At 35.8% G+C, this 72,089-nt stretch overlaps 5 protein-coding genes and 2 pseudogenes across 5 annotated transcripts in view; 2 read left to right on the top strand and 5 right to left on the bottom strand.

The window, feature by feature from the left end:
* The first annotated feature begins 995 nt into the window (after positions 1 to 995).
* LOC114535586 lies at positions 996 to 1,795 on the top strand (annotated as a pseudogene).
* A 12,043-nt stretch (positions 1,796 to 13,838) lies between these two features.
* Positions 13,839 to 15,245, top strand: LOC114535584 (protein ALP1-like). The gene is made up of 2 exons (XM_028556867.1): positions 13,839 to 14,788; positions 15,041 to 15,245. Exons 1-2 carry the CDS (start codon positions 13,839 to 13,841, stop codon positions 15,243 to 15,245), a joined length of 1,155 nt encoding a protein of 384 aa, XP_028412668.1.
* Positions 15,246 to 16,057: 812 nt separating this feature from the next.
* On the bottom strand, positions 16,058 to 16,865 carry LOC114535583. Its single transcript, XM_028556866.1, has 2 exons — positions 16,670 to 16,865; positions 16,058 to 16,452 (listed from the first exon to the last, which is right to left on the bottom strand). The coding sequence occupies exons 1-2, from the start codon at positions 16,863 to 16,865 to the stop codon at positions 16,058 to 16,060; spliced, it is 591 nt and encodes a 196-aa protein (XP_028412667.1).
* A 10,542-nt stretch (positions 16,866 to 27,407) lies between these two features.
* On the bottom strand, positions 27,408 to 33,104 carry LOC114535582 (adhesion G-protein coupled receptor D1-like). The gene is made up of 5 exons (XM_028556865.1): positions 32,805 to 33,104; positions 31,934 to 32,056; positions 31,666 to 31,788; positions 27,749 to 27,907; positions 27,408 to 27,662 (listed from the first exon to the last, which is right to left on the bottom strand). Exons 1-5 carry the CDS (start codon positions 33,102 to 33,104, stop codon positions 27,408 to 27,410), a joined length of 960 nt encoding a protein of 319 aa, XP_028412666.1.
* Positions 33,105 to 37,310: 4,206 nt separating this feature from the next.
* LOC114535581 lies at positions 37,311 to 46,549 on the bottom strand (annotated as a pseudogene).
* Positions 46,550 to 48,053: 1,504 nt separating this feature from the next.
* Positions 48,054 to 57,510, bottom strand: LOC114535580 (adhesion G protein-coupled receptor L1-like). Its single transcript, XM_028556864.1, has 10 exons — positions 57,502 to 57,510; positions 57,069 to 57,317; positions 56,219 to 56,629; positions 55,761 to 55,919; positions 55,450 to 55,674; positions 55,197 to 55,359; positions 54,818 to 54,954; positions 53,221 to 53,490; positions 48,724 to 48,808; positions 48,054 to 48,453 (listed from the first exon to the last, which is right to left on the bottom strand). The coding sequence occupies exons 1-10, from the start codon at positions 57,508 to 57,510 to the stop codon at positions 48,416 to 48,418; spliced, it is 1,746 nt and encodes a 581-aa protein (XP_028412665.1). The 3' UTR covers positions 48,054 to 48,415.
* An 8,526-nt stretch (positions 57,511 to 66,036) lies between these two features.
* The window catches only part of LOC114535579 (perlucin-like protein), a 6,369-nt gene continuing 316 nt past the window's right edge, over positions 66,037 to 72,089 (bottom strand). Inside the window, exons 3-6 of the mRNA XM_028556863.1 lie at positions 67,309 to 67,695; positions 66,444 to 66,566; positions 66,175 to 66,303; positions 66,037 to 66,059 (exon numbers count right to left, since the gene is read on the bottom strand). Of these exons, the coding sequence (XP_028412664.1) occupies positions 66,037 to 66,059; positions 66,175 to 66,303; positions 66,444 to 66,566; positions 67,309 to 67,695 (662 nt within the window). The remainder of the gene's footprint in view (positions 66,060 to 66,174; positions 66,304 to 66,443; positions 66,567 to 67,308; positions 67,696 to 72,089) is intronic.

Raw genomic sequence — 72,089 nt, 5'->3', positions numbered from 1 at the left:
GCCTCAAAGGCCGAGTTGTTGTCGAATTCCTTCGGCGAGTCCGATGGGTGAATTGACAATTGATCATCGTCGAATTCGCCAAGACCTGCTGAGGTTGTGCTAGCATTGTCGCTCAATTTCGACTCAATGGCCGATACACGAGTGGTCCAAGCCACAAATTGTTGCTTCATATCGTTGACACTCTCGAGGATTTTGGTCAAAGTTTCCTCGTTAACACGAGCTTCGGTGTTATTTTCCCGCCTTCGTTTGTGGCGATGAGCTCGATTTTCCGAGTCTTTTGGCGAAGATTTTTCGCTGGGAGAGGACATATGATCACTACGATGACGTTTCCGAGTTGAATTATCAGACATCCTAGAAAACTAAGGCTTGAAGGCAAGATAAAAACGTGAAATAAACGTAAAGACTTACCGTAAAAATGCAGAGTGTTACACGTGAGTGAGCACAGAAGAAAAAGCCGATGAGGCGCCGGGGGGGCACGTACTTATAGGCCGAGTCATGTGACCCGGGCTGGTTTTCTTTTTCTTTTCTCTTCATTTCCGGTTCCGGAAACGTTGAAATGTGAGTTAGAGCACGGTAAGACAAGCTTTACCATTTGTTTTCCCATATATTTCGACCGGAGTTTGTGAAGTATAATTAACGCAGTGCATATAAAAAAAAAAAAAACCAATTAATCACGAACATGTCACAGCTTGCACGGGTTTTACAACATTCTTGTAGATTTCATAAAGGTGAACTGACACGAATTTTTTTTTCTCATAATATTATAGCTAGACCTTGTTATAATATGAAAACACTTTGTTCGAAGGGGTTTTGGTTTCCCTTGACCTTTTTTAGAGCAAAAACCTATCATAAAATTTCGATTTTTATGGGAAAATTTGGCCCGGGGCATGGGGACGAGCCTTTCGGCCACGTGCGATATGTGACGTAAATTTGTTTGCATGTTCATGTAAATAATAGACTAAGTATTGTGTCAAACCTGAAATAAAAAAGGCAAAATGTCAAGTTGTTCTAATGACAACGACTCTTCAAGTTCAAAAGAATCTTCTAGCGACTCAGAAGAGCTATGTGGTGTGGTTTATGGACAGTATGAACCTTGTGCTCATGAACCACTGGCTACTAGTCAGTCAAACAAACAAAAGCGCACAAGCTCCAGCAATGACGAAGTTGATTTGGATGGTCTTTCCCCTCGTGTTCTTGCTGAACGATACGAGACCAAAGTCGATGTTAAAGATTGGTGTAGTTGTGGTTAATGTAAAGTAGAAGATCTTGTTGGATCTCTCGAGTACAGGTGTTGCCAGGAAGTCGTAGATACGACGGGGAAAATGGCGTTTGACGGCTCGATAGAGCATATCAAGTGTATTACCCAACACGAAGACTTTTTAGCAATCACAAATAAGGCTGTGTTAACTCTAGCTGGGCAGTCATTAGTTCGTATGGATGGAAGTCACTATCGTAAGAAGAAAAATGTACCCGAAGACGAGTAAGTCAGCGCATATAAATTAAATTACTTTTAGCAGTACATTCTTAACTGTATTATATAAACTGTTGCTGTTTTTGTCAACTTATACATGTATGTGCTTTTGTTAACATTCATGTGTTTTTGTCAACTTCTAGATATTTGAGGTCTGTGGCGTATCGTTGGCTAATAAGATGGCTTTGTGGATACATGGGTTGGAGCAACACAAGACCTTTGCCTGCTTGCATCTATGGTTATCTTCGAACAAAATATCCAAGAGGGCAGAGACATGAAAACAAGGGATATCTACCAGCACAATGCAGGCAGGGAACTGTGTAATTTAATGCATTGAATACAACTGTCATCCTGAATATTGAATACAACATGTCAGCTCTCATCGGGCTTTGAACAACCAGCCCCTGGTGTTATATAGAACATATTTTAATTTGGACAACGATTTCGTGGATGACCTAGCATAGGCTTTTTGCATTTTTTACAATGAGGCAATCTTTTCTTTTTGGCAGTAGTACTGGTAGCACTAGAAGTTTGAGTAATATTCTTAGATCTTTCATTCTCTGCAATGATTAATTGGTCTTGAACTTCTAATGCAGGAAACAGTGGGGTTTTCACACTTTGGGTGGTCGCAAGTTGCTGAATTGCATTTTCTCGAGACAACCTGTTTGAAAACTGTGAAGTTAGTGACTTTGGGGCTTTAGATTGTTCCTTCTGATAAATCTTTTCCATATCTTTTAATGGACTTGTGAACAAGATCTCCTTTATATTATCGCTGTATCCTGGAAAAAATAAAATTCTATTTTCCTAATCACTTTCCCACATTAATTTAAGCGGCATACACTATTATGCATTTACTATAAATAGAAAACATGACACCTACTGTAAGTTGGCTCAACTTTCACATCTCTAACTACTGCCTCACCAGCCTTAAACTTTGGCCACCAAACACGTGTAACGACTTCACCATTCTTCTTCCTTTTGACTTCCCGATGCACATTTTCATTGAAGTGAAGTGACGCTAGAATTTGCCTAGTTGTCAAATGTAAAAGCTCAGTGTATTCACTACACAGTAAGTACGTAAGTGTTGTTGGATCATAACACCCACTAAGAAAATAATCTTTTGAATTAATGGAGATCAGCATGGGCTTACAATTCAGATGGAAAAAAAGTATGCCGGACTGACATGGAAATTGCCTGACACAGTGGTAATTAGTACTATGCACCTATCCATCGATTATATAAAAAAACAAATTGCTATACTTTAGCTCCTTTTGAGCCACCAATTTTTTTCTCAAAATTTAATGGGAGAGGGGAGGGGCATATCTATGATGTATTTCCAAAACACCCTATGGGACAAGTAAAACAATGTTGAATGTTGCATACCTGCATTTTGTCCCCATCCATGAAAAACAGAGCATTTTGGGGTGCCAAAAGTTCAGCACAGCATGGTATGACTCAAGTGCACTTGTCTGAGTGTCGGGTGACATTTTCTTGATATCATTTACTAGGCGTGTGTTGTTCACAATGGCACTTAATTTGTCATAAGCATCTGTGCCTAGTATAAAAAATACTCAAGGTAAATGCTGTGCCCTACAAATCAAATCAAATTACTGTAATCAACCAATATGGTCTCCTCAAAATTGTTTATTTCATAAGGGACAATTTACATTGTATTCACTTGATGGATAATGGATGAGACACTTTTAGCCCTAATTATATCATTATCCAATACTGATTCACCAGGCAGCAGTAAGGAGGAAATGGTTGTCACTGATCAACCTGAGAGCCATATGATTACAACATATGTACTTTTAATGAATACTTATGATGAATAAAGGGGTTTGGAAACTTACCAGGCAAAATCCAGTCTCTTGCTTCCAGTTCACCATGGTTGCATTCTGGAAACAATTCATTGGGGTGATCATGGTGCCTGTCTGAAATATGCTGGATCAATGATAACCACTTAGCTTTGATCAATTCCACAAAACCTTGCTTGGTGGAGGTAACACACCAGTACAGGTGGTTTTTTATTGCTTTTGTCCAGTCTTTCAGAATCTCACACCCCTTCGTTTTACTTGCTTTAAGGACTCGCTTTGTGACTGCCTTGGCGACATGCCAAATATCATAAAAGTGGTAGTGTTTGGTTGTTTTTCACGTATCCACTTGCTGATACCAGAGTGTCTATCTGATATAAAGATAGGGATCTTTACTTGGGCATTATTTTGAAGGTATGAAAAGCACCTCTTTGCTCCTTCCAACTCCATTTGGTTGCTGCCTCCAGTTTCATTTGACTACATTAATTTTATGATAAAAACACATTAATTTTAAGACTTCCAGTAGAAAAATTGGCAGGCCTGAAAATAAATTAAAATGGTATAAATCACACATCATGACTTGGTAGTAGATTGTTCATACAGTACTATTGTTGACAAAAAAATTTTTTGCCAGCCATTTTTTTTCTATTTGTGTTTTCTATGTTTAATATGTACACATCAAGACCTCATAATCCCATTTGTTAGCCAGAGTTTAAACAAATATGTGGCAATCGTGGCATGCATGCTCACTGGTTAAAATCTGACTGAATAGTTAACTAGCACAACTGGTAGACATCAATGTGGGAACTCACCTGTACAACTTCAAAGTGAACAATTTTTGAAAGGGCATTGCAGAACATTGTGTAAGTTCCGTATTTGGCCGAATGGCCCATCGAATCAAAGCGCCCATCACCACTCCATGCACTTTCTTTTAATTTGCATACTTCATTGAGGAGATTCTCTTGGTAAGTTTCCAGTAAGCAAGAGTTACAGGGAACAAAAAATTTCTCTGGTGACGGAAAAATGTTCTCCATGAGTAGGCACGAAGACCCATGTTTCGCAAGACGAGCAAAACCTTCTTCACAGTTGCCCCTGCTACCAAAATCCCATAACTTAATAACACATTACCAAGAGGATATCTCCCAAGGACCAAAGGTTGTGATCTCCAAACAAATGCATTTTCACCACATTTTTTGTAATGCTGGCTAACTGTGACCATTGTTCCATTCTGGCTCATTGTTACTTTTGGATTATCATCCTTGCATTTGAAACAGAATATTTTGAAAAGTTGGAGAAGCATGGTATAAAACACCATAAATGAAGGCTCAGCATGGATAGGTGTATCCACAGGAACTCTAAAAAATTAAAAAAAAATTGTATGGGTATTTATGCCTCTAGGAATTCAAATTACATAATTATATTCATTATATAAATATCAGTGTTTATAGAGTATTTGGCCTCTCGTGTTGAGGAGAATATTCTTGTGTTGAAGAGAATATTGCTCACTCGTTTGCTGCGCTCACTCATGAATGAGCAATACTCTCTTCAACACTCGAAATAAATTCCATATTTCCACGCAACCATGTAATATTCTCTATGTAATCTCATATGGCCATATAGATAACTGTAACTAACAAAGAAGCAAACACTACCTGACAATGTGAAATGGACATATTCAGACCACTACAATTTCAGGTTGATTGACTCTAGTTTGGTGTTTTAATAATGTAAACCTTCGACTTACTCAATGTTTTTCTTTGAATGTTGTGTGCCATCAGGCAACTCCTCATTATCTGATGGCAACTCTTCATCATCTGAGAGCAAGTTTTCATCATCAGCCAACTCTTCTTCATTGGGTATAAAGTCTTCAGTCTCATCCTCAGTAAATTCATCTTGGCGAGATAAAACCTCATCATCAATGTCTGAATTCAGGTTGTCTTCTATATCACTATCACACATTTCTACATCACTTTCTTGTGGTCCACCACAGATTGTTTGTTCCATACTGTCCAGGTTGCCTTCAACATCTGGTTCATCAAGTGACACATTTTCTTGCAATTGCCAGATGTTCTTTAAAATAAAGAATAATGAATTAATATGTACATATGTTTTGTACCTAAAAAGGTTTCCTGTTAGAATAGGAAACTACACTATCTGCTTCATGGGATGGTATGCTACACTTTTCAGATACTCATCTCTAACTGTAACCTTCTTAGCATTTACAGTTATTAAAGTGCGCTTCCCAATATTAGTTTCCTTGAAGCCAGTTAAAACCTTCTGCACAGAATTATTAAGATAGGAGACCATCATACTGTGAAGTACCTTTTTTGCTAACAATTTTTTGCCTCTGAGTCTCTTTACTTTTCGTCGAAGATTCTTGCATTCAGACAACTTTTGAAAATACTTTGACTTATATGTGTTTTCCTTTTCTTTATAGCCATCAGGTGTTTGGGTTGTCTTTGATTTAGGCTCTGGGCTAATAGCTTCAGTGCTTTTTTCATTGTCTCCTTGTGCCTCGACAGTGGTTATATAAACCCCTTCCCCTTGTTCGGTCCTTTCATCCTCTGCCGTGGTAGCCTTTCTAGTCACTTTGCAAGGGCTGGTTTTCGTAGCCTCTCGTAAGATCTGGAAACTTAAGGATTAAAATAAAATTAATATTATATACTTACAAAACACATTACCGAACACCTTACAGGTATATTATTATACCAAGCTTCATAAAAATACATCATGCACTAGCTCATTGGTATGCAATATGAATATGCAAAACGCGACTATGCAAATACGGGCGCTGTGAAATGATACCTTCAAATCATACCTTCCTTTTTCCTCTCGCCGTAATGTCATTAGTTTTATTATCCAACACGAATGATGTATCTTTTGTCGGAATAGATCCACGTTCGAGGACTTTGTAAGTTGAGCATTTATCTGAAAAGCGACGGGAATAACATGATTCTTCGAAGTGCGCAGAACACATCGATGAATATTTTGTCGACTCAATGAAATCCACTCGATGTTTTCGAACAAATTGAACCCATTTCTGGCGTGTTTTCGGATCTTTTGGGAAAGGATGCATCTTTATACCAGGAGTGTACGATGTATTCTTGCAACTCACTTTTTGTGGCGTCCCAGCTACACAATATCTGCCTCCTCTTCTTGTTGCCTTATTCGCCTCCATATTTTCTGTAGCTTTGCCAAACGCGTTTGCAAACAAATTGACGTCACAGCCAAATGGTCACGTGCTCGTGACCGCGCGTAATGCAGGCCGTTTTAAAAGCGATAAATCCCAATAGACATGCCTGACAAATACGTTTTTTGTCCTCTTTTGCCAATTTTTTATTGAAGCTTTAATAATCGCATACATGGTGCAATTCAAAACAAGTTTAAAAAAAATCGTGTCAGTTCACCTTTAACGATAATATATTTTCACTGCTGTGTATCCAAATTCTCAAAATTTAATTTATATGCCCCGACGATGCTTCAAGTCCTGTCTGTTTGGGCCTAGCTATAGACGCTTACTATTCGGACGAAGATTGAGTATTTATAAATATTGTGTTTTTTTTAAACGCTGCAGGGGACGAACCATCTTTCGTTTTCCTATGAATTCGTCTAAACAGATGATCCGTCTCTAGTATAAATCGGGGCAATGTTATTTATACGCTACGTGCCGCTACGATATATAGCATATGGTATATTTGGTACAAAAACAACCTTGAAAGCTTTGGTCCATTATCAATGTCAATATCGAAATTGTAATATTATTATACAATAAAGCTTTAAAGCTATTAAATGTAAATAAGCTGTTTAGCGATGCCTAACTATATTTCAGTTCATATTCTGTGAATTCTAAATACAGTCTGTAATATACAATGAGAATTTGTGAGGAGAAATGAAACCATTCGCCCTCGTAATAATGATATATATACCTTGATGCGTGATAGTTACAGCTCATATAAAACATTATTAAAATTATTATGATAGCCGATAGCTATTAGCTAATATGCTTGTATACGACACAAGCCCATGGACCGTGGTATTATTATTGCTAAATATCAATTTACAATAGGCAAACATCAAAAACTCTATACAGGGAATACAATTATTACTGGAAAGTAAAATGCAAATTCATCGCTAAAATTCTGCTTATTCAATGTTCAACGATACCTTTGAAGAACACAAGTCAATGCCTCAATTAAGCACGGAACAACGAACGTTTATTGTAAAAACATTTTATGATACTGGTTCGACGAGCAGTTCAAGGCGTCCTTCGACGCTGTCGAACTTGTATAGACAGAAACGGAGAACGTGTTGAAGGCATATGACCCTAAATTCGTTATTAATTGACAGGAATTTACGTAAATTTTGCTACATAACGTTTGTCGATTTAATTGAATTTGCACCCTCTTTTGTCTGGAGGTCTTACTTCGAATTCCAATCGGCGGAGAAATTTTATTTCGAGCAACAATTTTTAAAAGACGATAACTCGGTTAGTTTTGGTCGTGTAGATATAAGAAGGGTATCATCGCAAGCTAAATAAGCTAATCTTTGTTGCCATATAAAAATTATTTCGTTACTTTAGTATTTTATACACAGCAGCCTGTCAAAGTTGGATTCGAATTTTTTTTTAACACTGTACGTCATGTATATATAAGCTATACATTTTGGTAAATCATTATTTTGGAGATCTTTACACGGGTTATCACATTCAAAATCCCTTACAGCGGAAAATGTGACATGCTTTTAATATTGAATGGTAGAAAAATGGTGAAAAATGTTAGGCACAATCGCATATTTTCACCTTTTAGCCTAATTAAGGCAGTGCATATCAAAAGAAAAAAAAACAATTAATCACGAACATGTCACAGCTTGCACTGGTTTTACAACATTCTTGTATAGATTTCTTAACGATAATACATTTTGACTGCTGTGATTCCAAATTCCCAGAATTTAATTTATATGCCCGGACGATGCTTCCCGTCCTGTCTGTTTGGGCCTAGCTATAGACGCTTACTATTCGGACGAAGATTGAGTATTTATAAATATTGCGTTTTTTTTAAACGCTGCAGGGGACGAACCATCTTTCGTTTTCCTATAAATTCGTCTAAACAGATGATCCGTCTCTAGTATAAATCGGGGCAATGTTATTTATACGCTACGTGCCGCTACGATATATAGCATATGGTATATTTGGTACAAAAACAACCTTGAAAGCTTTGGTCGATTATCAATGTCAATATCGAAATTGTAATATTATTATACAATAAAGCTTTTCAACGTAAATAAGCTGTTTAGCGATGCCTAACTATATTTCGGTTCATATTTAGGGAATTCTAAATACAGTCTGTAATATACAGACTGTGAGAATTTGTGTGGAGAAATGAAACAATTCGCCCTCGTAATAATAATATATATACCTTGATGCCTGATAGCTACAGCTCATATAAAACATTATTAGAATTATTATGATAGCCGATAGCTATTAGCTAATATACTTGTATGGTATTACCATGGTATTATTATTATTAAATATTAATTTACAATAGGCAAACAGACGATAAATCGGCCAGTTTTGGTCGTGTCGATATAAGAACGGTATAATTGCAAACTAAATAAGCTAATCTTTGTTGCCATATAAAAATTATATCGTTTACTGTAATATTTTATACACAACAGCCTGTCAAAGTTCGATTCGAATTTTTTTTATACACACTCTACGTCATGTATATATAAGCTATACATCTTGGTAAATCATTTTATTTTGGGGATTTTTACACGGGTTATCACATTCAAAATCCCTTACAGCGGAAAATAATTTGCATGCTTATGGGCATTAAATGGTTATGACTTCAGGAAGAGTACAAAACGAATGAAGTAAAGTCTTTCCTGATCATACACATGTAGATATATGTTTACACTTATGTCTTGTTCTATATAGTTTTAGTGCTTAGTATATGTGGCAATATTATTCCAAGAGTGTACTTACCAGTTCGATCGAGTAATTTTTATTTAGATATCCGTCAAGCACAGGTGGGGTGTATCAAGGGCTATCTTTATAAAACCAAGAACGGGTTTGAGAAACCAGGAACGGGGAATGAGAATCTCCGGAATCTTTAAAACACGGAACGAGAATCTCCGGAATCTTTAAAAGCCGGAATTAGAATCTCCGAAATCTTTCAAACACGGAACAAAAATCTCCGGAACTTTAAAAGCCGGAATTAGAATCTCCGGAATGTTTAAAAGCCAGAATGAGAATCTCCGGAATCTTTAAAACCCGGAACGAGAATCTCCGGAATCTTTAAAACCCGGAATGAAAAATTCCGGAATCTTTAAAACCCGGAATGAGAATTTCTAGAATCTTTAAAACCCGGAATGAGAATCTCCGGAATCTTTAAAACCCGGAATGAGAATCTCCAGAATCTTTACAACCCGGAATGAGAAACATGTAAAGTGAAGGAGCACTAAAATAAATCCCGTTCTAAAAAAGTTATGTCATTCAATATCAACTTTTTTGACATAAAAACAATGAATGTGTGATAAAATGAGGCTGACTCTTGAATTCTGTCGTTGGAAGTTTCCAGATTCGATCTAAAACGTGAAATAATGTTATTTAAATAGCCATGCTACAGTGCTACTACGCACGCAATTTGTTAAACCAATGTCAAGTCTAAAATATCGTGAAAATCAAGCGTTATCGGAGTGCTTCTTATCCAGGCAAATTATTGGAGCATCATCGAAGCCCTATTTTCTCTAACAATGCGTTTTTCTTCGCCTCGTCGTGGTCCTTGTCCTCGCTGTCTGACAAATATATGAAATGAACATTGAAAATTGGAATACACTGGACAAGTGGCAGAAGGCATTCAATACGATCGATTGAATACATGCCCACATCCGTGGAAAAACGTTACAAAGTTTACTATGTTTTGTGTAGTCAGGTGCATCATATCTTCTGTGATTAAAGCTGTTAAAAAGTAAGTTTTATCAAACCTAATATTACTATTAATATTGAGAGTAGTTTGGAAAAGCTAGCACTCAGTTCTAGCTTATATATATATTAAACTGAAAAACACTGAAACGGTGAAATCCTTGCCCTCTCCCCTGCCCCCTCCCGTACCCTATCATTTCAATGCCTAATGGTAGTTGCAGGTTTGACAGGTACTCCCAGTGTATTTATAAACAGATTTGGTACATTTTTTTACCAGAGCCAGTCTGATGCACATAGACAGTCGAATCTAATTTATTCACACAAAAATTTGAGCAGTTTTTGAACAAGTGAAATTATAACCATAACTTTCCTCAGAAGAAAGAAATCAAAGGCCTAACAATAACAATGTTAATTTAGCTTGTTTATCCAGCACATATCATTGGCCTTTGGTTAAAAAAGGCAGCACTTGGTTTGTCACGTACTAGCTATTTGTTTTCCAAAGGGGTTGACATTTCAATTGTCATTTAGCTTAGGGTTGTTGAACTGTCAACTGTCACATTAATTTACATGAGTGTAAAGGGATTCAAATTTGTGTTAGGAATTTAGCTTCCTAAATTATATATATATATATATACATTTATATATATATATATATATATAAATGTATATATATATATATATATATATATATATATATATATATATATATATATATATATATATATATATATATATATACATATATATATATATCAAGAGCCAGCCTTTCAACATACTTGTATATACATCAATATACAAAAAAGTAAAATGAAATAATAACTTTATTTTACGTTTCGGGGCAAGCCCCTTCGTCAGAAACGAAATAACCATTTCGTCAGGTTATTTCGTTTCTGACGAAGGGGCTTGCCCCGAAACGTAAAATAAAGTTATTATTTCATTTTACTTTTTTGTATATTGATGTATATACATATATATATATATATATATATACATATATATATATATATATATATATATATATATATATACATATATATATATATATTATATAATATATATATATATGTATATATATATATGTATACATATATATCAACATTTCTTAAAACCTGGTGGTGAGTTTGTGTCAGCCGTGACGGGGAGAAAGTTTAGTATTCGTAAGACTTTGACGTGTACCTCTGAGCATGTTATTTACCTAGCTGAGTGTGTGGCTTGTAATCTGCAGGGCATTGGTTCTACAATTAATTTCAAGCCCCGTTTAGCTAATTACAAGTCCCACATTAAACATGGTCGTAGAACATTCGGTGTAGTTAACCATTTTATTGATAAGCATGACAATAAGCATTTGAAATTGAAGTTTATGTTGATTGATCAAAACAAAGAGGATTTAAGAAAGTGTGAGAACTTTTGGATAGGAATGTTATTGACTAATTTGGGTGGTTTGAATAGCACTCATGACTTTTCTCAACAATAGGCTATAATTTGTATTATGTATTATGCATGTTCTTCTCCTTATATATTGGACTTATTTGTATTAGTTAGTTAATTTCTGAAGAAGGCTGCGGCATGTGGCCGAAAATTTAAGCTTAGTATATTTTTAATAAAATCTTTTAGTTTTACTTCTGGCCGTGGTAGTTACAATTGTTTCCTATATGTCTTTGCTACCGAGCAGTGTGGGAATACTTGTTGGTTATATATATATATATATATATATATATATATATATATATATATATATATATATATATATATATATATATATATATATATATATATATATATATACATAGATATATATATGTTTCACTTTCATTTTACCACTAAAATATATTTTTTAGGTGTCACCACAGGCAGCCCGGTCACTGCTGTTACGTCATGCTATTATATATGTATATAATTAAAATAAGGCTGGCAACTCTCTCAACAAAAAATATAATCCCCGAGCACCGAGCGAGGGTACTAATTCCGCCCGGAGATTTTGATTGCGCCCGGGAATGAAAATGCGAAATGAAAGTTGTCCGCCATTATGTCATGGACGTTGGGCGTTTTTGTAAGTTATGCGCATTCGTGAGCTTAAGACGAGTTAAAACTGGTAACCAGCAAACGTTTGCAAGCGTGCGATTGGCTAAATTAAAATTTTGGTTCGCGTCAGCATATAACTGATATTTTGAATTACAAAACTTTTTAAAAACCATTTTTCATTTGGATGGTTTTGAAAATATACGGAAAAATTCACTCGTAAAAATGATTAAAATGTAAAGTAGATGATGCTTTCGGGTAGAAAAATTTTGACTCAAATAAATGATGAAAAATCTACGATTTTAAAGCATTTTTGGAGTGTTTTTAAACAGATAAATAGGTAGATTTTGAATTTTAAAGCATGCAAGAATTTCGTAGTTTAACTTGTAGATTTATCACCAAACGTACGACACCTCTTTGAATTTATTCGTCAATTTCGTTAAAATGATTTTGATTGGGAAAGCATTTATTTTTAAAGGTCAATCTGTTTAAAAAGGAATTGAAATTTATCTAAAGATTGTAGTATTTAAAACTATTCGTAGCACAATTTATAATGAATTACGATTATAGTTGAATGTGATAGCTCGAGAGTCGACTTTATAATGTACCAAGATATAGGATTTTACTTACACGGCTTCGATCATTCAGCAGAAACGATTTCAGTGATGGAAATATATGATTATTGCTTCAGGCGAGGGGACTTTGCATGCAATGTATTTCTAGTACATACATTAATACCATCGCTTAAAACAAAAATACTACGCTAGTTTCTTAAAAAAAATAGATACAAAACACCTTGGATATATTGACTATATTTATTTGTAATTTTTAGACTTGAAAAAAACTCTAAAATGCTCAAATTTTGCCAATTAAAGGTGTATTTTCGTTGAGATTTTGCGAAACAGAGGCGGGATGTAATTTACTCGACAAACGTCATCATCGGAGAATTCGTCGGCAAACTTCTGATTGGCTGTGGCAAGTTCGGAAAATTACGAAGATCTTTTTTCTTGATTGAGTTGATATTCATAATTTTCCGAACTTGCCACAGCCAATCAGAAATTTGCCGACGAATTCTCGGATGATGACGTTTGTCGAGTAAATTATATCCCGCCTCTGTTTCGCAAAATCTCAACGAAAATGCACTTTTAATTCGCAAAATTTGAGCATTTTAGAGTTTTTTTGAAGTCTAAAAACGACAAATAAATATAGTCAATATATCCAAGGTGTTTTGTATCTGTTTTTTTTTAAGAAACTAACGTAGTATTTTTGTTTTAAGCGATGGTATTAATGTATGCATGTATTATATTTTTGAGAGAGAGTTGCCAGCCTTAAGGCTCTTTTCCACTCATCGCAAAACGTCCTCGCAGCGAGCTTGCGAGGAGTCTCAAACCGCGCTGCCAATTTCCACACTTAGCTTTGCCATTAATTCGCGTGCTATTTTCGCGCTATTTTTACTTGCAAAATGGCGGCTGCCTTTAATCGGCGCCTTTTGCTATTATTGTATTTAAGACGTCGTAGGCGAAGACGCCTAAAGTATTTAAAGCGTTTTTGGGTTAGGCCGATTTTCCTAAGACGAGAACAACATGGGGAGTACTTCAAGTTGGTTAAAGAAATGAAAGACGAAGACCACGAAAGCTACTTCGCGTACTTTAGAATGCTCCCTCGACAATTTGATTTCTTGTTGTCTCTGGTTGAGCCTCTTATCGGCAAATGCAACAGGAGAAGAGATACTATTTCTTCATCAGAAAGGCTTGCTTTGACATTACGTTATTTGGCGTCTGGTGACAGCCCTCAAAGCTTATCATTCAGCTACAGGATTGGCTTGACTACTGTTCATAGAATAATTGGGGATGTTACTGAAGCAATCTGGTCCACTCTTTTGAGTGCAGGATATATTAAAGCACCAGAGAGTTCTTTTGAGTGGGAGAAAATAGCAGGAGAGTTTGAAAGACGGGGGAACTTCCCTCATTGTTGTGGAGCCATGGATAGAAAGCACATCAGGATGCAAGCTCCCCCATCAGCTGGTAGCAGATATTATAATTACAAACTGTGGCACAGCATTGTCCTACTTGCAGTTGTATCAGCTGATTATACTTTTTTATTGATTGATGTTGGTGACTGTGGTCGCCATAGTGATGGAGGTGTTTTGCAGAACTCCCACTTTGGTGCAGCGCTGTTAACAGATCAACTTGGTTTACCATGCTCAAAACCACTTGCTGGTGTGGATCCAAATGTAAAGATACCTTTTATGTTTGTGGCTGATGAAGCATTTCCATTAAGATGCAACATCATGCGTCCATATCCTGGCAAGAACCTGACAGAAGCAAAAAGGGTCTTTAATTACCGTTTATCAAGGGCGAGGAGGATTGTAGAAAATGCTTTTGGCATTGCTGCATCGAGATTCCGCATCTTGAGACAAGAAATTATTGCCAACCCTAGCAAAGTAGAAAGTATTTCCAAAGCAGTTGTGGCCTTACATAATTTTCTAATAGTTTCTGAGCAGGATGTACCTGCTGGGTCTAGGATGTATTGTCCACCAGGATTTGCAGACTGTGAAGACAGGTAAGAAAATTTTTACTTGAATTTGAAGTTTCTATTTGAATAATTTTCCCTGGATAATTTAATGCAGATTTTGCATTGTTTGTACCTAATTTAATTACACCTATAATTACAAGTGGTAGGAATATGTAGATGGCATGTTTACAAGATGCCATCTTGGACAACACCTAATTCTTACCCACTGTGTCTATTTCACCATTTTACAAAGATGTATGGTAAATTTAACAGGTTTTTAATCATTCCTTCAATTTGTAGATCAGGTAATTTAGTTGCTGGGCAGTGGAGGCATTTACCTACTGGTGAGACTACACTTCAGTCCCTGAGCAGGCAGGGAAGCAATTTTTTTACTAGAGATGCTGAACAAGTACGAGAAGAACTAATGAAATACTTTTGTTCAGCAACAGGACAGGTTTCATGGCAGCTGCAACATGTTCGTGCAGATGGTAATGATGCAAATTAATCCAATTCTGCATAGTTTTATTGGTTGTGTTAAATAATTAAGCCATACAGAAAAATGGTTGTGTGAAATTTTTGAAATAATTATATATCAAACAAAAGGGGCAAATACTGCAATTTCAAATTCAAATTTTGTATTTAGTAGTTTATACAGAAGAGTGTACAATTAAAAAGGAATAGAATGAATTTACAGTATATAGTCGTGCTATTAATACAAAATCACACTCATGATTAAATAATGCAACCTCCTACTGTGTGATCAGCTTTTTTGTAATCATTTGTATGATTTTTGCATTAATAGACATAATAGTACTCCTATAAATCATTCGATGAATTTGTAATTAGTTTGGAGGATAATATTTATTAACAATTAATAACCAATTGCAAAATACAATAATTGTATGAATTTATAACATATTTCAACATTTTTTTCCAACTGTATTAAATATATGTATATATGTACATTAACAAATATATGTATATCAATTATATAAATTATATATCAATTTATTATATAAAATAATTCAGAATAAACAGGTTCACACAACACAAAATGTTCGAAGTATAACCTCAACAAATTTGAAAAGACTGTTTGGTAGCCAAGATTAATTTTCTGTGAGTGGCAACCCACACTCAACTTGAAACAATACTTCTGTGATTTTCATCTTTGCTAAAGCTTTCTGATAATTATCAAAGCTTCTCAGTGTGTGGGCAATCGAGTTTCCAAAGGAAGCCTCGGAATCTGTTTCACTTTGGCCAACATTGGAACTTTTATCTTCCTTTAACAATTTCAAGAGTGCTATATCAACTTCCTGGTCAACATTTTTTTTTCTTCTTTATCGGAGAATTATGCACACTTGATGGCATTCTTTTTAAATCTAGCTTCTCTGTACTAGTTTTGTTCTTGGTTGACACTTCAGAAGAAGAAACTTCCAATGGCAATGTGCTACTGCTTTGCAATGGTAATTCAATTTCAATGCATTCACCTTTCTCTGGACAAGCTTTTCCTTCATTTTCACTGTATGTTGGCACAAAACCAATGTTACTGGAACTTGTTCTGTGTGAAATGCAATCTCTTACAAACTGCATATGCTCGAAACACCTCCATCTTATCACTTTCTTTCTTCCTGATCCAGATGGAAGTTTTTCACGTCGAACATTTTCTGTAAATGTGTCACGAAGTCCTTTCCATTTAGTTTGACAAATGTGAACTGTATAAATGTAATGGTAGAATTACTAAAAGGCCATTTTAATTTCTTACAAAACAAACGCCTATGTTGTTTACTTTTCAAAACTTCCAAACTTGAGTTGAGATACGATTGGGATAAATAAACAAGCACTGCGTAAAATATTAAACAGAAAGAAAGCAACTAATACTTTTATTATGGCGAACACAAACAAAAAAAAAGCTAGAAATCTTCAACTAACCTGGAAATTCCAGTTCATCAGCGACTTTCTTCCATGCATTCTCTTTCATACTTTTGTTCTTGTACTCTTTATATGTGACATCGAAGAGAATATTGTATTTTTTAACATTTTCTATTAGCATTTCAATCTTGGTATTTGTCCAAACGATAGAAACATTGACATCATTTTCCACGTTTTCTTCCTCAATCGCAGCCATTTTGCTCTCACTGTCAGTCACGTGACATTTTAAACGAATTTTATTGGCTAATAGAACTTTTGTTCGCGCAAGCAGAAAATATTGTTCAGATTATTTAACTTTGCTGCAAATCATAGTACCTCGCTGCGAATTACTCGCAGGCACTCGCAGCGAGCTTACGAGTGGGTTTTGCGATGAGTGGAAAAGAGCCTTAAGTGCATGGGAGTTACATATTGGTTAGTGCCGGATTAAGTTTTCGTTATAGAATAAACTAAACGGCCTAGGCCTGATTTTAAATTCAAACTCCTCAATCTTGCTTATTTGTCAATTTCAGAAAAATATTTTACATAAATATCTAGCAATATGATTGCTTAGGGACGGTGAGGTATTGAAATAAGACTCCCTCAAACAAAACAAGCACAATGTCATGCTATTGTTAGGATGACTGCAGGACTACCAGGACAATTAATTACTCACCTAATTACCTCAAAGTCGTAGCTAGGATTTCAGCCCTTCTGATTACTTTCTGTATACGCTTTCTTGCATTGTAAAATATAGCGAGTTTCCTGTTTCGTTAGGATTGATCAAAACAGAGTTCAGGCCTACTTTAAACGACTTATTTTGGTCCCGTCGAATGCAATTCAAACAATATAGATAGTGAGATGATGAAACTTAATGAGGTTTATATCATGTCACTACCTATACAGGGTGTCTCAAAAAAAAACGCAACCACTTAAATATGCAAGAACATTAATACAGCTCTAAGGCGGAATAGATAAGCACCTCTGGGAATTGAAAATGGCTTTTAATTCTTCAATTAAAATGCTAAGAGCATTTTAGCTGAACTATGGTCCAAACCCGGACAATATTAATATTCTTGCATATTTCTTGCATATTGCGTTTTTTTTTGTGACACCCTGTATTGTTTGAATTGCATTCGACGCGACCAAAATGCGACGTTTAACCTTGGCCTAAGTAAACAAGGTCAGTTTGTGAACTAACATCTAAGTTCTTTGTCCCTTGTGAGTTTCAACTTGAATTTTTTTAATAATGTTTGCAAATTAGTCACAACTGGAAGGTTCAGTGAAACTGAGTGCCCGGCACCGGGGCGCAAAGTCAAAACTGGCTCATATAAAACACACTAAGCGCGGTGCCCTTGTTGAATACCGTGCCCAATTTCATTTGAAAGCGTCATGATAGGCGTCGGCGTCAGAGAAGTAATGGGCACCACCTTGAAAAACATCAGAAAAGTAACGGGCACCATGCATGCAGCGCGCATAACACCGTATCTTTGTAGCAGAAATACATCTTATTTTGTATAAGTGATAAATAACTGCGGTCTCACAATGGATGAAGAACGTTTTTTGCCCAAATTTAGGTAACACAGTTATTAGAGGAGACTGCGGTGTCGTTTGATTGTTCACGGCAAAATAAAAAGCAGATATCACACAATTTACCTACATCGCGATATTGCCATTATCTAAATCCAATACTTATTTCGGTTATTCGGTTGTATTTAGCCACCAAGTTAAGTCAAATTGTTAACATTGCAGCAGTGTATGAGTATCTACTTAAAATATAGATTACTTCATGGTTGGCAGGTGTGTACGATTTTTATGCACGAGTTGTGAAGAATGGGAAAATGAACGAATGAGCTTAGCGATCCTTTAGAACGAGTTTGCTATCCAATGAAAGCTCCGTATTACCATCACATGCATTGTATTCTTTACCCCAATAAAGATCAGACAATTTGAGACGAATTGTGACAAAACTAATTAGTATTCATTAACTTTGATAGAAGTCTAATAAGTCTTAAAAAAACCCTTTTTTTACCTAGTACATACTACAGAGACAATTTAACCGGATCCAAACAGGGCATTTGCAGCAGAATGTTCCTATTCGCCGTTAAATAGTTTCAGCCAGAGCGACTAGATTATATTTAAAGTGGCTAAACTATTTAAGTGAGACCAAAATAGCCGATGAATTTATTAGAAAAATAACATTGGTCTGGTCGGAAACGTAAAAAGCGACGATGAATTAATTCAATATTTTTATATGCAGTGCAATGACAGTAAATAAGTGCATGGAGAGAGTGTTACTTTTTTTCGTAAAAACAAACAATTGTTGCCTATAATTATGTTAAAGTGATCTAAACCCAGAAATTGTTTGAAAAACATGCTATTAAACATTTTTGAGCATGTCCAAATCTGATATTTTAATCCCTGGGTCATATCAGTCAGTTGCAGTTTCAGACATTCAGTCTCGGTTTATGCATGCTTAATTAATTTAACTTTGTTTAGACCTAGTCTGCTTTTCATTTACTTCCAGGTGGATTCCGTCCAATAAACAGTGCCTTCTAAATATTTCATCCAACGAAAATACGCGTTCAACAGGTGTCTTGGATTATCCAACGCTGCTTGCACTGGTTATAAACGCACGGTCTACATATGCAAGAAAGTGAAAAAATGAACGTATAAGAGCAAAACCTTGAATCGTAATAGATATGCATGCATGGGGATATCTTTCGAGACGAATTTTCCAGTGGTAGAAAATTGTCTTGATTTTGCCAGTCAGTTGAATTTCCTGAGACAAAATATTTAATTTTTTTTCATTTGATCAAATAAGCTAAACTGTTTACGAAAGCATGGAAATACTTTTTCGTTCGCGATGTCTCTTTTAGGACAAATTTACACTTACTGCGGATATCTTTCTTGTCCATAGCAAGATTAATTCGTCGTCTTTCGTCACGAATTTTCTTTTCCTTTGAGAAAGCGTCATGGAACTACCACAAATATATACTGAAGTTACTTGAAAGTTGTATATAGCCAACGATACACACTAAGTCTTACTCTCATCATTCACAACTCCCTTGCGCCACACCGAACGCAAACTAGCACAGTTTAATCACAAGTCAAAAAATTACATGATACATGACTTAAAATTGGAACAACATTTAAGTTTTAATTTCAGTTACGTTTGTCGTACAATCATCATGCGCAGGGGCGTACAGAGTGGGGATGTGGGGGTGAACCCCCCTTTTTTTGCAAAATGGTCGGTAATATAATGCGGAATTGATGGTGGCCGGTTTTTAAACAATGGCAATCGGTAATTTTTGAATTTATGGCATCAAGTACGCCACCACAAAAGTGGGAACAAACAGCATAGCGTTGAGCAATGAGCAAAATGTGAAAGGTTGAAATATGGGCCCTTGGAGGAAATAAAAGTGAAAGAACCAGCTGGTCGATAGGCGTATAATTGCAAACCGGTAAATGTACGACCATACGTATGCGATTTAGTATCAAATGTGGTATACCAACTGCCTAAAATAGACAAAACACTTCTCGTCGACGTTTCGACCTGAGGGCCTTCGTATATATATATATATATATATATATATATATATAATATTATATATATATATATATATATGCGATGATTTTATATTCATTCTATGCATGTGTTTGATAACAACCATTATGTCATGAAATGAAACTTATATAGCACAACACCGCAGAAATTGGTGTTTATGAAGTTTTAAGTATGAAAATCCGAATACTGGTTCACATTGTGCATTGCTGAGTCACTATGAAAGAGAAAACTTTTGAATAACTTCAAAAAGTTCGGTTTTTCTTCCGAATACGCATTCTACAATTTTTTGACAGCTCATCATGCATATCTAACAGCTGTGAAGTGGCCATTTTGAGGCTTAAAGTATACACAAGGTTATTAATTAAGATAATTCGTTTTTGCCGTGTTCAAGTTTTAAATCTTTTGTGCAAGACGTATTTTGTTGATAACTTATAATTTTTTTTTCTCACCAAGTTTGAAGCCTAAGTATTGAGAATTGCGGCTAAGTATTTTTCAATTTTATCAATTTCTGCGGTGTCATATAGCACACTATGCCGGGCAGCCCTCGTCACGTATTTCTAAAAAAATTATTTTTCGATGTCGACTTATATTTATTGGTAATAATTTCTTATTTAAACAATTTACTGGGAAAAAGAAATAGCATAAACATACCTTTTTATTTAGAAGCACAAAAAAAACAAATATCATCAATCCTTGTATCGAGTTGAATATTGCGAATAAATACTTAAACGCAATTGTATCTCGGTTGAATACCAGCAAAGCAAACACCCACGTCAATCCAAGAACTGGTAGAAGAGTGCCTGAACCTATCAGACCCTTTCTTGCCCTTTTTAACTTGTTGTCAGAGTCTGAACAACTTGTCCTTACTTCGCTGGTCGATAAAGCTTTTCGTACAGCCAGAACAAAAACAAAAAGGTTGATCTATAGCGAGAATTTTAGCGACAAATTAAAAATAGAAGTATTTAAAAGCAAAAGCGATATTGATGTCCTTGTGGGTCATGCACCGTTTATAGCTAAGACGCTCAGTGGTAAAGAAAGAACGCAGAGAAATCGACAGGGACTTTTTAAACTATAAAATTGGGGATGGGGGGAGTTTAGGTGACGTTTACGCTCCCAAGTCCTCGCAACTAATGGCATTTCGCCCTCCTAGTGAATAAGATTCTTCCATTTCAAAGTATTAAACATTTATGAAAAGTCTCAAAAATGAAATAATTTTTATGGTACAAAAGAATAAAATAAAAGGCCCCTTTTGTTATTTCGCCCCTCCCCCCACCTAGAAATCCTTAAAAAAGGAAATAGGATGATGGAAGCGATTGGCAATAATTATCTTTTTAAAGAAGCACTATGTAGCTTTGCACAGAAAACATGCATTTTTAACCCCTTTTGATATAATTTTGCGCAAATCGCTGCTGTATAATATATTGAAAAAAGTTTAGAAAGGTTTTAAATTTTTTTTTCAGCATTTTTTGGAGCGGACGTAATCAAAGATACTGTTCTGTCAATTCTGTTCTAGCATTTAAATGATTGGTCGGAAAAAGGTAAAAATTATTACCTGAATGGAAATATATGGCAGGCATACAGTTCATTCCGATCTATCACATATTTTTAATCGTGTTTAAATATATAGTGCATGCATCTTACACGTTAGCTTACCAGAAGTATTATTCCTATAGTTGCAATAAAAGTCCAGAATAACACTCCACCAGCACGGCACCAACACCCTTGTTTTGATTTAAAGTCAATGCTATCATTCAACCCAACCAACAGCGCCACAATGAAAACTGGAAAACCTATGGACGATAACTGACAATCAAATTTGTTAAACATATCTGAGTTTTAGCTATACGTGCTGTGTTTACAGTTTCAGCCACAGGGATTAAAATGATAAAAAATGAAAACGTGTTTGCGTGTTTTGTTTCACAGAATTTTCTACCGAATGTTTAATTCCCTTTATTGATAAGAATGAGCAGTATTTTTATTAATATCAATATGCTATGCTACTTACCCCAACCTATTGCATAAAATGCCTTCATATATCTTCCACCCAAATTCAAACTGCCGTAAACATGCGTTAGTCTAAGGTAGATAACAATTCCCTGGCATAGCATCCATCCAAATAGGGCTAGTACTGAGAGATACAGTAAAATCGAAACTGTTATACAAAATAACTAAAGGAAAGAAAGAAAAAAAAAGTTGAGAATGAGTTAAATTATAATGGGTTTGATGAAATTAGGGAGCGGTCATTAAGTATGTGTCATGGGGGGGCGGAGGCTAATTTCCAAATTTTTCGAAAAGTTTTGTACCCCTTCCTCTGATTCAAGATATTGCTTGATGCCCCTCCAAATAATCAAAAAAAAAAAATTCATACCCCTCCTTGATATACCATACTATACTTGACATTACTTGTATATTCTGCTTTTCCTTCTAAACCTGTTTATTAATTAAATGACGAAGATTAGAATACGATTATTTACTTAAGTAAAGTAACTGATTAGCATACTGCAGCCATGTGTTACCAAAACTTCTTAATTTAGGCAATTTTCTAATGTGCTTACTATAAGACAAAACATTTTGCATTTAAAAAGAAATGTGTTATAGCCCATGCTACAGACATATACACACATATTGATAAACATGAATGCCCACAAATGAAATTCAAAATAACCTATGCTTAAAATTTCCATGTACTATATACTCACAAATTTGCTTGCTTTCCAGTTTGTAGTAACTCTGCCACTCCTAGTTTTGGTAAAGATTTCTTCAACATTTTCATGACCATCACTGTCACTCTGATCCTTTCCATGTCACTTTCATCACTTTCCATGTCATCAGCAGATGATTCCAGGTCCATATCAGCTGTGTCTGCAAATACCAGATCATTATCACTCATGCTTTCACTTTCCAGATCTTCATCAGAGGTGTCTGAATCAGTAGTAAGATTGTCCTGGGCAGGTACCACAGGTTCATTTAGCATTGTTGAGGCTATGTGAGCAGAAATATACTTGACTTTCTCTGTTTTACTAAGATGAAGTGATTGGCAAAGACCAAAGTGGTTGAGATATTTATCTAGTTCTGTCACTCTCAGTTTCTTGATCAAACCATCTTTCAAAAGTACAGGCCAGTCATAATCTTTGAATGTTTTGCTGTTTTGTTGCTCTTTTGCAATTTTCCTTTTTTCAGCTCTTTTACTCTTATTGATTTCTAACACTTTCAAATGATCAACATACTTTGTCAACAATGTTCTGTCAACAATGTATTTTTACTAAATGCATCAATCTCTTCATCTGTAGAGAGTTTTTGTAGATGGTCTTTCACTTGTTTCCTTGGTTGAAAATCATCTACTTTTCGACATACACCATTAATCTCAGATGGAGTATTGAGCACACTCATGTAATGCATTCCATCAGCATCATAATCTGGCATTGGCTTTGGTATCTTGTGACAAGCTGACCCAACCCAACCAGACTCATTACAGTGTACACAGGATGAGGAATTGCAAGAGTACCTTACATATTCCATATACTTCTCCCCAACTTCAAAGTGTTCCTCCATGAATGTCTGAACAAGTTTGAAATAGTTGGTACCAGGTAATGACAATTTGGTCTTCTCAGAGGAAGAAATGTAGTCCTTAAGGTAATCGTGGTTGTTGAAAAACAGGTTCTCACTCTTTTCAGATGAATATGCCTTCATGTATCCACCAGGAGCAGGAGCACCGTCAATACGCAAAGTCAGTTCATCGCACACTTTGTAAGCATTATACTTCATTCTATCCAACTCACTCTTCTCAAGGTCTTCAATTGACATCTGGCTTAACTGATCTTCAGAGAGTCCTTCATATTGTTGTCGGTACTCCCAGTCTATGGGACCCCCATCACAGATGGCATCTCCAACATAGCTTTGTATTCGTTCTACCTCATTATGACTACTGTCATCTGTTTCTAAGTGGTGGCGGATGTAGTAATCTAAATTGGTTAACATAGTTATTTCAGCGATTCGAAATTTTACATCGTGATTTGTGACCCCCACCCCAGGACCTGCATCAGTAAATTCGTGTACCCGTGGCTTTAATATATATAATATAAAAAATAACAAACGCTTAATATGTACTGTATGATGTATTGAGTACTATAGTAACAAAAGTAGTGACACAAACAGTACCTGTGCTTGTGCCAGGACATATGTACGCCTTATCATCCCTGGATATAAACAAGTTAAAATTAGCCTCTTCGTCTTTGGATGCATGTAGTTGCTTGAGGAGTATACCCTTTTTGAAGGCTCGCTGGTGATGGGTCAATATATTGTCATTGTCTTTAAGCTTTGGTGGTTTTTTGCCACAAAATAAACCAAGACCTAAATGTTTCTTAGCCTGCATACTTCTCTTGTTTCTTGGTCTTCCACGGTTGAAAACTGTTGTTGCTGACTTAATGGGTTTAAGTCCCCTGGACATTCTGCTGTAATTTGCAAGTTTTAAGAAGTCTTTTTTCTTTACTCTATGACCTGTATATAATACAGCATCGTGTCTTCTGCCATGGGCAGTTGCTTTCTTCTCAATGCATTGCAGGATAAATTGTTCATCTTCCTCATCAATTTGCTGTGGTCTCCCGGAGCTTGCTTTTCTCATTCCAACTCTTTTTTCAACAACTAGTTTCCTGTATTTCCTGTTTATCATCTGATGTAATCCTTTTGAATTTTTTCCATCAACAATCTCTTGAAATTTAAGTTTTCTGTCCTTTAGGTCTTCTATTTTCTCAGTCAACTCACCACGCTGTTGTTCATTTAATAGGTTTGATTTCTTCTCTAAACTCTCCTCCTCGTGTAAAATCATGTGATCAATCCTAGATATATTTTCTGATAGTTTGTTCTTGACATCCGTTTCTGCTTGATTTCTCACGGCTTTCCTAGTTTCAATGGCTTCCATTACTTGAGATTTGTATTTGTAAACTCTTGAGCCAAGACCTTTCTTGTGTTTTTGCTTTGAAAGGTCTTTCCCTAAGATAACCTTACACACCTTTCTGTCCCAACTTGTGTCTAGACTATCCAAAATACTGTTTACTTGTGTGGCTGAAAAATGTTCCTTTTCTCCATCGTCTTTTGTCTGAGAGACTTCTTCAAGAAACAAATCAAGGTCAACATCTCCTGATCGCAACAAAACGTACTGGTTCTGTACAAGATAAACTGGAAGGCCATTTTTTGGATGGCAAACCAAATCCATAAACCTTTTCTTCTGGTGCCGATCCGTTAACATTGACTTTTGTGCATTCGAACGATATGAAAGGAACAAAGCCAAGGCTTCGTTGAAATTCATGTAAGAAAGACGCACCGTTTTGTTCCCAATTTCAATATTTGCCATCAAGGTCTGCAGCACGGCTCTCAGTCCTTTCAAATTTTCAACGTGGGCTCGGTTTTCATGTGAAGAATTGAATTCTCTCTCAAAATAGCTGATCCGTTCTGACAAGTACCCCTAATGTCAAAGCACGGGGAACCAGGCAAAAGCCCAGAAACCAGAGTGAATACGCCTGAAAGTAATCGAGGAAGTACTAATGATATAACCAAATGTGAGTATTAAAATCCAAGGCCAAGTAATCAACCGAAAGTAAATCTCTGAACAGACAGTTTCTTAAATTACAACAAAATATTTTTTATATTAAACTCTGAGGATGGTTCTGAAATGAAGTGAAATTAAATATTAATATGATATTACAGCAGAGTTTGATGTATGAAAAGACTTAATGTTAAAAAAATTTACTTATGACGTTGACAATACTATATGCATACCTTTAATTCCATTTTCTTATTCGTTAATCTTTGATATTCAGTAGACTGTATCTTGACTTATAAAGAAGTTAATACTGAAATGCTGAATGAACTTTTGCTTTACATTGCTTGTGTTTGTTTTGCAATGTGTTGATATAATAAATAGAATTAAATCACTCCTTTTACATTTATAGGGCCCTCTATTGCAAAGGACCTGTGGATTCCTAATCCTCTGACACCACAACTAGCTTTCCACAACATGGTGCTGGAAGGAATTTACAATTCGAGCTTTGAGCTTATGGCACCACTGCAATTTAAAGACTATGTTATCTCTCAACGTATCTCTCGATGGAAAATTGAAAAAAGTGTTACTGATTTACAAAAAAAAAATAGAGAATCAGCTAAATCCTGAAAGTAGAAATGGCAAAGCTCAAAATATAGCCCGTTTTTCAGCTGACACTGTCAATACAATAAAGCCTGGAGACCTCTTCAAAGCAGAGTCTTCACAGAAAGATGTTCAAAACCTATTGGACGAAGTTTTGAAAAAAAAGCAAGAAATTACAGAACTACGCTCTAATTTGTTTAACAAAGATATGAGCATAAAGCCTTGGCGTGCAAATGAGCTGATGTTTTATGATTCAAAGAAAACTTTGCTGGAAGAACTTAACAACTCTTTGCAAAAAACACATACTATGATAATTACCAACAGCAATCTTTTAAAGAGAAGGGCCAATGCTTCTGCAGAGGAAACTGCTGAAGCAAAACGCAAGAAAAGATCTGCAAGAACAAATGCACGGAAATCGGCGAAAGAGAAGGAAAAAAGGTTTATTAACCAGGTAGATGAAGTGTTAAAATTGCTAACAGATGGCAAATTTACTCAAGTTATGGTAAAAGAAAGAGAAGGAATTTCAATATGTCTTGAAGATATCAATCAGAACTGCCATTTGCTTGCCAGATTTCACCATAAAGCATTGTCTTAGCTGATTAAAGCAGACTATTTTGCAACAGATGCCTTAGACTTTGTCATTGGCTTGGCCACAAAAATGGAATCAAAACTTGAAAAATCTAGAGAGATCAATATTGTGAGAAAAGAAAAATTTGCCTCATCGAAGAAACAGAGAACACTTTTCCAATGTTGTGTTAATATTTATAATAACTCTGAAGAAGTGACAGCTAGTACTTCACATAGTGAAGAATTAGATTCTGACACAGAACTGCATATAGACAGTGATGAAAGTGACTGAATTAATTGGAATTTTTGCAGACAGTATATGTTAGTAATTATTTAGACAATGAAACTCCAATGTGACATTTTTTGTTTAGTACCCCTCCCTTTTTCCCACAAAATGTTTCGAGCCCCCTCCTAAATTAGAAATTTTGTTTCATACCCCTCCCGAATAGCCTCCGCCCCCCCATGACACATACTTAATGATCGCTCCCTTAATGCGATGGAAAGTGCTTATTCAAAACCTCATTTTTGCGTGCAGGTCCGGCAAGAACAGCAAAGATATCCGTCATTCCAATAGCAGCACATAGATTCATCAACACTTTAGAGGGAACTTTGCTGTCGGCTATTTTATGAAGTCTCTTCCACAGCACTGCGTGTGCCAATATAGTCAAAATTACACCAACAAGTGATAAGGAACAACCAATCGTGGATATAATTTCCAAGCTTTTCTGTTCAGTTTTACTTAACTGTGGAAGAAAAAATGTACCAGAAATCGTAAGGTAAAGAAAATGTTTTTGAATATTGCAGTAAATTTATCGCTTAAAGTTGTTACCAAAACTCTTTCCCAAGTGTCCATAGTGGCGAAGGCCGTGAGATGGTCACATTCGCATATCAAGTCGTTATCTAATGAATCAACTCTTTTACATCCATCCGATTTCCACAAGTTATCGTGTAATTCTGGTTTCCAATATACGCAACTCTTTGAGTCGTTCTAAGATAAAATATTCCGTTGCTGGGATTCATGGATCATACTATTACAATAATCAAAACAATTCCTTTTTTCCGAGATAATTTGTTGGATTTATTGAATTTTGTATTCTGTAAGCATGTTTTGAAACAATTGGTAATATCACAGGCAGCCCGGTCACTACTGTTACGTCATGCTAATATATATGTATATAATTACAATAAGGCTGGCAACTCTCTCGCAAAAACATAATACATACATTAATACCATCGCTTAAAACAAAAATACTATACGCTAGTTTCTTAAAAAAAACAGATAAAAAACACCTTGGATATATTGACTATATTTATCTGTCGTTTTTAGACTTGAAAAAACTCTAAAATGCTCAAATTTAACGAATTAAAAGTGTATTTTCGTTGAAATTTTGCGAAACAGAGGCGGGATATAATTTACTCGACAAACGTCATCATCGGAGAATTCGTCGGCAAACTTCTGATTGGCTGTGGCATGTTCAGAAAATTACGAAGATTTTTTTTCTTGATTGAGTTGACCTTCGTAATTTTCCGAACATGCCACAGCCAATCAGAAGTTTGCCGACGAATTCTCCGATGATGACGTTTGTCGAGTAAATTATATCCCGCCTCTGTTTCGCAAAATTTCAACGAAAATACACTTTCAATTCGTTAAATTTGAGCATTTTAGAGTTTTTTTCAAGTCTAAAAACGACAAATAAATATAGTCAATATATCCAAAGTGTTTTGTATCTGTTTTTTTTTTAAGAAACTAGCGTAGTATTTTTGTTTTAAGCGATGGTATTAATGTATGTATTATATTTTTTGAAAGAGAGTTGCCAGCCTTATTGTAATTATATACATATATATTAGCATGACGTAACAGCAGTGACCGGGCTGCCTGTGGTAATATCATACTATTTTAGTCTGCTCTATAATCTACATATCATCAATGGCGCCGGCAGGTGGGAGGGGGGTGGGACAATTAATCCTCCCCATCGCGGAATGATATTTAGAATCCAAGTGGTCAAGTAGCCATGTAGCCAAGTAGCCATACAGCCATGCATGTAGGCAAGTAGCCATTAGGCACGTAGCCACGTAGCCACGTAGCCACGTAGGCACGTAGCCACGTAGGCACGTAGGCACGTAGCCACGTAGGCACGTAGCCACGTAGCGATGTAGCTATGTAGCCATGTAGCCATGTAGCCACGCATGTAGCCATGTAGCCATGTAGCCATGTAGTCACGTAGCCATGTAGCCATGTAGTCACGTAGCGATGTAGCTGTGTAGCTATGTAGCCATGTAGCCATGTAGCCACGCATGTAGCCATGTAGCCATGTAGTCACGTAGCCATGTAGTCACGTAGCCATGTAGCCATGTAGCCATGTAGTCACGTAGCCATGTAGCCATGTAGTCGTGTTGGTATAGGAATAAGGAAGAGATGTTCGCATGTATGTTGCCAGGTAGCCACAGGAAAACAACACTTACATGTGGTGGGGTATTCTATAGTTATTCCAAAAAAAACTCCGAAATAAAACAGGCAAACAGTTTCCCCAGCACAAATGGTCAAAGTAGAAATTTTGCAGATATTACGGGTACATGATCTATATGATAGGCGAATTGCTATTAGCTAGCTTAAAACACGTGCTAAAATATGATTGGCTGCCAAAATTTAAACAAGCGGTGACTGATCGAATTCGTTAAAATTTTCTTTAAGGTCATACCGTGCGTCTATGAGTCTATCCTCTTAACCTGCGAATGAATTAGTGCTTCAGACTATATTAAACAATGTCATCGTGTTGCTGGTCTAAATCATTAGGCACATAATATGGTTTTGCAAAATAAAAGGCAATGCAAGACACGGAAAAATATAATCAATGCCATTTTGATATCTTTATTAAAAAGCTCATTCACACATAATTTATAATCTTCTGATGGAGAAATTCCGTTATCAATTAAGGTTCAAGCACTTAAAATCAAGCTCTTTTTCGAGTGGAACTGTGGTCATAGAATAGTTCGATGTGATTGAGAACACACAATGCGTTCGAGTGCGAGTGAGCTCTTTCATCGAGGGAATTGTACGGTATAGAAAGATTAACTTGCCTCATCGTGAAGTTGTCTCAGCCTTTCTTTCTTGCTTGTATTATTGAATTCTATCAATAGATTAGCAGATTTAAAGTTGGCAAAATATTATTCCACAATCTTTCGCTGTCTTCCCTTTCGAAGTATGAAGCCGTAAAAAACTATTTTGGGGAAACAAGGTGGAACTTCGTTTTAAACTAATCTGCACATTTATTTACATTTTTTAGGCAAAGCAAATCAGAGTGCCTGAATGTTTAGTACTGAATTTAAAATGTTAAGTAATGTAGCCACTTTTTTCCAGAAGTATTCAAAATTCATGCATTCTGAGTGGGTGACTGAAAATGTAAAGCAGAAAATTGCGATTGGTCTAAAACGAAATTCCTCCTTGTTGATATCAGAAGCTAAAGTTTGTAATCCAAATTCACAATATTTCTAGAAATATATACATGCAAAATCCTCTCGCCTAAATCAATAAACATAGATTTCCAATAGTGAAATTTTATAATACTCGTTTCTGCTGAATGATCAAAGTCGTATAACTTTTGCAATTTGCAATTCAATTTTTAAGAGATGAAAATTAGCACAAGTAATAAACACAAGTTTCGTGGATGTGAAATTCACATCGTTGAAAATTAGAATTGCATTCATTTGCAAGTTGCAAGAAAATTTCCACCGTGTTACAGTGCCTTAAGAGCTACAAAGTGAAGTGATATAAACGCGTCGGCCATACGCGCCAGATTTCTTATGTACAATATCACATGATATCACTTTTGTGCAATCCGTGCATTTTAACGTCTTGCAGTGACCCCCATTAAGATGTTACATAGAAAACAATATTTTGAACATACCTCTACTTAAGTTACAGTCACATGTCCATTCTTGATTAATACACTTGTCAATGCCTGAAATCATCTCTTTTTGGTTAGCGCGAAAGTAAGAGGGATACTGAAAATTCTTTCAAACTTTTCTGTCGGGCTTGTAAATAAAAGTATACCTTTACAGTCTGTGCCATTCCCAATGAAACCTTCATTACAAGAACATATGTATGATCCAACGGTATTTTTGCATGTTGCGTTTGGATGGCATTTGTGATTTCCGGATTTGCATTCATCCATGTCTAATTTTGAAAGTTTTAGATTAGCGAAAAGATAATTAGAGGCATGCCTGCAAATATTTCCATTAAAGACATATCCGTCATTGCATGCAAAGCAAGTACAAGAGTGTTATCCGAGGACGATACTTCTGAGCAGGATCGCCCAGGGGGGGGGGGTGTCAGTTTGCCCCGGGCCCTGGGCTCCAGGGCTGCAAGGGCTCCTAAAACGCTGCAAGAAAAAAATTCAACTTTTATTAGAAGTGTATAGCCCTCCTTCTTTTTATAGATTAGGTAATGCAATATATATTAAGAAATCTCACCCCAAAACGCATGAGATCGCATTTGCTGCACTGTAAACTTCAAATTTTTTCTAGGAGGATGCTTCCAAACTCCCTAAAAGCGCTCTATCCCCCAAAATGTACCCTTCCTAAAACTCTCAAGCCTCAGGCCATAAATGTATTATCGCATTACAGTGGTACAAATATACATGAATTTACTATGGCGTTATGGAAAGTTATATACAATTATCTGACCTTCAGTTGAGGTAGGCTAAGCTATCATTATAAAAAATATATACGTTGCGAAAGTAATCTCACCTTTGCAAGTGTTAATTCCGTCCCCTTCAAATCCTTTTTTACAAACACAGTTGTATGAGCCAACAGTGTTCCTACATTCTGCTTTAGAATGGCACCGTTGAGCAGCCGAGGACTTACATTCATCTAAATCTGACATTTTCGTGTTAAACAGAAAGTTATATCTCTGCATGTGAACTACTGGTGGTGAAAACCATGCATGAAGTTTTTAATGCCAATGTAAGTTATGAAATGAAGTTTACCCTTTGAGTTAAAAAATAAAATACCTTACCGTTGCATCTCGTAATTCCATCCCCTGTAAATCCATTATTACAAACACATGAGTATGAGCCAACATTGTTGATGCATTTTGCTTGAGAATGGCATTTAGTTGCCGACGCACATTCGTTGAAATCTATGTAATTCAGATAATTTATGAATTATGTTAAGGATTTGCTTTGCAATTGACAAGAGTGGTACACACACGAGATATACACACGCGAGAGCAGGCTTTTTGTTGTCCTACAGTTATTATAAAATTTTGCCCAATACAAGTTGATAAACTACACACGCTTGCAGAATATCATGGAGCTGCTCCTACTCACATGCATTGAAAATGCAAAGCGGCAGAGAAAACACGACTTTCCAAAAAATAATTATGTATTGTAAATCTATTTAAGCCGGCTGCACAAAAAAGCTATTTGCTGAGCTAAAAGTCACTCGCGTGAACATTAGCGTAAGCAAGTTCCTCCAGTGTGCGACGACGTTTTGCGAACTTTTGCTCACCAGCGTGCCATCTGCCCGGAATAATTTTACTCAACATGTTGAATAATTCGGTGCACGAGTGCATACTTCTTGAATAAAGAAAAATTCCTGCATGAAAAATACGCAAATCTGTAAAACATATCCAAATTCTTTATTCATCCATATATATTAGCTTGTTATGGCAGAAATTTGCTCTGTTCGCCCGCACACGTGTACAACTATGCTCTTGTACACCAAATTTTTCCAGATGTTGAATATTCGGTGCAAATGGCACGCGTGAACAAAAGCTGACAAAACGTCGTCGAACACTGGGGGAACTTGCTTACGCTAATGCTCTCGGGAAACTTTTAGCTCAGCAGATAGCTCTCGGGTGCGGCTGGATTAAGTTAACCAATTGCCTGTTTCACAGAAGAAAGGTCTGCTATCATAGCATGGACGGTCATTCCATCGTCCGTTGGGAAAAAACTCAGCACAATTTTCATTTCCTTCGTAATTATCGGGTTGGCCAGGTATCCAGTTGGTATAGACAGCCGTTTTCTTATCTGGATAACACCATTGGTTATCACATCTTCTGAAGCCAATCCATGGATTTTCTCGAGGATGTGGAAAATTGTTTTGGAGGAACCTGTTAAGTTCAAATCCTGTAATTCTGGCAAGCTGACCGCCTTGGTTTTGACCCCCTCGCGCTCGACATTCATTATTTGCACTTTGGAAGTTCTTCGTATCACCAATCAAGATGTAACAGAAAGAATTAAATCTGCTCCAGTTTAGCCGACAATCTGTGAAGAAAGAAATATTTTTGCACCGAAATCTCTAAGCATGCTATAAGAGCACATTTTTATGAGCTAAGGCCCGTTTCAGACGTGGTAAAGTTCGACGTCTGAAACAGGCCTAAAGCAGAGTTCACTTAGCGAGCTATAGTCGTCGGCTTTATTGTTCCTTTTGACTTTATTTGCCGAATAACTATACTATAAAGGGGAAAGTTTATAGTAAAACCCCGCCTTAAAATGAACAGGGATGATAAAATTGATAAGTAAGTTATTACGATTATCATTTTGTTTATTTGATATTTAGCCCTGTTCCGCCCATGACTGTGTTGATATTTGAGAAATTCGTCTGATTTATCTGATTTATTCGGCAAATTTAGGACGAGCTTCTCGTCCGGATGGGATTCCCGACCAACTTACTCGTCTGTGACAGAGTTGAAAGCCGGGCAAATATTTGAGAATGGGCATGCATTAGTGCTATCTAGACAACAAAGAAAACCAAAGGCCAACGCAAAGAAAACAAAGAACTAGTGTGATGTTGCTTGGCCTCAAATATGCAGCTTTATTAAATTGATTAGAGTATTTTACGGAGAACTAAAACACTCCTAGAACTCATACGTCACTGCATCCTGGGTACAGTGCGGATATTTTCCGTATGCCACGTTTAGAAATTTCGATAATTTTCCTATTTTCATTGTTCTTGTTTTGAAAATACAATTGGTGTTTGGTTTGTATATAAAACGAAATAAACGTTGGAAATACAAATTAAAAGACTGAAAAGTAATCTTTAGATAATTAAAATATATTGTACTTTAAAGTTTAGGCTACAATTTAAAAAATATACTCGCAACCATGTAATATCTTATATTATATTATCTACCAACCCTGATCTGTGACCAGATTCATTTCAGAGGAGATTCCCGTGAAAAACGTCCTGTGAATGGTATACAGGGTTTATACAAAAAGAGGACCTTTAGAAATTAATCTATTGTTATAATTTAAGGGTGTTATAATTTAAACTATATATATATGCTCAACCTATGGATGTGTAAAGTATTGTCAGGCTGTTTGGTTAATAAACGTCATTAATTTTCTTGGTACAAGCAAATTTCTATTTCATTTGTCGCTACTCAAAGTGTCACGATAAATAAATTCGCTTGAAGACATATTTTAATTAATTTTATTCGCTATTAACTACGAATATGCAGCGGTATTGGGCAGTCCTTCGTCTTTTAGAGCAGCAACATTTTGTACAGACATAAATATTTAAAATTCAAATACAACTGTGTTACATACAACCATAGAAAATACCTTAATATTTACCTTGGGCTCGGCAAATCCACCATCGAGAAGAAAGAAAAAGTATGATGGAAAGAATTATTCTGAAACGCATTTTTCTTGTCATGTGATCCTTCTTTGATGTCGCTGTGCTGTCTACTCCAACGGTCTCAACCTGAACGCAAGATACTGAACTTCGGTATAGTTAACGAATTGAAGTTAATGAGTTCACAGCGACCAGGTATATAATCTATCGTAATTATCACTCTATCGGTTTTAATAAATGAAAGTAATCACCACACAAAGATTAACTTTCACGACCCAACGTTTCGACACTCCGGTCTAGTATCTTCATCAGGGGTGATCTGATGTTGAAACTCGTTTCCTTATATACTCTCAAAATGACGTCATCTATAAATCAGATGTAAATATACTTTTGGCAAATAGCTTCCGTCTTCCCTATTAAGGGTACAAAGACTCGCATTAATATGCCAGGCTTCCAATCGTTATGGACAAAGGCGTTGTTTGGAAGCCTGCATGGCATATTATTGCGAGTCTTTGTGCCCTTAATAGGGATGACGGAAGCTATTCGCCAAAAGAATATTTATTTATTTATTAAAATCAGAGTAGCGATAATTACGATGGTTTGGTATAGTTGTTACGATTGTATGCATGTGAATGTAACAGCGTCGAGAACACGACCTTTAGGACACTACCTGTTCCAAATTACAAAAATTTACTGGGAATCAAAGATTATTGTACTCCTGCACTGCATGTAGAGTATAGTGCAATGATTGCTCACTCGCATAATTATACAAGAACTAGTCTGGTCTGGTCACACCTCTAAAATTAAAATTATTTTACAAACAATATAAATTGATCATGGCACGCGGAACTCCATGAGTGCGTGTGTTTGTGTGTACGTGGACGGGGGCGTGTCAGCAGTAACCCTCTTAAAAAGGCCCACACAGACAGGACGCAATTTGATAACGCGGTGTATAATAAAATGTTAATCCATCCTAATATTCTTGTAGATTTCTTAACGATAATACATTTTCACTGCTGTGATTCCAAATTTTGCTCCCATGCAGAATTTAATTTATATGCCCGGATGATGCTTCACGTCCTGTCTGTTTGGGCCTAGCTTAAGTCGCTTTCGATTCGAACGAATGTTAATTATACGCCGCGTGCCGCTACGATATATCGGGCAGGATATGGTAAATTTGGTACGAAAATCAACTTGAAAGCTTTGGTCGATTATCAATGTCCATATGAATATTATAATATTATTATACAATAAAGCTATTCAACGTAAACAAGCTGTTTAACGATGCCTAACCATATTTCGGTTCATATTATTTCGGTGAATTCTAAATACAGTCTGTAATATACAATGAGAATTTGTGAGGAGAAATGATATGAAACCATTCGCTCGTATGTATATATATATATATATATATATATATATATATATATATATATATATATATATATATATGTATATATATATATATATATAATATATATATATTAACATATATATATATATATATATATATATATATATATATATATATATATATATATATATATATATATATATATACCTTGATGGCTGATAATATTTATATATAGTATTAGCTAATATACTTATTTACGACACAAGCCCATGGACCATGGTATAATTATTATTAAATATCAATTTACAATAGGCAAACATCAAAAATTGTATACTTCATGCAAGAACTTTTTCACTTTATCACAATTCATAAATTCCCTGGAAGTGTCGACGAAATTATGAATGTAGCTATACATCTAGGTAAGGTGTTTGACAATAAGGTATCGTCAAAATCGACAGAACGTGTACGTGGGAGTCAAATTGTTATTGTTTCTGAAATTATTATTCAACTCCGCCTACGATGTTGACACAAAAAACTAAGATTCCTGCCTGAAAAGGTTACTGAAGCACTTCCGCTTATAACAAGGAGTGGCACAGCCTTGTAATGTCCTTGTTTCTTTTGAAAAGACATGCAATAAATAAACTGTAGTTTCAGTCCTTTGACTTCACTTTAGAGCATGTTATTTGCATTAATGACTAGTGTGGCTAAAAACGTTAATTTAATTCAACCGGAATCGACATCGTAAAATAACGTGACATCAACAAAGAATCAAACGTTTACCGGAATCAACAATATCATGAAGAGAGCGATCACGCACCCAATATTCTTCCTGCGTGGAATATTCCGTGCCTCTTTATCGACTGCTGCTATTGAATCGTTTGGCTCATCAGTAAAAGACACAGCATCTAAAACAGTGATCAATGACAAAGAACACCGACTGAACCAGATTTCTTCATCTGGTGTATTTAACAAATAGATATAACATTGAACCGTTGTCTGTTCAGTTATAGATATAGCTACGGGATATGACGTAATTTGTAATAAGAACAAAATAAATGAGCACGAGCCGCCGGGCACCAAAAAATATCGGAATTGAACAGGCTTCCCCCAAAACTTGGGATATTTTGCCCATATCACGCGTACATGATCTATAGAATTGAAGAAATTAATTAAGACACGTGCTAAAATGTGATTAGCTGACAAAATAAAACATGAGATGACTGATCAAATTCGTGTATGAAATTATCTGTGACGTAATTCCGGGCGTCTGTCCTTTTATAGATCATGCATGGCTTGGATTGAAATTGCTTGAACTCTTAACGTTATTATATAATATTTAATTTGTCTTAGATACAAGACTGAAAAAAAGTGTTTAGAAGACCACCCAAATCAATTGGTAATTCTACTTTTTCACCACGAATGGCTTTTTGACGAATGTATCAACTACAGAAGAATCATCCTAATATAAGATCAGGGTAAAATCTTTAAAAAGCATTAAAAATATTTGTTTATTCGTACGGAAATAAAGTGTCAAGCCTACATTTGGTCGAGGTACTTGACAATCACCATCATACAATGTATCGACGCCGTATTGATTTGCCGGGCCAAGATCGGTGGAATGTGCTTCGTTACACATCCCATGACCAATATTCAAACTTGTCAAGCAATCACAATTATCATCGTTAAGCAAGATAGACTTTACTCCATTTTGTTCACGATACACGAAAGAATCCTGGGCTGCTTTGGGCGCTGTTCCTGACAGGACAACAGGGTTCCACGGCTTGTTGTTCACTACCTTGCCAGCAGGTGTCGTTATGTGATCGTGAAAGGCTTGCCAAACCGCGTGTGCAGTAGGATGTTTTGAATCAAATTTCCACTTGTACGTATTTCCCACGGAATCCACTCCTAGAAGCTCAGTCGTATCTTCCTTGGCCCACAATGGCAACCTTCAAAAGCAATAGTGATCACGTGGGCCACATTTGCCGTAGGCATGACCGATGACGTCGTTCTCATCCGAAACTGCCGGCCACTGGGTATTTGACGACCACCACCAAAATGCGAGCCAGTTTCCACCGTGCGTACATAGGGTCATAGGACGAGATGATGCAAAATAAAGTACCAGGGCTACGGAGGACGAGGTGGGTTGCAATAATGATCATACAAGTCATCAACACCCTACCTGTAAAAATCCGTTAAAACATTAATAAAAGGCAAGTACAGTATATCTTTCTTATCCACAGCGTTACTTTTAGGCCCGGGTAGGTGGTCTTCGGACACACGGGCAGTGGCGTAGTTAGCCCGACATTTAGTCATGCTATGCTAATATTTTGGTGTTCATTGACTGTGAAAACAATGAATTTCTAAAGAAATGAATAATGATAATAACATAAAATTTGCGTAGCATGACTAAATCGTAGGGCTGGCTACGCCACTGCACACGGGTGAGTATGCGCCCCTCTGGGCTTAATGTTGAGGCTATACATGGTCATCTAATTTTTGCAAGGTAGTTTGGATTTGGGAGTTCATTTTGGCTTCAGTAGACTGATCTTTTAAGTTATCTTAAAAATAATTCACGCTGAGATAATAATAAGATTAATCACCAATGAAACTTAATTTTCACCTAAAAACAGGTTAAAGAAGTCCACATGCAGACAGTCACACATGGGCTATAACAATTTAAAGTGAATTTAAAAATAAATGAAGAATAAATGACGTAGTTTGTAGACAGTAGTAGACTATGCAGAAATTTATGTTTCAATTGGCCTTTCTCATGGTGACGTTTTGGGGTGCTTTCAATTTCCTGAAATCAATTTAAAAATTATGTTTAAACATCAAAAGCAATTTTTTTAGAATAAACAGACCATTTGAAGAATAAATTCAGCCTAAATTAAGGACAGTCGCCGTTACCAAGTCTTACGCTCACGGTTTTTGAAAAAAGTAGCCCAAAAAATGTCAGCATATTCGTCATCGTGAGAAAGGCTCGTACACCTTGTTTTCTTCGTCAAGGCTCGTACACCTTGTTTTCTTCGTTCTTCTTTCATCGTGACAAGGCTCGTACACCTTGTTTTCTTCGCTTAATTTGTGAAACCGGGAAAGCCAGGAAACGAAGAAACAATTTTAACTTATTATTTTAAATACGAAAAATTAGGAAAAAATTATTCGCCGAAAACCAAAAGTATTTTCTATCAAAAACCAGGAGGGAGATGACTCAATCCAGCGCTCGTGTATATAATAAGACAGTTATTCTGCTTACTCTTGTCATATACTGAAGACTAATTCCTAACTCGCGGCTATTAGCGGATATACGACTCGAGTTTGCAGAATATTAAGCATGAAACACACGCAATGTAGCGAATTATACTCAAAATGAGGAATATAATTTATCTTGAAATATTTTACCACAAATTGATGATTGAAAAATATGATTCTGTTTATATTATAATAAAAAAGATTAAAACACATTAACATAATAAAAGATAAAACAAACCTTCCTACTGGTGCATAAGAAGTACTGAATCCTGTACCACACATTCCATGTCCCAAACTTAATGTTGATAAACAGTCACAGTTATCATCATCCAGCAAGACAGATTTAACCCCTTGTTGCTCACGGTACATGAATGAATCTTGGTTCTGTTACCCAATAATTATTTAAGAGCACCCCCTCCCGCCACCTTATTTTTGGCCAAATTGACTGAGTACGTTATTTAAAAGAATCAATTTTGCAAGCTATATCATAAGTACTTCACCCGGCACAACCGTTATTTTCGAGGGCTGAAACATATTTTAGTGATCTCGCTGAAATTTCTGGCTGAAATTTGGCATTGTTTCGATTAAATTAAAACCACAGTACAATGAGTACCACAGTACAAACCACAGTTAACTTGAGGCCACCCTTTAATAACTTTTTCGCTGATGTCCCTTAAAGAAATTGCGAAGATTGAGATTGAGATATTTAAAGCCTACAAAGATTCACAAAAAGCCGAGCATGAAGAAAGCTTTAATCAACGCCACGATGTGTTTTAAGACTTCGGAATATCAAATAGTCCCGCCTCTCAAGCGGAACTTATTATATTTGAGGAAATAATATTTTCCAATTTTTTCACGATATGGACTAACATATACAAGGTATATTCAATTCCAAAAAAGTATTAGCGTGCGAATCTCTTACATTGAGGACATAAAAAGTTTGGACTGAAACTCCATTTCATCTTGGTAATAATGGTTGTTCGCTGTTCCATGCATTTCATTTATGGTGTTGTATCATCCTGAACTTTGTAGTTTTACGAAAAGAATCTTTAACTTTTTTTTCAGCATATTGAAGACGATTATAAGTATTTTGAAACGTATCAAAATATTTTACCGGAACTGTCATACATCACGAAAACTCATTTAAGCATGAAGAAAGCCATGCTTTAATCAACGCCACGATGTGTTTTACGACTTCCGAAGATCAAATAGTCCCGCCTTTCAAGCGGAATTCATTTTTTTTGAGGAAGAAATATTTTCCAATTTTTTCAAGATATGGACCGCCTGAAGCACGGTATTTTCAAATTAAAAAAATATTAGCAAATCTCGTAGATTGCCATGATATGGTGTGGTATCATCCTGAAATTTCTTGTGTGGCGAAAAGCCTTTACCTCTTTTTTTAAGAATATCGAAGAGAATTATAAGCATTTTGAAACGACTCCAAATATTTAACCGGAACCCTCATACATCACGATAATCCAAGCATGAAGAAAACCATGCTTTAATCACCTCCAGGATGTGTTTCATGACTTCGAAAGATCAAATAGTCCCGCCTTTTAAGCGGAATTTATAATTATTGTTTTTGGGGAAAGAATATTTTCACGATACCGATTAACTAATGGAAAGAATTTTCAAATCCAAAAAAAGTATTAGAGAATCTCTCATATTAGAGATATAAAAATTTGGACTGAAACTTCATTTGATCCTGACAATCATGCTTGTTCGCTGTCAGATGATTTTCATTTATGGTGTTGTATCATCCTGAATTTTCTAGTGTTGCGAAAAGAATCTGTAACTATTTTTTTCAGGATATCGAAGAGGTTTGTAAGCATTTTGAAACGCATGAGAATATTTTACCGGAACCCTCATACATCACGATAATCCAAGCATGAAGATAGCCATGCTTTAATCAACGGCAAAATGTGTTTTACGACTTCGAAAGATCAAATAGTCCCGCCTTTCAAGGGGAATTTATAATTATTGTTTTTGGAGAATGAATATTTCCTGATTTTTGAACGATATGGGCTAACTGTACCAGGTATTTCAAATTTAAAAAGTATTAGCGAATCCCTTATATTGGGGATATAAAAAGTTTGGATTGAAACGTCATTTGATCATGGCAATAATGGTTGTTAGCTGTCCCAGGCATTTTATTTATGGTGTTGTATCATCCTGAATTTTCTAGCTAGTGTTGCGAAAAAAATCTTTAATTTTTTTCTTCAGCATATCGAAGAGGATTATAAGAACTTTGAAACGCATGAAAATATTTTACCGGAACCCTCATACATCACGATAATCCAAGCATGAAGATAGCCATGCTCTACTCAACTGCAGAATGTCTTTTACGACTTCGAAAGATCAAAATAGTCCGGCCTTTCAAGTGGAATTCATAATTATTATTTTTTGGGAGAGAATATTTTCCATTTTTTTCATGATCCCGATTAACTGATGGAAGTAATTTTCAAATCCAAAAAAGTATTAGAGAATCTCTTCTATTTGGGACGTAAATTGTTTGGACTGAAACTTCATTTTATCCTGGCAATAATGGTTGCTCGCTGTCCCATGCATTTCATTTACGGTGTTGTGTCATCCTGTATTTTTTGTGTTGCGAAAAGAATCTTTAACTATTTTTTTCAGCATATCGAAAATGATTATAAACAGGCGTTTTGAGACGCATGAAAATATTTTACCGGAACCCTCATACATTACGATAATCCAAGCATGAAGATAGCCATGCTTTAATCAATGGCAGAATGTGTTTTACGACTTCCAAAGATCACATAGTCTCGCCTTTCAAGCGGAATTTATAATTATTATTTTTGGGGAGAAAATATTTTAGAATTTTTTCACGATACCGATTAATTGATGGTAGAAATTTTCAAATCCAAAAAAAGTATTAGAGAATCTCTCATTTTAGGGACATCAAAAGTTTGGACTGAAACTTCATTTCATCCTGACAATAATTGTTTTTCGCTGTCCTATGTATTTTATTGATGGTGTTGTATCAACCTGAATTTTTTTATGTTGCGCCAAGAATCTGTAACTATTGTTTTGAGTATATCGAAGAAGATTATAAGCATTTTCAAACGCATCAAAATATTTTACCGGAAACCTCATACGTCACGAAAACCTAGGCATGAGGAAAGCCATGCTTTAATCAACGGCAGGATGTGTCTTACGACTTCGGAAGATCAAATAGTCCCGCCTTTCAAGCGGAATTTATAATTTTTTTTTGTGGAAAGAATTTTTCCAATTTTTTCACGATATGGATTAACTGATGGAAGGTATTTTCAAATCCTAAAAAAATATTCGCGAATCTCTTATATTCAGACAGAAATTCTTTTTCATCCTGGCAATAATGGTTTTTCGCTCTCCCATGCATTTCATTTATGGTGTTGTATCATCCTGAATATTCTAATGTTGCGAAAAGAACTATTTTTAACTATTTTTTTTAGCAAATCGAGGACGATTATAAACATTTTAAAACGCCTCAAAATATTTTACCGGGACCTTCATACATCACGAAAATCCAAGCATGAAGAAAGCCATGCTGTAATCAACCCCACGATGTGTTTTAATAAAAATTTTAAATTAAATAATAAAAAATAAATTTCTCGTTAAAGGCGAAATTATTTGATCTTCCGAAGTCGCAAATTTTTTTAACGATATCGATTAACTAATAGAAGGAATTTTTTAATACAAAAAATGTATTAGAGAATCCCTCATATTGGGGACATCAAAAGTTTCGACTGAAAATCCTTTTCTTCCAGGCAAGCATGGCTGTTCGCTGTCTCATGAATTTCATTTATGGTGTTGTACTATCCTGAATTTTCTGCTGTTGCGAAAAGAAATTTTAACTATTTTTTCAGCATATCAAAGACGATTATGAGCATTTTGAAAAGCACCAAAATATTTTACCGGAACCGTCATACATCACAAAATCCAAGCATGAAGAAAGCCATGGTTTAATCAACCGCAGGATGTGTTTTACGACTTCGGAATTTAAGTTAAGTGATCCCGCCTTTTAAGCGAAATTTATAATTATTGTTTTTGGGAAAGAATACTTTCCAATTTTTTCACGATACCAACTAACTAATAGAAGGAATTTTTCAAATCCAAAAAAAAGTATTAGAGAATTTATCATATTGAGGATATAAAAAGTTTGGACCGAAACTTCATTTTATCCTGGCTATATTTGTTTTTCGCTGTCCCATGCATTTCATTGATGGCGTTGTATCATTCTTAATTTTTTTGTGTGGCGAAAAGAATCTTTAACTATTGTTTTCAGCATGTCGAAGAAGATTCTAAGCATTTTGAAACGCATGTAAATATTTTACCGGAACCATCATACATCAAGAAAAGCCAAGCATGAAGAAAGCCATGCTTTATTCAACGGTAGGATGTGTTTTACGACTTCGGAAGATCAAATTATCCCACCTTTCCAGCGGAATTTATAATAATTATTCACCTGTTCCGAACGTTGTATCCTATTAAACTGATGGATATTATGTACACATTGTGTCCAGTAAGATATTGGGAATTGTTTAATATGAAAATTTTTCTTAGTAGGGGGAGGGCGAGTAAAAAAAAAAGGACAAGACAAAGAAAACAAAGAACAGTGGGATGTTGTTTGGCCTCAAAAATTGCAAAAATCTACTGTCTGTTGTCCTGGCTCCGTCTTATAAATAGGCAGGCCCTTACCGCAAAAGAAAAGTCGGCATGTTATATTTGGGTATATATGGACCAGTCAAAATGCCCTATCATTAGTAATTACAAAGTATATCACAACAATTTCAAAGTTAGCAGCTTTTGGAAAACTGAAAAATTCATAAAAATCAGTCCGGCAGGTGCCGTTGGTGAAACGCCGGTGGACATTGAATTGTTTTATTACTGCATGGCACTTAGCGAACGAAAATAATCTTGAGGATTAACGATTAAAATGTTTATTCCACATGTCAGACAAAAAGTATATTACCCTCAGAAACAGCGCTACAGCGTCAATGAGCCAACGAGTCAAAGTTAACGCGAAGTCGGGTTCTTGTCTAACATAAATTGAAGTGATTTATGCATGGCTTGTAACCGATTTGGACCGATCGGCCCGCATCAGTTGATTGACTTGAAATGATTAAATCGTCCCTCTGTTATGTTGCTACTTACTGTGGCAACTATACGAGTTAAATACGATTAAATATTTCCCGTTTCCTTTAAGTCGTGCACTGAAAGATGACTTTAACAACTTTTTAGTCTACATTTTAGTATGTCGCGATGAACTCACCTTTCACTCCTAACCACAAAAGCATGAACTTCGATCTCCGAACCAAAATCCAAACTTGTAAGCCAAGGAAATTTCGTTTATCGTTGTAGCCATTGCCTAAGTGCATGGGAGTTACATATTGGTTAGTGCTGGATTAAGTTTTCGTTAGAATAAACTAAACGGCCTGATTTTAAATTCAAATTCCTCAATCTTGCTTATTTGTCAATTTCAGAAGAATATTTTACATAAATATCTAACAATAGCCCCGTTTACACTACACTCAATTTATCGGCACGGCACGGCTAAAATAGGTACCCGTGCCCAATTTTAATAGTGTTCAGGCTACCAAAACAAAGGCCGGGCACGAATGAAATGGGCACGGGTGCTCATTTTAGCCGTGCCGTGCCGATAAATCGAGTGTAGTGTAAACGGGGCTAATATGATTGCTTAGGGACGGTGAGGTATTGAAATAAGACTCCTTCAAACAAAACAAGCACAATGTCATGCTATTGTTAGGATGACTGCAGGACTACCAGGATCAGTTAATTACTCACCTAATTACCTCAAAGTCGTAGGTAGGGTTTGAACCCTTCTGATTACCTTCTGTATACGCTTTCTTACATTGTAAAATATAGCGAGTTTCCTGTTTCGTTAGGATTGTTCAAAACAGAGTTCAGGCCTAGTTTAAACGACTTATTTTGGTCCCGTCGAATGCAATTCAAACAATATAGATAGTGAGATGATGAAACTTAATGAGGTTTATATCTTCTCACTACCTATACAGGGTGTCTCAAGAAAAAACGCAACCACTTAAACATGCAAGAATATTAATATTGTTCGGGTTTGCACCATAGTTCAGCTAAAATGACTTTTAGCTTTTAGCATTGTAAATGAGGGATTAAGAGCCATTTTCAATTCCCAGATGTGCTTATCTATTGCGCTTTAGAGCTGTATTAATGTCATGCATATTTAAGTGGTTGCTTTTTTTTGGGACACCCTGTACACAATTGGAGTGCCCGGCACCGGGGCGCAAAGTCAAAACTGGCTCATAAAACATACTGAGCGCAGTGCCCTTGTTGAATACCGTACCCAATTTCATTTGAAAGCGTCATGATAGGTGTCGGTGTCAGAAAAGTAATGAGCACCACCTTGAAAGACATCAGAAAGGTAACGGGCACCATGCAGCGCGCATAACACCGTATCCTCGTGGAAGAAATACATCTTATTTTGTATAAGTGATAAATAACTGCGATCTCACAATCAGTGAAGAACGTTAGTTGCCCAAATTTAGGTAAATAACACAGTTATTAGAGGAGACTGCGGTGTCGTTTGATTGTTCACGGCAAAATAAAAAGCAAAATATCACACAATTTACCTGGATCGCGGTATAGCCATTATCCAAATCGAATACTTATTTCGGTTATTCGGTTGTATTTAGCCACCAAGTTAAGTCAAATTGTTAACATTGCAGCAGTGTATAAGTATCTACTTAAAATATAGTTTACTTCACGGTTGGCAGGTATGTACGATTTTTATGCACGAGTTGTGAAGGATGGAAAAACGAACGAGTGAGCGTAGCGAACGAGTGAGTTTGCGATCCTTAACAACGAGTTTGCTATCCAATGAAAGCTCCGTATTACCATCTCATGCATTGTATTCTTTACCCCAATAATGATCTGATCGATTATTTGAATACCAATTGTGATGAAACTAATTAGTATTCATTAACTTCGATAGAAGTCTAATAAGTCTAAAAAAAAACCCTATTTTAAAGCCTAGCGCACACTGGTGCACCTAACACGCACACATGTCACTCGTGACGATTGTCACCTGCACATATTCCTCGTCTGCGGGGACCAAATTGAGATATTCTGTCATTCGTGTCGTAATATCCAATTATCAAACATGTTTGATATTTTCTATCACGCGTGACAAATGCGCCAAGTGTGCGCTGAACAAATGCGATTAAAACATGGAGCAAGGAATATGTAAATGTGAAATATACAATAAACAAACTAAACATGGAGTATGAAAATGACTATTATTTGTCTGAAGACGAAGAAATTATTAAGTAGATCTCTGTTTTTGAGATCTCGCGAACGTACATTGTAAATACACGGATATTCGGGATATATGTCTACCAGTTTGTCTTCTAAAATGGCTTCTGCAACCAGTTCACGGCGTTGTTCCTTCATACTTTTAAGGTTATTTATTGTATTTTACATTTGCATATTCCTTGCTGCATGTTTTAATCACATTTGTTCAGCGCACACTTGGCGCATTTGTCACGCGTGATAGAAAATATCAAACATGTTTGAAAATTGGATATTACGACACGAATGACAGAATATCTCAATTTGGTCTCCGCAGACGAGGAATATGTGCAGGTGACAATCGTCACGAGTGACGTGTGTGCGTGCTAAGTGCACCAGTGTGCGCTAGGCTTAACTTGTCGCGGCGCGACAAGTCTTTGGACGCGGAGCGCCTGCGAGGGTACTAATTCCGCTCGGAGATTAGGAATTACACCCGGAACCCAGTAGAACATAGGCGAAAGCTAGAACATAGGCCAAAGTTGTCCAAATTCTATGTCATGGACGGTCGACGTTGGGTGGTTTTGTAAGTTATGCGCATGCGCAAGTAACGTCTGGTAATCAACGAACGTTCTGATTAACTAAGACAGAAAGTTTGTATTTCAATCAGAACGTCAGCAATTTAACTGTCATTTCGTAAACATTTTTGTAAAAGCGTTTCATAAACTTTGTGCAAAGAAAGTAAAACGAGAAGAAACAAGATATATGAAGCATGACAGTTAGCAAAGATGAACGTGGATACGGTCAATACAAAGCCGTGTAAGAGGAATAATTCATAATCTGCAAGCTTATAAATGTTTTCAAAGACAAAGGGTACGTGTTTACTTTGTTTATTTCGTATTTGTTTCGCGGTAAGAATGAGTCGTATTTGTATACTTTTCAGCTTTGTATGCTGTTTATTTGTTAAATTTTCAGTTTTTTATGCAAACGCATAAACCTGTGAAGGGCTATTACACCTTTGCTTTAACTTTAAAAAGTGTTTTCGAAAGTGTAATTTGAATTTTGGTATAAAAAATACACACTATATTTGTAAAGTATACTGAAACTTTTAGCCGCCGGCGTCGACTGCAGTTACAGAATAAAATAACATTTGAAGTTTTTTCTTTGTCTGTGAAGATTTTGTACTGTTTTAATCGTTTGAAACTTCGATTTTAAACCGTTATTTAATTTCTGGCATGGTATAATGCAGCAAAATTGAACGGGCAATGTTTACACTAGCTTTATGATTATTTTTGTATTGAATGATGGAAACATTAGCTATAATAATTTATACTCGGTAAAATATAATAAGACTGATTTGAGTTTTGTGTCATTTCATAATATAAGTTTAGGTCAGGTTAACTCAGGAAATTGTGTACTTGGTTTGAAATAGCGAGGGGTTGTTTCATGCATGTATTTCTAGTACATATTACAGAGATCAATTTGACCGGATTTAAATCAGGGGATTGGGCAGAATGTTCTTACTCGCCGTTAAATAGCTAATTTCAGCCAGGGCGACCAAAAAAGTGAGACGAAAATAGCCGATGAATTTATAGGAAAAATAATATTGGGCTAGTCGGAAATGTAAAAAAAGATGATGAATTAATGCAATATTTTTATATGCAGTGCAACGACAATAAATAAGTGCATGGAGAGAGTGCTACTTTTAAAAACGTAAAAACAAACTATTGTTGCCTATATATAAAAGTGCACGTGATCTAAACCCAGAAATTGTTTGAAAAACATGCTATTAAACATGTTGGAGCATGTCCCGCCAAATCTGATATTTTAATCCCTGGGTCATGTCAGTCAGTAGCAGTTTCAGACATTCAGTCGCGGTTTATATATGCTTAATTAATTTAACTTTGCATGTTTAGACGTAGTCTGCTTTTCATTTACTTCCAGATGGATTCCGTCCAATAAACAGTGCCTTCTAAATATTACATCCGACGAAAATTCTTCTTAAAATACACGTTCAACAGGTATCTTGGATTATCCAACGCTGCTTGCACTGGTTATCAATGCACGGTCTACATATGCAAGGAAATTAAAAAATGAACGTATAAGAGCTCATTAAATAGCTTTCAAAACCTTGAATCGTACTAGCTGCATGCATGGGAATATTTTTCGAGACGAATTTTCGAGTGGTAGAAAATTGTCTTGATTTTGTCTGTCAGTTGCATTTCCTGAGACAAAATATTTAATTTTTTTTCAATTGGTCAAATAAGGTAATTTTTTTACGAAAGCATGGAAATATTTTTTCGTTAGCGATGTCTCTTTTAGGACAAGTTTATACTTACTGCGGATATCTTTCTTGTCCATAGCAAGATTAATTCGTCGTCTTTCGTCACGGATTTTCTTTTCCTTTGAGAAAGCTTCATGGAACTATATCACAAATATATACTGAGGTTACTTGAAAGTTGTACATAGCCGACGATACACACTAAAGCCGTGTTTACACGAAGGGGCTGACATTTACCTGACATTTACCCGTACCTGAGAAGTACCTAACCAAGTTTTACAGGATGTGTTTACACCAGTTACCTAACGGGACTTATATACATACACGCAACATAAAGTACTTTGAGAAGAGTATTAAAATATGCTTGCAGTTCTTTGTTTGTTTATTTCGTACAAACTACAAAGCCTCGTAAAAGAATACGACGTAGTGATTACTGGGATCACTGGCAAACAACGATTTCATGCAAAATTAAAAAAATATATGATATAACTTATCCGCAAGTTCCGAAATTCGGAATGTAGCTAATTATCAACTCTGAATTTCCCCCTAATTTTTTCAAAATCGCGCTAAAATTTCAAGACCGCTAAATGCTGACATCAAAGACTCGAATTTACGTTTGTTGTCATGGAAATTAGCTTCGATCACACTTGGGTTAATGAAAATGTGTTTACACCGCAAGACTGACCCGAGGCTTACCTAGGACTTATTTAATGCCATGTTTTCAGGCCACCTCTAATGCTTGGCCTGAAATCATGGTCTTAGGTCGGTCCTAGGTGTGTCTTAAGTCAGTCCTAGTGCGTTTACACTACAGGACTAACTGCTTAAGTTAGGTCTTAGGTCAGGTATAGGTCTCTAGTGTAAACACTGCTTAAGTCTTACTCTAGTCATTCACAACTCCCTTGCGCCCCACCGAACGCAATCTAGCAGTTTAATCACAAGTCGAACAATTACACGACACACGACTTAAAATTGGAACAACATTTAAGTTTTACTTTCAGTTACGTTGTCGTACAATCATCATGCGCAGGGGCGTATGGAGCGGGGATGGGGGAGGTGATACCCCACGTTTCTTTGCAAAATGGTCGGTTATAAAATGCGGAGTTGATGGTGGTCGGTTTTTAAACAATGGCAATCGGTAATTTTTGAATTTATGGCATCAAGTACGCCGCCACAAAAGTGCGAACAAACAGCATAGCGTTGAGCAATGAGCAAAATGTGAAAGATGGAAATATGGCCCTTGGAGGAAATAAGAGTGAAAGAACCAGCTGGTCGATAGGCGTATAATTGCAAACCGGTAAATGTACGGCCATATGCTTGCGATTTAGCATCAAATGTCGTATAACAACTGCCTAAAATAGACAAAACACTTCTCGACGTTTCGACCTGAGGGCCTTCGTATATATATATATATATATATATATATATATATATATATATATATATATATATATATATATATATATATATATATATATTAATATATATATATATGCGATGATTTTATATTCATTCTATGCATGTGTTTGATAGCAACCATTATGTCATGAAATGAAACTTATATAGCACAACACCGCAGAAATTGGTGTTTATGAAGTTTTAAGTATGAAAATCCGAATACTGGTTCACATTGTGCATTGCTGAGTCACTATCAAAGAGAAAACTATTGAATAACTTCAAAAAGTTCGGTTTTTCTTCCGAATACGCATTCTACAATTTTTTGACAGCTCATCATGCACATCTAACAGCTGTGAAGTGGCCATTTTTAGGCTTAAAGTATACACAGCAAAAAATCAATTTCTTAATTTAAGAAAAAAAAACTTATATTAAGATTTTTTTTCTTATTTTGAGAAAAAAAATCTTGGGAGAATGGTAAGAAATATTTTCTAATGAAATTTCTTAAGATATTTTTTCTTTAGAATTTTTTTCTTAAATCTAGAAAAATGTTCTTAAGAAATACTTGGGAAGAAATTTTTTCTTAAGATCTCCCAAGAAAATTTTTTTTGAGAAACTTTTTCTTAAAATTTTTTCTCACTTTGAGGAAAAAACAAGAAATTTTTTCTTGGATTTCTATGATTCTTTTTTCATCATGCATATCAATTTTCTTAAAATAAGTACGATCAACTGTGGATTTATTATTTATAAAATGCAAGCAATCATGCATTAACATTCTCTTCATAAACAAAGGACACCCAATGCTTTTCATATATAATTCTATATTCATAGAAACTCTGACATGATATTTTGTTATAAGTAAGAATGTAATGTAAATTTACTAAAATATTCATGAGTCATAATATAGAATACACAGCAGACATTAATACATGAGAATTATAGGCCCTACATGATTATTTAGAAATACAGAGAAATGATTATATATAATATTGCACCACGGCTTTGAAGGTTTTGTATTTGTCCAGTGTTTATATGACATGTTTTTAAATATCACTTATTGCAGTACAGATCAATTATTGCAAAAGGATTTTTGTGGTGCTTAAGATCAGATGAGACATCATCAGAAAAATTTGAGAGTAAATAATTTAAAAATTGGTGTGAAGTAAATCCTAAGTTCACACTTAACTTAAAATAAAACTTTGCAATCATGTTAGGAATTGAGTACATCAAACAAAAAATACTGGTAAATGATAATTTAACTACTCTGGGGAATTTTAAGCTATTCTTTAGCTATCGCTTGCAAGCAATACCTGCATCTTTAAGAAAACTACTTTAAGACCATTATCAAACACACCCATTCTACACTGCTTTTCTACCTCCCTATGATAGTTTAAATTCCAATTAATTCACCATGAAACTGCATGTAATTAGTTCAAACAATATATAGATAGAGGCCTTATCCAATGAAATCAAATGGTGTTAAATCCAAAAATTGTCCCTAACAAAATATGTATGATATAGGCAGACTCTGATGCACAATTTATACCCTTTGGAACAGTCGCAACTCTACTGTGGAGAAGCACTGTTACATTTAATAACCCCTCTGGATTTAGTATCAATCTGAAAATACAACTCAACTCTAATCCTACATTTCAAACAAAGACATTAGAAACACTGCCATATGCTGCTCCTTAGTTATATATATTTATATATATATATATATATATATATCACAACATTGGACTATTCTATGTTCCTCCTCTGAGGTATTCTAGGCCATAATTGCTGAGGAATTCTAAGGTATTGTTTAGCTATCCCTGCTATAGCCAATAACATGGAAAATCATAGCGCAAATCATTGAACGATGAAAAAAGACCTAAATACAATTCTTGATCTAAAATAGGGTGGAATAAAGGCTAACGAAGGCTAACAAATAAAGGCTTAAACGTTGTATATAATAACACACTCGATCAGCATGTTGGCATATGACATCATGAAACATCAACTCACCTTATGAAATACCACAAATTTGCGCCGATATAGTGTATATTTTCTCACATCCTAAACGTCCAAATCTTTATCGGTAATATATAAAGTTAATAACAAGATTCAAATGCCATATCCGGCATAAAAAACAATATTTCTTTAATATGCGTTAATAGCGTTATAGGTTGTTTCGTTAAGTATTCAAATTTCCCTCGTGGTCTACGCTCGAAAGGCATGATGGGATAAATGGAATAATCAGGCTCTGCGTCAGGCTGGACTATACAATTATCAGTATTAAACCTTTGAATGCTTTGAATTATCTCACGCTGGATTTCTGTAAATGAAAACAGTATTTTGCAAACATTATATTATGACTTTGTTCTATTTTAACAGTTCTTGACCGAATATGTCACGCCATCCTTGTAAAGTGCAAGTAAGAAAAGCTTCATTGTTGACTAGGAAGTCAACAATGACTTCCTAGTCATTGTTGACAAAGTCAACAAACTTCAACAATAAGGAACATTTGAAACACAAGTAATTTTGAAGTTTACTCTCAGCTGAAATTCTTCAAATTTAATGCGAAGAGCATTTTCTTAAGAATACATATTTCTTATAACAAGAAATTGATATCTCAATATTTTCTTAATAAGAAAACACTTTCTCATTTTAAGAAAAACATTTTCTTATGATAAGAAAGTGATATCTCTGATATTTTCTCGAGAAATAATTTTCTTATTTCAAGAAAATGTTTTCTCAAATTAAGAAGAAAAAAATCTTAAGAAAATATTTTCTCAAAATAAGAAAATTATTTCTTGAAACAAGTAAATATTTTCTTAAAACAAGAAAATTCAATTTCTTAAGAAATTCATACACAAGGTTATTAATTCAGATGATTCGTTTTTGCCGTGTGCACTGAAGCTTTAAATCTTTTGTGCAAGACATATTTTGTTGATAATCTATAAATGTTTTTCTCATCAAGTTTGAAGCCTAAGTATTGAGAATTGCGGCTAAGTATTTTTTAATTTTATCAATTTCCGCGGTGTCATATAGCACACCATGCCGGGCAGCCCTCGCCACTTATTTCTAAAAAAATTATTTTTCGATGTCGACTTATATTTATTTGTAATAATTTCTTATTCAAACAATTTGCTTGGAAAAAGAAATAGTATAAACATACCTTTTTATTTAGAAGCACAAAAAAAACAAATATCATCAGTCCTTGTATCGAGTTGAATATTGCGAATAAATACTTAAACGCAATTGTATCTCGGTTGAATACCAGCAAAGCAAACACCCACGTCAATCCAAGAACTGGTAGAAGAGTGCCTGAACCTATCAGACCCTTTCTTGTCCTTCTTAGCTTGTTGTCAGGGTCTGAAAGAGTTGTTCTTACTTCGCTGGTCGATAAAGCTTTTCGTAAGGCAAGAACAAAAACAAAAAGGTTGATCTAAAGCGAGAATTTTAGCGACAAATTAAAAATAGAAGTATTTAAAAACAAATGCCATATTGACTTCCTTTTGGGTCATGCCCCATTTATAGCTAAGGCGTTCAAGGCCGGCGCACATTAGAGCTATGTGCTTAGCAAAAAGTCATTCGTGGCAATTGGCGTAAGCCAGTTGCTCTCATGTGCGGGCGACTTTTCAGGCTACTTTGGTCATTCGTGCCACTTACGGCAAATATCTAGCATGTTTGATAATTTCTGCCTTGCGTGCTGAAATCTTTCCGTGTGCAGCAAACTGAAAGCTATCTGCTTATGGATCGTCTTAACAGAGCATTGCGCAATATACGAAAGTATACATGCAAGATAACGGACAGATTGGAAAAACAAAATTATGGATGGAAGTGAAGACGAAGAGGTTTTGTTATTTTTGTTGCTGTTGCGTCGGACTAGACTAGACTTCGGCTTTAAACACCGTTATCCAAGTGCTATTAATTATATTACCTGTTTGAGAAAGCTTACTAGTTATTTCTGCAATAGCGGATTCCCTTTTCTCTCTGTTTCTAAAATCTGTAGAATTCACATCGTATAAACACCTGTATTTTGGCCAAAGATCGACCAGTATGTCTTCTAATGTGGCCTTAGCCACCAATTCGTCTTGCTTTGTTTGCACCGCTAACTTCGATGTTTACTTTCGTATTACGCATGCTCTGTCAAGACAATCCATAAGCAGTCGACAATCGATATTTGCCGTAAGTGGCACGAATGACCAAACTCGCCCGAAAAGTCGCCCGCACACGAGAGCAACATGCTTACGCCAAATGCCACGAATGACTTTTTGCTAAGCACATAGCTCTAGTGCGCCGGCCTTCAGTGCTAAAGAAGGGACGCGGAGAAAGCGGTGGGGCCTTTTTAAACTATTCTATATTCTTTTTAAACTATTACCAAAAAATTCAAAGATTTAAATTTATGAAATAAAATTGGCGTTTTTGAAGACAGTTTTTAGGGACTCATCCAAAAACAACGTATTGAACTAAACTAGACAATATCTGAATTTGAGACACCTAAAACAAATCTGAGTTTGCCAAAATCTTATATATTACCAACAAATGATAAATTGGGAAGTTGAATTTCAGACATCTAAAACGGCTCTAATCTGCCAAGATCGTAATCAGATCAAGATCGTAAACAAATGATAAATTGGGAAGATGAATTTTAGACATCTGAAACGGCTCTAATCTGCCAAGATCGACATCAGAAGTGATCGACATCAGATTATCACATATTTCTAAATTTTTTAAATATATAGTGCATACATCTTACACCGTGATCTTACCAGAAGTATTATTCCTATAGTTGCAATAAAAGTCCAGAATAACACTCCACCAGCACGGCACCAACACCCTTGTTTTGATTTAAAGTCAATGCGATCATTCAACCCAACCAACAGCGCCACAATGAAAACTGGAAAACCTATGGACGATATTAACTAACAATCACATTTCTTTAAGCATATCTGAGCTTTAGCTATGCGTGCTGTGTTTACCGTTTCAGCCACAGGTATTAGAATGATAAGAAATAAAAATGTTTTAACTTTTAAATGCCTGTTTGCGTGTTTTGTTTCACAGAATTTCCTACCAAATACTTAATCCCCTTTATTGATAAGAATGGACAGTAGTTGTATTAATATCAAATGAATATGCTATGCTACTTACCCCAACCTATTGCATAAAATGTCTTCATATATCTTCCACCCAAGTTCAAACTACCGTAAACATGCGTTAGTTTAAGGTAGATAACAATTCCCTGGCATAGCATCCATCCAAATAGGGCTAGTACTGAGAGATACAGCAAAATAGAAACTGTTATACAAAATAACTAAAGGAAAGAAAGAAAAAAAGGTTGAGAATGAGTTAAATTTTAGTGGGTATGATAGAATTAATGCGATGCAAAGTGCTTATTGTAAACCTCATTTTTGCGTGCAGGTCCGGCAAGAACAGCAAGGATATCCGTCATTCCAATAGCGGCACATAGATTCATCAACACTTTAGAGGGAACTTTGCTGTCGGCTATTTTATGAAGTCTCTTCCACAGCACTGCGTGTGCCAATACAGTCAAAATTACACCAACAAGTGATAAGGAACAACCAATCGTGGATATAATTTCCAAGCTTTCCTGTTCAGCTTTACTTAACTATGGAAGAAAAAATGTACCAGAAATTTCAAGGTTAAGAAAATTTTGTTGAATATAGGAGTAAATTTATTGCTTAAAATCGTTACCAAATCTCTTTCCCAAGTGTCCATGGTGGCGAAGGCCGTGAGATGGTCACATTCGCATATCAAGTCGTTATCTAATGAATCAACTCTTTTACATCCATCCGATTTCCACAAGTTATCGTGTAATTCAGGTTTCCAATATACGCAACTCTTTGAGTCGTTCTAAGATAAAATATTCCATTGATGGGATTCATGGTTTATATCATCCTAGATTTACAATAATGACAACAATTCATTTTGTCCGAGATAAATGGTCAGATTTTTTGAACAAGCAAACAAAATTGTTTTAACCTTAATACAAATATACTGTTTACAACTACATATTCAGTGCATAATATTCGGGTTGACGCATTCAAAAAGAATGTTATTTAATTTTGACTTATTCACCGTTTAAGCTAAGCGGGCTTGACACAACCGGCCACAGAATATGATTAACTAACCACCCCCTGGTGGCACACTACCTTCATTACAAATACGTTTTCTTTCCAATGGATGCGAACCGGCTCTTTGAATGGAATCCTAGTTGCCTCAGGTCGAACACTTGCACTGATTATCCTGCTCTTAATTGCATAATTATTACCATCGTAAATATTCTTCGTCAAAAATGAATTTAGTGTCTTATACCATACGACAACAACCACAGCACCTGAATTCTTAGGAAGTGCATCTCGTGAGATATTGAAAGATGCATTTGGGAAATTGAAAAGTCGGTCCTGAGGTGGAAATTCTGAGGAATTCATGTAATTAACACGTAGTTGTACGTTGGAAAAATTTTGAAATATATGGGAGGTATTTTTGTTTTTTAGGATATTCCCGCTTTGAACGCCATATTTTTGCAAAGTTACCACCAGTTTGCGGGCCTCTTTACCGTCCTATAAAAGAGAATAAAGGTTTAAAATGCATGGTATCATAAGGATGTGGGATAGAATGTAGGATGATTATAGAAGTCTATAACCTCGTTACAATACAGTCAATTTATCGGCACGACACAGCTAAAATGGGTACCATGCCCGATTCATCCGTGGGCGGCCTAATAAAATTTGGCACGGGTACCGATTTCAACCGTGTCGTACCAAAAAATGAATGTAGTGTAAACGGGGCGTATGACTCTGCGATATATGTTCCTAGTAATATCACATGATTAAAATTTCCGAATGATATGAAAGAACGATACTATTTAAACACGAACAGTTGAAGAATGATGTGACAGGATACAAGGTGGGTATGGATTATGGACACAATTGAAAAAAACATTAGACAAAAAATAATTCGCAATTTAAAGGTAAAATTAGTTCTATATTAATTCCATACCGTCATATTTCTCCACGATTTTTCGTATCTAACATCCAGTATATTATTTGCAGGAACCATAATGTTGATACTGTCATCAGAAATATTAAAGTCGACGATTTTTTGAAGGATTTCAACTGTTTCAGTAAGAGTTTCTTGGTCTAACACTTCTTCTTGGTCTTCATAAGCTGTTATTTTTGATAATTCGTCGATAATAATTGGCGCGCAGCTTCTTTGGGTTGTGATATTCTTTTCAAATAGTCGATCCACCTGGAAATTAAAAAAAGACCATTGCGCACTCGTGAGCAAAATTTCTGCTTTAAATAGCAAAATTTTCGTTTACAAAATGCATTTTTAATGCTGCTAAAGAAATAACGACTAGTCAAGTTTATTTTTTTGTTTCGGAACAAAATAAGGAAATTTTAAATCTGGCGATTGAAGTTTTGTTTTATACATCATACATCTTAATAACAAATAGATAACATTGATTTGAACTGTTGTTTGTTAAGTTATATAGATATACGGTATGACGTCGTTTGTGATAAGATCAAAACAAAGTGGCCACGAGCCGCGTGGCGAAAAAGCTCCGAAATGAAACAGGCAAATAGTTTCTGCAGCACTTGGAAAATTGTAAAATCGAAGTGGAAATGATGCAGATATCACGCGTACATGATCTATATGATAGGCGAAATGCTATTAGCTAGCTTAAGACACGTGCTAAAATGTGATTGGCTGCCAAAATATAAACAAGCGGTGACTGATCAAATTCCTTAAGATTTTCTTTAAGGTCATATACCGTGCGTCTATCCTGTTAACCTGCGAATGAATTAGTGCTGCAGACTCTATTAAACAATCTCATCGTGTTGCTGGTTTAAATCATTAGGCACATAATATTATGGTTTTACAAAATAAAAGGCGATGCAAGACACGGAAAAATATAATCAATTCCATTTTAATATCTTTATCAAAAATTTTAATATCTTTTTCGAGTGGAACTGTGGTCATAGAATAGTTCGATGTGATTGAGATCACACAATGTGTTCGAGTGTGAGTGAGCTCTTTCATCGAGGGAATCGTACGGTGTAGAAAGATTAACTTGCCTCATCGTGAAGTTGTCTCAGTCTTTCATTCTTGCTTGTATTAAATGATTCTATCAATTCAGATAAACAGATTTAAAGGTAGCAAAATATTATTTCCTCAATCTTTTGCTGTCTTCCTCTAACAGTTAATATTCTATAATACTGGTTTCTGCTGAATGATGAAAGTCGTATAACGTTTGCAAATTGCAATTCAATTTTTAAGAGATGAAAATTATTGAAGAGTTATAAAAATGCAAATGCAAGATACATCCATGAAGTGTAAGAAACACAAGTTTCGTGGTTGTGAAATTTACATATTTGTAAATTAGAATTGCATTGCAAGTTCCAAGAAAAACTCCACCGTGTTACAGTGCCTTAAGGTGGCTCGATACAATTTTTCGAAATTTTTAGATGTACTTTTTAAACAGGGATATTAAGCACCTAAATATTTCACTATAAGGCTAAAAGTTAATATACTTTGCAGGAAACATATATAGCAGGGCAGGGCAGTAGTCCTGAGCAGGGCCGCCCAGGGAGAGGGGAGGTGGCATTTTGCCTTGGGCCCTGAGCTCCAGGGTTGCAAGGGCTTCCCAAAAGCTACAAGAATAAAATTCAAATATTATTGGAAGTGTATAGCCTTCCTTCTTTTTTATAGTTTAGGTAATGCGATATATACTAGAAATACATGCATGCAGCAACCCCTCGCTATTTCAAACCAAGTACACAATTTCCTGAGTTAACCTGACCTAAACTTATATTATGAAATGACAAAAAACTCAAATCAGTCTTAATATTTTACCGAGTATATGTGACCCTCCACGGGAAAACCAACATTAACGGTTGAAAAAACGGGCTGAAATACCGTTTGCTATCCGTTTTCTATCCGTGAAAATCAAAAACGGTTGCCGTTTAAAAATTTTAAACGCCCGTTTAAATTTTATTGCTTGGCGTTTAAACGGTTTGTTCAAAACGTGAAAACGTTTTCATCGATCCGTGAAAACGTTTTGAGCGATCCGTGAAAACATTTCGGTAGAGCTGTGAAAACGTTTTGCTTTGGCCGTAAAAACGTTTTGGTAAAACCGTGAAAACGTTTTGGTAGAGCCGTGAAAACGTTTAAATAAAACCGTGAAAATGTTTTATCACAGACGTAAACATGCAGGTTTCACCTTTCACCTATATAACCAGTGTAACGTTTCCGCTAGCGTGCAATTAAATATTTCCATCAAACAGTCGGGACGACCTTGTAAAGTTAATCGTATAAAACTATATAAAATGTAATAAAATGTTTATATATCAGAGGCAAGCAAAATGGGTCGAACACCAAAGTGAGATATCCCTATATATCACTGATTACAACAAATCTAGTTTAGGTTTATAATGCTTATTAAAGAAGTATGATTGATTATATGTCTATCTTTTAATAAAGTATTATCACAGAAGCGAAGACACAGCCGCCCTTGATGATTTGCCAAATTGCACTGCCAGAAACCCATCACCTGGGTCAACAGGCCCCAAAATGCTTTTTCGCAATGATAAATGTACCTATTTCTATAGTGCGTGTGAGAAAACATATAGTTTAAAATTTATTACAGCAATTAAATTCTATACACATACTAAGCAACATATCTGAGATGCAAATATAATTCAACTAATTATAACGAGAGATATCTGGTATTTGTTATGCAAATACTTATATAGATATAATAAATACGCACATTCACGATCCATTTTGGCAAAAACAACTAATTAATGCGTTATAGGATCGTGTGCGAGTTTCCTGTTATATTATATCAACTTTTATATACGCTATATTACACATTTTCACAATATTTTCAACAAAGTGCATTTAACCAATCTTCGCCAGTGCGTGTCGAAGTTTGAAAATGGGTTGGTAAAAAATCACGATCGGTATATTATATAAAATCGCCGTTTTTCTGCCATATCGATCGCTTTTTAGACTAGTTATATATGCTTTCATTTTGAGAACACACGACTACACAGTCATAATAGCTTATGCTGTATAATCAGATTATTCTAATCCGTACTTAAAATTGACGCAATATTTATGTATGTTATTGAAAAGATTTGACCTCTGTAGGAAAAATATGAGCTCTATGTCAAATCTTACTTAACTAAGAATTCTTGGTGGTCACAAAATATCTCTAAATATTTCATAATGAAATACTTTATCTCCTTCCATATTTTAGAGCATCTGCCAAAACTTTAACAGTAGAATATAGCTAGCATGTTGTCTGAATAATATTATACGCTATCTGCGCTACACTGCATGAAAAAAAGTTTTTGTTAGTTGAATATGGGATCGAAGGCCTGCGTTCTGTAATCCAAACGTCAAGATTTCCGCCCTGAAAAGCAACTTAATACTCCATCCCGGCGCAAAGGTGCACAATTTTTTAGCCAAAACATATAGCAATTACATATACTGCCCTTATAGAAACAGCGGATCGAAACTGTCAAAAATGCGCACAATTTTTTCTGCAAAGCATATAGCAGTGCAGTCGCCCATATAGACGCGACAATCCCAAACGCACGCACAGGGGAGTTTATACTCACCATTATAACAAAAATCAATCCACATCATCTTCGAGACATCTAATTGTGACACAATTTGTGCCCCCTGCCTACGATTACCCGGCAAGCAAGACTTCTCCAGAAACATTATGTGTTGATGCATAAAATGTATCTACTGACTCTCGTGTCTGGAAAAATCTTATTTGCCTGTCCTGCCTGTCTCAGCTTAGGAATTAATAAGGTTGCATCTACACACAAATTACTTAGGAATTTGCATGCAATTTTTGGTTAAGAAAAATTTCTGGTGTTTGAGTGCAGATGCACCTATTTATGTTATCTCAGTTTTGTGACCACCCAATTAAAGTACTCAAACCTCTTTGAACCTCTGGCAAACGATGTTCGATTTTACAATGTTCGACTGAGCCAAAGTGATCTTGACCAAACAGCAACTTTCTTTTGTCATATAGTCTACAAAAATTTCATATAAGCCTTAGTGCGCACTTAACAAATAAATATATATGCACACACTTAACAAATAAATATATATGCACACAAGGCAAAAAAAATAAAGTTTTGATCGAGCCAACAGTAATACGAAATCTGATGATTCATGATTTCATCGATAGGGCCTGATTTCTATGCTTGACGGGAATTATTTCCAAGCGCGACTGATGCATAAAGTATTTTTAATCAAACATGCCTTATATCAAACACTACAGTCTAGAAATTAATCAATATGTGTTCATACCTTTATATGCACGTGTTAAAACACCTCGACATATCCATAGATTTGAATATCCAGCAAATATTTGGGATAGGACTTCGCGAAATTATTGGTAAAGATCTTTACCCGCGTGCTTATGAACTTGATTGGCGCCATTTCATATTTGTTCACTTCGCCGATCCCGTGCGCCGATCTATATAGCTGGCAACAGCCTTCAAAGCGCAAATGTGCAATGACCATACATGCCAAATGCATGATTACAATTTAATATCCGGAATGCAATGTCCTTATAAAGAGAACCGAAATCAAAATTAGTGAATATTTTCCTATTGTCCAAGCAGCTGTTAAATAAGAATTCTAATGTTTATTTTCTGTGAGGTCAAGCTTAAATGTTTGTAAGACCTATGATAATCGAACGAAATGGGTTTCTTTTAGATATAACTTATCGCCATTCCCAATATTGTATTAGGCTTAATTACGCTGCGGCATGTCAGCTGCCAATTTTACCAATTGGGCTTGTGCCAGTGTGCGCAAGGATTGCACAAACTTGGTAAAAACATAGCGCTAAAACTTTACCTCGTAAAACACGCAATTTGTAGACCGTGTCTTTCATTGCTTATGCTCTAGTTTAATATCCAGAAAGCTTATATATATAGTTAAATGGTATAATATCGATTATAATTTCTGGTTTGTTATATTTGTCACATGATCCTGATTATTTTGAACAATTAGTATGGCTTGTGTTTTGTGCCTATCAAAGTTTAGCTACGCTAAATTTCAGTGAGGAATATTGTGATGTTCATTGGGCGACTTCCTTGTGGTTCTATTTTTTTCATTACTTTCATACAATCTATATCATTTGTACAATTTGAGCTTTTCCGCGTTCCACGTTTCCGATTCGAGGAGCTAGTCGAGGGAAATCAAATTATAACCAAACATAAGATGCCTGATTATAAATGTGCTTCAGTGCTTGGTGCATCTGACTTTGCCGAAAGTTGCGAAGTGTTTTATTCGGATCGCCCTCGGCCGGTGAACATCGGCGTCCACGATCAAGCGCTTCAAAAGATCTATGTCTGTTGTTGATACAATTATTGCGATATAGTTTAATAGTTATTTACATTTATTTCATTGTTTACACAACTATATAAGGGTTTTAATCATTGCATACTATAGATATGCAGTTATCCGCGGTTTTGCTCCTATACTATCAGGCTGCTTCGTATCTATCCTAATGACTATTTAAACGACTTCCAACAACCACACAACAACTATGCAATTCTACGTAATGCTGCTTTTAAGGTATATATGGCTAGAGACGTTGCATGTTTGTGCGCGCGTTGAACTTTGGCTTTATGGAAACAACAAAAGTATTAAAGCATAGATTCTAACCATTGCATTGCCGCGGCATTAAAAAAACAATCAATTTTTGAAAGAAAGCTTTTTCAGTTTATGACTTGAAATTTGACCTTAATTAATGACATAATTGCATGCACTGAACGCTAAGAGAAATCTTGAAGCGCACGAAATAGCATTCGATTCGGCTAAAATGATGTAACCCCTCTACAAGCCTTCTGTTAAGGAACTGAATACGTTTCTAGGAATATTATGTGTTACACATTCGTCGCTTCTTCTATAAAGTTGTAACATTGCAAATGTTTAATCTAATGTTCTACCAAATCCAATGCGATTGAACAAAATTCCAGCAAACGTTCCAACGAACGGTAAATCAAAACGGTTGAACGCTTTTGGAACGATTTTCGAACTTTTTTTCTCGAGGCGTTCAAACGGGCAATTTCGAACAATGAACGATCTCGAAAATCGTTTCAACGAACGCAAGAACGCTTGAAGTGTTTAATTGAACGGGAAACGAATGAATAATGAACAATATTTTTCAAGGAACCAAATAGCGTTAACGTATGTTTATGTGTGGAAGGCCACACATAAACAACAAAGTAAATTGCTTCGCACGAGTGGCAAATCACAACTGTATGACTGTTACTGGTCTGCTTGCTTCTACTACCTATAATTAACTTCGTTGACTAGGTACATATGACATTGATCAAGTAGCTATTTATGTGTAGCTGTCAACGGAGCGTAATTAGCCCTAAAGCTGTTGGACTGCATGTATAATAACATATGTCTGCAGTCAGTGCAGTGGCATGACTGTGGCCATGTTCTTCAGGTATATTTTGCTATTGTTTTTACAATTTTACTCCATTTTATGATTTTAATATTATCCATGCTGTACTGGAATAACGAAGCAATAAAGAGTAGTGTACGTGCGGATAGCGATCGAAGCTCTCGCTCCCTCATAGCTGAACATAAACAACGTATATAATGTTACACCCGCTACTTGCGTTTACCTGTTAATCATTTCCCCCCTCCCGGTATATCAAACATGCCCATGCAACAGACAGTTGACATATTTTACCGTTGTTTGATTTAAACACCAGTATCATGGTCTGCGATCAAAGGATTCCCCAAATCGTCTGGTTTCGTCCGTGAAATTGGGTATATAAATTCGTCAAACCGTTTATACGGATGAATAGGCCCATCCAAAAAAACGGTTCATTTTTCTGTGCGTTTAAACGGTTATTCGTATCCGTGCAAACGCTTTCACCAAAGCGTAAAAACGCTTTCTTGAAAGCGTTAAATTTTTTCATCGAACCGTTTTAACGTTTTAACGAAGCGTGAAAACGCCTTACGGCATCCGTTTACTAACCGTTTGTAATCCGTTTTTTTGCCCATTTAAACGGAAAAGCGTTAATGTTGGTTTTCCCGTGGAGGGTCACATATTATAGCTAATGTTTCCATCATTCCATACAAAAATAATCATAAAGCTAGTGTAAACATTGCCCGTTCAATTTTGCTGCATTATACCATGCCAGCAATTAAGTAACGGTTTAAAATCGAAGTTTCAAACGATTAAAACAGTACAAAATCTTCACAGACAAAGAAAAAACTTCAAATGTTATTTTATTCTGTACATAATTGCAGTCGACCCCGGCGAGTGTGTCTAATGGTCGCGGGTCGCGGGTCGCGGGTAAAAGGTGCGGGTGCGGGTAAAAGGTGCGGGTGCGGGTAAAAGGTGCGGGTGCGGGTAAAAAGTGCGGGTGCGGGTAAAAAGTGCAGGTGCGAAATCCAACAACCGGACAGCCAGACTTTTCTGTAGATTTTCAAAATACATACTACCATCTGAATATTGCTCACGTACGTCGGAAAAACCCAATGTTCAATGGCAACGTTAATGTTTCGTTGGATCTGTATAGCTCGTTAAATGAGGAACAACATAACACGATTACTTTCGGGCGAAATTCTTCTTAATCTCGTTTAAACTTGTTTTGGACTAAAATAATACTATCGAGGTCTGTGGGGTAGGACACGGTCCCTTTTTCCCATGTCTTAAAGACGTAAACAAATGTGTGGTCTGCACTAGTTAGTTTGAAGGCTTTTCTTAGTAGAAAATACCAAACTCGGGATTTAGAGCAATTTATATCAACGGCAAAATCATTCAACCTCGTGAGGTTGTCTTCGTGGTAAAAACTGTTCATTTTGTGAGTTACATGAGCAGAAGGGACTGTAACCTTTGTCGTTATTTCTATTAGGGTTTCTTGTTGGTTATGGAGTTTTTTATAAAGTTGATGTTTATGTATTTAAGATTTATAAAGCTTTATGTATACTGGACAATAAATATGACAGTTCACGTGCATGTTGGTAGTAAACGAATGGTCAGACTCAGATCATGACAACCGCACTTTTTCCCGTACCCGAACCTTTTACCCGCACCCGCACTTTTTACCCGCACCCGCACTTTTTACCCGCACCCGCACCTTTTACCCGCGACCCGCGACCCGCGACCATTAGACACACTCGACCCCGGCGGCTAAAAGTTTTATACTTTATAAATATAGTGTGTATTTTTGATACCAAAATTCAAATTACACTTTCAAAAACACTTTTTGAAGTTAAAGCAAAGGTGTAATAGCCTTTCACAGGTTTATGCGTTTGCATAAAAAGCTGAAAATTTAGCAAATAAACGGCATACAAAGCTGAAAAGTATACAAATACGGCTCATTCTTATCGCGAAACAAATACGAAAAAAAAAAAGTAAACGCGTACCCTTTGTCTTTAAAAACATTTATAAGTTTGCAGATTATGAATTATTCCTCTTACACGGCTTTATCTTGACCGTATCCACGTTCATCTATGCTAACTGTCATGCTTCATATATCTTGTTTCTCCTCGTTTTACTTTCTTTGCACAAAGTTTATGAAACGCTTTTACAAAAATGTTTACGAAATGACAGTTAATATAAATTGCTGACGTTCTCATTGAAATACAAACTTTCTGTCTTAGCCAATCAGAACGTTCGTTGATTACCAGACGTTACTCGCGCATGCGACTGAATAACTTACAAAACCACCCAACGTCGACCGTCTATGACAAAGAATTTGGACAACTTTGGATTCGCCTATGTTCTACCGGGTTCCTGGTGTAATTCCTAATCTCCGAGCGGAATTAGTACCCTCGCAGGCGCTCCGCACCCGTTCGGGGATTAAGAAATCTCATCCCAAAACGCATAAAATGGCATTTGCTGCACAGTAAAACTTCCAACTTTTCTTCCAGGAGGATGCTCCCAAATCCCCCTAAAAGCGCTCTATCCCCCAAAATGTACCCTTCCTAAATACATGAATTTACTATGGCGTTATAGAAAGTTCTATACAATTATCTGACCTTCAGTTGAGGTAAGCTAAGCTATCATTAAAAAAATTATACGTTGTGAAAGTAATCTTACCTTTGCAAGTTTTCATTCCGTCCCCTTCAAATCCTTTTTTACAAGCACAATAGTATGAGCCAACAGTGTTGAAACATTTTGCTTGAGAATGACACCGTTGAGCAGCCGTAGACGCACATTCATCTAAATCTGATATTTCCGAGTTAAACAGAAAGTTATTATTATCTCTGCATGTGAACTACTGGTGGTGCAAACCATGAAGTTTTTAATTCCAATGTAAGTTATGAAATGAAGTTTGCCTTTTGAGTTAAGAAAATAAAACACCTTACCGTTGCATCTCCTAATTCCATCCCCCATAAATCCATTATTACAAGCACACGAGTATGAGCCAACACTGTTGATACATTTCGCTTGAGCATGGCATTTAGTTGCCGACGCACATTCATCCAAATCTATGTAATTCAAATACGAACTATGTTAATTCTTAAGGATTGGCTTTGCGATTGACAGGAGTGGTACACACGCGAGATACACACGCCGGAACAGGCTTTTGATTGTCCCACAATTTTCATTAAATTTTGCCCAATACAAGTTGATAAACTACACACAATTGCAGAATATTATGGAGCTCCTCCTACTCACATGCATTGAAAATGCAAAACAGCAGAGAAAGCACGACTTTCCAAAAATAAATTATATATTCGAAATTTATTTAAGCCGGCTGCACAAAAGAGCTATCTGCTGAGCTAAAAGTCACTCGCGTGAACATTAGCGTATAAGAAAGTTCCTCCAGTGTGCGACGACGTTTTGCGCGGACTTTTGCTCACCAGCGTACCATCTGGACGGAATAATTTTATTCAACACGTTGAGAAATTCGGTGCACGAGCTAGTGTATACTTGAAGAAAGCAAACTCCTGCAGGAAAAATGTGCAAATTTGTAAACATATGCAAATTTTTATATGCATGCATATTAGCTTGTTATGGAAGAAATTTGCTCTCTTCGCCCGCACACGTGTACAACTATGCTCTTGTGCACCAGATTTTTCCACATGTTGACTAATATTCGGTGCAAATGGCACGCGTGAACAAAAGCTGACAAAAGTCGCCGCACGATAGGAGAACTTTCTACGCTAATGTTCACGAGTGACTTTTGGCTCAGCAGATAGCTCTCGTGTGCGGCTGGCTTAAGTTAACCTGTTTCACAGATGAAAGATCTTCTATTATAGCATGGACTGTCATTCCATCGTCCTTTGGAAGAAAACGTTAACTCAGCACAATTTTCATTTCGTTGGAAATTATCGGGTTGGCCAGGTATCCAGTTGGTATAGACTGCTGTTTTATCATCGGGATAACACCATTGGTTACCACATCTTTTCAAACCAATCCATGGATATTCTCGAGGATTTGGAAAATTGTTTTGGAGGAACCTGTTAAGTTCAAATCCTGTAATTCTGGCAAGCTGACCGCCTTGGTTTTGACCCCCTAGCTCTCGACATTCATCATTCGCACTTTGGAAGTTCCTCTTATTACCAATGAAGATGTAACAGAAAGAATTGAATCCTCTCCAGTTTAGCCGACAACCTGTGAAGAAAGAAATATTTTTGCACCGAAATCTCTGAGCATGCTATAAGAGCATATTTTTATGAGCTAACGCCCATTTCAGACGTCGTAAAGTTCGATGTCTGAAACAGGCCTAAAGCAGAGTTCACTTAAGGGCGGCGCACACTAGAACTATGTGCTTAGCAAAAAGTCATTCGTGGCCATTGGCGTAAGCCAGTTGCTCTAGTGTGCGGGCGACTTTTTCGGCGACTTTGGTCATTCGTGCCACTAACGGCAAATATCTAGCATGTTTGATAATTTCTGCCTCGCGTGCCGAAATCTTTCCGTGTGCGGCAAACTGAAAGCTATCTGCTTATGGATTGTCTTAACAGCGCAAGCGTAATATAAGTAAACATATAAACACCTGTATTCTGGCCAAAGATCAAGCAGTTTGTTTTCCAATATGGCCTCAGCCACCAATTCGTTTTGCTTGGTTTGCACTGCTATCTTGGATGCTTACTTTCGTATATTACGCATGCGCTGTTAAGACAATCCATAAACAAATAGTTTTCAGTTTGCCGCACACGGAAAGATTTCGGCACGCGAGGCAGAAATTATCAAACATGCTAGATATTTGCCGTAAGTGGCACGAATGACCAAAGTCGCCCGAATCGGCTTACGCCAATGGCCACGAATGACTTTTTGCTAATTAAGCACATAGCTCTAGTGTGCGCCGGCCTTTAGCTAGCTTGTCGTCGGCTTTATCGCTCCCTTCGACTTTTTAGCTGAATTCATATAAAGGGCGGGAAACTCATCAAGTACGTTATTACGCTAGTCATTTGTTTATTTGATATTTAGCCTTGTTCCGCCCATGACTGCATGTGTTGATATTTGAGAGACTCCTCTGATTTATCTGATTTATTCGACGAATTTAGACATTTTTTTTTTTAGACATTTATTCACATTCACACGTTTCCACAATAGATTACAAAGATATTTACAATAGTTATAAGTTGAAATAAAACTAAGGAGAAGTTAATATATATAAAGGTGTTAATCGTGCGCAGTGGCCAAAGTAGCTACATGCTTTCGAGTTGGTCACTGCCTACATTTAATTACTATTTAAAATTTGGACGGTAGGTAATTGAATAGATAATTAAATCTCCACATAAGTAGAAATTACTATTTAATCTATTTACAATTGTGTTTGCGAAATAATAATTGACTATATGCTTTCTTAAATAAAGAAATTGATTTGGATTGTTTAATTCTATTATCGACGGACTCCCAGAGTTTAGACGCAGTAAATGGAAATGTTTGTGTACCATAATTAGTTCGCGCATTTGGTCTGGAAAAGTTATACATTGTGAAGCAAATCTGGTATTATATGAGTGCCGAAATGATGCAAGGGTAATAGTGTCAGAAAATATTATAGGTAATTTGGCTTTTTCGTTAAAAACTTTATAAGTGAATTGAGCTAATTTGAGTTTGAAAACACTATCTAATTTTAGAATACTTAATAGGCTGTAATACGGTGAAGCATCCTCTCTTTTGCCTGCAAAGAATATGCTTCTAATGCATTTATTTTGACATGTTCTCAATTTCTTCAGTTTTGAGGTATAAGCATTTCCCCAACTCATCAAGCCATAATTAATATAGGGATAGATGAGAGTAAAATATAGTTGCTTTAGCATCTTTAAATCAATATAATATCTAAGTTTATTAATAATTCCAGTATTCTTGGCAATTTTATTATTCACATGGCTAATCTGTTGATCCCATGTTAAATTTTTATCAATATATATACCTAAATATTTAATATGGTTTTTTTGTTTAATGTTTCTGATAAGTTGTATTTTGCGTTCACGTCTCGTACTAGAAGTTATTACCATGAAATTAGTTTTATTTATATTAACTGATAATTTATTAGCATCGCAGTATTGAAATATATGATTTAGTTCTTCATTCATCACTTTTTCAACATCATCAATGCTCGTGTTTGAGTAAAATACATTGGAATCATCGGCAAATATTCGAAATGTAAGTTTACTTGAACAATTTGGCATATCATTTATATATAGTATAAAAAGGAGTGGTCCAAGAGTTGATCCCTGAGGAACGCCACAGGTCATAGTTAAGTTATCAGATTCAGTGTTTCCTATTTTGACATTATGTTGTCTATTATTTAAATAATTACTGAACCATGTCAAGGGAGTACCACGTATGCCATATTTATATAGTTTCGCCAAAAGAATTTTGTAATCAACCGTATCAAATGCTTTAGAAAAGTCTAAAAACAAACCACAGGTTATTTTCTTATTATCAATTGCTAGCTTTAGTCTATCTGTAATTTCCAGAATGGCTTGCTCTGTGGAGTAGCCTTTTCTAAATCCAAATTGATAGTCAAAAATTAGTTTGTTTTTAGTAAGAAAACCTTCTAGCTGTTCATATATTAAACGTTCTAGCACCTTTGCAAATGGTGATAGTATCGATATTGGTCGATAATTGTTTGGGTCAGTTTCTATGCCGTTCTTGTAAATTGGTGTAATACGCGAGATTTTTAGAACATTTGGGACAACACCAGTATTTATTGATTCATTATAAATAGAAGTGAAAATTGGAGCTATAATAGATGATGAGATTTTAATAATGGTATTAGGGATGCTGATGGAAGACTTATCTCCATCGAGTGAGAGAAACAATTGTCTTACTTGTGATTCAGTCACAGATGACATGACAAAACTTGTTACAGGCGAATTATGTATGTATGCTGTTGGGCTGGTAAGAGGTATATTTAATTTGTTTGCCAAATTAGCGCCAACATTAGCAAAGTGTTGATTAGATTGATTAGCTATTTCATATTTATCAGTGTATATATTTCCATTTCTTATTAATCGCGTAGGAAACAGCTGCCCTTTCGGCTGACGTCTGATTAGATTGCCAATTAGCTTCCATGTTGCTTTCAAGTTGGTTTTATATTTTTCAAACTGGTCATTATAATATTTAGTTTTACTTATAGCTTTAATTTTATTCAATCTATTGGCATACTGCTTATACTGCATAACTTTCCTCGCATCGTTGCTAAAAAAATGTGAGCGATACATTCGCTGCTTAATTTTAATTGATTTTAGAATACCATTACTTATCCACGGTTTATCAAATTGTTTAGTCTTACTACGGGGGACTTTCTTTATCGGTGCATGCTTTTGTGTTACTTCTTCCAATGTATCAAATACATTCTTTGTGGTCTGGTGTAGATTATTGCCTAACTCTCGAAGTTTTTCATTCCAGTCAATTTGTGATAAATCACTAATATATTCATCTTTGTTAAAAGACTTGTAGTCACGATAGCAAGACGAGCTTCTCGTCCAGATGGGATTCCCGACCAACTTACTCCTCTGTTTAGACGGGAAGGTTTCACGGGAGAATTCGGACGAGAAACGCGTCTGTTGCAGAGTTGAAAGCTAGGTAAATATTTGAGAATGGTCATTCATATTAGTGCTATCTAGACAACAAAGAAAACCAAAGTCCAACGCAAAGAAAACAAAGAACTAGTGTGATTTTGTTTCGCCTCGAATATGCAGCTTTATTATATTGATGAGAGTATTTTTTCCGGGAACTAAACACTCCTAGAACTCATACGCCACTACATCCTGGGTACAGTGCGGATATTTTCTGTATGCCACGTTTATCCCACCATTTTCATTGTTGTTGTTTTGAAAATACAAATGGTGTTTGGTTTGTATATAAATAGAAATTAACGTTAGGAATACAAATTAAAAGACTTAAAAGTAATCTCTAGATAAGTAAAATATATTCTACCTCAAAATTTAGGCTATGATTTAAAAAATATTCGCTTTATATTAATGGTCCTTCGCGGCGTCTTATGCTTGTTACCTTTGTGTGTATTTATGTCATCCTGATGCTCGGTTGCACGGTTAGCTCGAAGATATGGATTTTATGTCCTGGTGTCAAAAACAGTATCTCAGAGATATTGTTTATGCCACTCTGAACATAAAATCCATGCATACCTTACTCGCAACCGTGTAGCCTTTAGAAATTAATCTATATATTGTTATAATTTAAGCGTGTTATAATTTTAACTATGCTAAACCTATGGATGTGTAAAGTATTATCGTAGCTTTGTGCATAGATTACATAATAATATCTTTGTTAGCATTTAAATATTGTTATCCATATATATTTTTGTAAATTGTAAATATGGGTAATAAATGTAATTAATTTTTGGGTAAAAGCGAATTTTTATTTCATTTGTCGCTACTCAAAGTGTCACGATAAATAAATTCGCTTGAAGACATGTTTTAATTGATTTCATTCGCTACTAAATACGAACGCGCGGCGGTATTGGACAGTCCTTCGTCGTAAATAGCAAAAACAATTTGTGAAGATATATATTTAGAATTTAAATGTAACTG

This window comes from Dendronephthya gigantea, unplaced genomic scaffold (genome assembly GCF_004324835.1).
Source record: "Dendronephthya gigantea isolate DGI-Jeju-01 unplaced genomic scaffold, DenGig_1.0 000121F, whole genome shotgun sequence".
NCBI classification, from domain to species: domain Eukaryota; kingdom Metazoa; phylum Cnidaria; class Anthozoa; order Malacalcyonacea; family Nephtheidae; genus Dendronephthya; species Dendronephthya gigantea.
This window is presented reverse-complemented; position numbering and strand designations above follow the sequence as displayed.

Excerpts from the sequence above, each read along its gene's own strand:
- LOC114535584 (XM_028556867.1), top strand. The coding sequence starts at position 13,839 with ATGAAAGACGAAGACCACGAAAGCTACTTCGCGTACTTTAGAATGCTC. Across the intron at positions 14,789-15,040 it reads TTTGCAGACTGTGAAGACAG|ATCAGGTAATTTAGTTGCTG; the intron begins GTAAGAAAATTT and ends TTCAATTTGTAG.
- LOC114535583 (XM_028556866.1), bottom strand. The coding sequence starts at position 16,865 with ATGGCTGCGATTGAGGAAGAAAACGTGGAAAATGATGTCAATGTTTCT. Across the intron at positions 16,453-16,669 it reads TGATGAACTGGAATTTCCAG|TTCACATTTGTCAAACTAAA; the intron begins GTTAGTTGAAGA and ends ACATTTATACAG.
- LOC114535580 (XM_028556864.1), bottom strand. Across the intron at positions 55,360-55,449 it reads GACCTGCACGCAAAAATGAG|TTATTTTGTATAACAGTTTC; the intron begins GTTTACAATAAG and ends TCTTTCCTTTAG. Across the intron at positions 53,491-54,817 it reads CTATAGGAATAATACTTCTG|ATCAACCTTTTTGTTTTTGT; the intron begins GTAAGATCACGG and ends TTCTCGCTTTAG.
- LOC114535582 (XM_028556865.1), bottom strand. The coding sequence starts at position 33,104 with ATGAATGTCGAGCGCGAGGGGGTCAAAACCAAGGCGGTCAGCTTGCCA. Across the intron at positions 27,908-31,665 it reads CGGAATTAACACTTGCAAAG|AACGACTCAAAGAGTTGCGT; the intron begins GTGAGATTACTT and ends ATTTTATCTTAG. Across the intron at positions 27,663-27,748 it reads ACACTTGGGAAAGAGTTTTG|TTAAGTAAAACTGAACAGAA; the intron begins GTAACAACTTTA and ends TTTCTTCCACAG.